The sequence below is a fragment of the Rattus norvegicus genome, chromosome 7 (assembly GCF_021556685.1).
Source record: "Rattus norvegicus strain SHRSP/BbbUtx chromosome 7, alternate assembly SHRSP_T2T, whole genome shotgun sequence".
NCBI lineage: Eukaryota > Metazoa > Chordata > Mammalia > Rodentia > Muridae > Rattus > Rattus norvegicus.
This window is the reverse complement of record NC_141540.1, coordinates 18,405,497-18,477,585: the sequence shown is the minus strand read 5'-3', so window position 1 is coordinate 18,477,585 and position 72,089 is coordinate 18,405,497. Positions and strand designations below refer to the sequence as shown.

Here is a 72,089-nt window from a genome sequence, read left to right as displayed (position 1 = left end):
TCCTTCTATGTTTATGGACATCTCTTTCTTTAGGTTAGGGAAGTTTTCTTCTGTATTTTGTTGAATATATTTACTGGCCCTTTAAGTGTGGAGTCTTCATTTTCTTCTATAACTATTATGCTTAGGTTTGATCTGCTCATTGTGTCGTGGATTTCCTGGATGATTATGGGTAGGAGGATTTCACTTTGTACATTATCTTTGACAGTTGTGTCAATGTTTTCTATAGTATCTTCTGCACCTGAGATTCTCTCTTCTATCTTTGTATTCTGTTGGTGATGCTTGTATATATGACTGCTTGTCTCTTCCTTAAGTTTTCTATCTCCAGGGTTGTCTCACTTTGTGCATTCTTTATTGTTTCTACTTCCATTTTAAAATCCTTAACGGTTTTGTTCACTTCCTTCACATGTTTAGTTGTGTTTTCCTATAATTCTTTAAGGGATTTTAGTGTTTCCTCTCTAAGGGCTTCTACATGATTACTTGTGTTTTCCTGCAGTTCTTTATGGGAGTTCTTAATGTCCTTCTTAAAGTCCTGCATCATTATCATAAAATGTGAATTTACATCTAAATCTTACTTTTCTGGTGTGTTTGGATATCCAGTATTTTCTTTGGTGGGAGAACTGACCTCTGATGGTGCCAAGTAGTCTTGGTTTCTGTTGCTTTGTTTCCTGCACTTAGCCATTGCTTTGTGTCTGGTGTTTGCTTGTCTTGCTCTTCTGAGAGTGACTTGACCCTCCTCTGGGCCTCTGTGTCAGCACTCCTGAAGAACTTTTTTCCTGTTTATCTTCAGCCGTTCATGAGAACAAGTGCTATGATTTCAGGTGTGTGCCTGATCCTGGTGACTGTCTTTCATTTCTGGCTCAGGCAGGAATCAGACGTGTCCTGTCCCGGATTGCTACTAGGTCCTTGCACCCAGGGGGCCCAGTTTGCACTAGGTGATTCCCTCTAGGATCTGGAATGTGAGCAGTGTGTAGTCTCCTCTGACTTCTCAGGAGTGTCCAAATTTCTGAGGGCCCAGCTCTCTCCCCATGGGATTTGGGAGCAGTGAGCTGTTTGGCTGGTTCAGGTCAGTACTGGGTACAGACCAGAACTGCAAGAACCAGTGGCTGCCTATTCCTGTATGACTATGTCCAGAGGCACTGTGCAGTTTAACCTTGGAACAGGGATGTGGGCAGAGGAGTGTAGAAGTTGCAGTCTGTCTTGTGGTCTCAGGATGTCTGGACTTCTGGGTGTTCAGCTCTCTTCCCCTAACTTCCTGGAATTTAATGAAAAAGTTGACACATCATAACCAAACTTATGGGACAAAATGAAAACAGTGCTAAGAGGAAAATTCATAACACTAAGTGCACTGGTAAACAAACTGGAGAAATCTTACACTGGCAATTTAACAGCACATATGAAAGCTCTAGAACAAAAAGAATTGAACTGGTTCAAGAGGAGTAAATAGCAGGAGAGAGTCAAACTCAGGACTGTAATCAACCAAAGAGACACAAAGAGAACAATAAAAAGACATCAGAAAATGAAAAGCTGGTCCTTTGGGAGACTCACCAAAATAGATAAACTCTCTAACCAAAATAACTAAAGGGGCCCGGCAGTATCCAAATTAACAAAAGAAAAATGAAATAGCAGACAAAACTAGACAGAGGGAAGAAATTAAAAACAGTCATCAGATCCTACTACAAAAGCCTATAGTCAAAAAACTGTAAAATTTAGATGAAATGGATGGTTTTCTAGACAGATAAAATTTACTAAAATTAAATCAAGAGCAGTTAAACTTTCAAGAGGCCCATATATTATAAGGAAAGAGAAGCAATCATTAAAAACCTCCCAACCATAAAAAAGGCCAGGTCCAGATGGATTTAGTTCAGAATTCCACTGGACTTTCAAAGAATACCTGATCCCAATATTCTTCAAACTATTCCATAAAATAGAAATAGAAGAAACACTATCTAAATCATTCTATGAAGCTACAGTTACTCTGATACCTAAACTACTCAAGAACCCTACCAAAAAAGAGAACTTCATACCAGTCTCATTATGAATATTTATGCAATATACTCAATAAATTTCTTGCAAACTGAATCCAAGAACACATGAAAAACAACATTTACCACTATCAAGGAGCCTTCATTTCAAGGATGGAAGATTGGTGCAAAATATGAAAATACATTAACTTAATCCACCACATAAACAAACTCAAAGAAAAAAATCATATGATCATCTCTTCAGATGCAGAAAAATCATTTGATAAAACACAACAGTTCTTCGTGTTAAATGTATTTAGAGATCAGGAATTCAAGGCCCATGCCTAAACATAGTAAAAGCAATTTACTGGAAACCAACAGCCAATATCAAATTAAATGGAGAGATACTTGAAAGAATCCCTCTAAAATTAGGGACAAGACATGGATGTCCTCTCTCCCCATATCTGCCAATTATAATACACAATGTGCTAGCTAGAACAGTAAGACAAGTAAAAGTGATCAACGGGATATAAATTGGCAAAGAAGAGATTAAGGTATCACTATTTGCCAATGATATGATAGTATACATATGGTACCCAAACAATTCTACCAGAGAACATTTCCAGGTGATAATCAACATCAGCAAAGTGTTCTGATAAAAATTAATTCAAATAAATCAGTAACTGTCATTTATACAAATGATAAATTCTGAGAAAGAAATTAAGGAAACGACTCCCTTCACAATAGCCACAGATAATATAAAATATCTTGCAGTAACTTCAAACAAACAAGTGAAAGTTCTGTATTGTAAGAACTTCATCTCTCAAGAAAAATATCATAGAAAATTTCAGAAATTGGAGAGATTCCCCATGTTCATGGAATGTCAGAACTCACATAATAAAAATGGACATCCTACTAAAGGCAAGCTACAGATGCAATGCAATCCTCATCAAATTCCCAACACAATTCTTAAAAGACATAGAAAGAGAAATTCTGAAATTCATTTGGAAAGGCAAAACCCATAATAGTGAAAATAGTGCATTATAATTAATGGCTAGGAATAGCACCATGTGTGATCTCAAGCTCTTCTGCAATAGAATAGTGATAAAAACTGCATGGTATTATTAGAGATACAGAGAGTTTGATCAATGGAATAAAATTGAAGACAAAGAAATAAATTCACATGCCTATGCGCACTAAATTTTGACAAAGAAGCAAACAATATACAATGGAAAGAAGAAAGTATCTTCAATGAATGGTGCTGGTGTAGCTGGCTGCCTGCATGTAGAAAAATTATATATTTGTCATTAGCTACAGAGCTCAAGTCCAGATGTATCAAAAACCTCAACATAAAACCAGGTACACTGAATCTAATAGAAGACAAATTGGGAAAAAGCCTTGACCTCATTGGTACAGAGGGGAAATTACAAAGAGATTTCCAACGTCTCATGCACTAAAATAAAAAGTTAATAAATTGAGCCTCATGAAAATGAAAGTGTCTGTAAGGCACAGTATACCATCTGTAAGACAAATTTGCAAACTACAGATTGAGAGAAAAATTTTACTGACACCATATCAGATAAAGGGCAAATATGCAACATATAGAAAGAAAAGAAGAGCATAACCACCATAAAAGAAAACAACCCAGTCAGAAAATGGGGTATAGAACTAAACCAGGAATACACAGCAGAGGAATGTTAAATGGTGGGGAAGCACTTAAAGGAATGTTTAAAGTCCATAGTAATTTAAGAAATGAAAATCAAATCAACTCTTAGAGTCCACCTTACACCAATCACAATGGCTCAGATCAAAACCTCAGATGACAACGTATGTTGGAAAAGATATGGAAAAAAATAAACACTCCTCCATTGATGATGGGATTGCAAACAGTTACAACCACCTTGGAAATAAATTTGGATGTTCATCATAAATTTGGGAATAGACCTACCTAAAGATCAAGAAATACCACTCTTTGGAATATACCCAAGTGAGGCCCCATGATGTGACAGTGGCGTATGTTCCACTATGTTCATGCCAGCCTTATTTGTGATAAGGAGAACCTGGGAACAAGGCAGATGTCCCACAATGGAGGATTGGATATAGAAAATGTAGTTCATTTACACAATTAAATACTACTCAGCTATTAAGAATATAGACACCCTAAGTTTTGCACGCAAATGGATGGAACTAGCAAATATCATGCTAAGTCAGGTAACTCAGACAGAAAAATGATATGCATAGTATGTTCTCACTAATAAGTTGATATTAACCAAAAAGGGTACAGAATACAAAAGATACAGTCCACAGAACTCAAAAAGTTCAAGAAGCTGAAGGACCCAAATGAGGACACATCAGTCACACTTGGGAGGGAAAAGAAAGCAGATCCAAGGGGGGAGGGAAGGAGAGACAGGGCAAGGAAACAATGAGATTGTGAGGAGAGGAGAACATGATCTGGTACTGGGTGGAGGAAAAAGAATGAAGCCCCGAGGGCTAGCAGAATCAATGAAACAGGCAACCTTGGGAGGTAGGAAGTTGTGAGGACTCTCCAGAATCTCCTAGAGACCTGAGAAATGAAATACTCTCAGGACTCAGGGAGTTGGCAATCCTAGATGAAATTCCCTATAGTAGGTAAAGGGATCTTGCTAACCCCCACCTCCAGCAGAAAAACAGAGGATCAAGTGAGGGATGGGGTTGCTATGCCATATTCAAATCTCTGACCCATAATTCTTTCTGTCTGAAAGAAATGCAGGGATGGAAATGGACAACTGCCTGAAGACGAGAATGTCCAGTGACAGATCCATAATGAGATCCAATTCAAAGGGAAGTTCCAAGACCTGACATGATTACTAAGGCTATAGGGGGCCTCACAATAAGGTACCTATTACGACTGCCCTCCAAAAGGCACCTCAAGGAGATGAAAGAGTCAGATGGAGGTATGTGCACCCAACCAATGAAGAGAAGCTGCTTACCACTCTGGTTATATTAGGGAAGAGGTGGAGGAAGCTGAGGAGGAGGGCAACCCTGTAGGAAGAACAGCAATCTCAATGAACCTGGACATTTGCAGCTGAGATGAGGCCTCCAACAATATATCAGAGGAATCCAGGGTCTGGGTTCAGTTAGAGACGATGTACTTAACCCTCAAGAGACTGAAGACCCCAGGAGGTTTAGGGGTCTAGTGGCATGTGTAGGATGGGGAAAACCTCATGCAGAAGGCATTGTGGGGCAGGGAAGTGGTATAGGATGTGGAAGAATCAGAGGGTTGCCCAAGAAAGTAATAAAATCTAGAGTGCAAAAATAAATACATTGAGTGATAGATAGATTATAGATTGATGATAGATAGGTAGATAGATAAATAGATAGATAGATAGATGATAGATAGATAGATAGATAGATAGATAGATAGATGATAGATAAAATTACTAATGCTATGCAACAAAGATCAAATACAGAAATACACCTGAGGAAATGGACACACCTTCCTGACTCTCTGTATGAAGTGATATCATGAGGGAGCTATTATAATGAAAGTGAAAATATCCAAATTTTGACAAGTAATGGACAAAGAAGCATAAGTACAAAGATACTCTGCAGAGGCCTGCCACACAATTACCATCAAGGTTAACCTTTCTCTGAATACCTACCAAATAAGAACATCTAGGGACCAAAGCCAACCACAAGGCGAAATGCCCTTGAAGAACACGATCACCAAAAATCAGGACAATATGACCTCTTCCTGAAAAGCTACCCTACTACGGGCAGCCCTGTAAATCATAACACAAGCAAAGCACAAGAAAACATCAATGTATCCAATTTGACAAAGTTAATAAAGCCCTTCAAAGAGAAAATGCATTAATCCTTAAAGAAACACAGGAAAAACAATCAAACAGGTAGTGGTCTTTAAAGAGAAAACAAACTCCTTACAGATAAACAGAAAAATATGATTGAACCAATTAAGGGACTTGAAAGTAATACCAGAAGCAAAAAAGAAAACATGAGCTGAGGGAATCCTGCATTTTGAAAACTTAGGGAAGAGAACAAGCCTCACCAACACACTATAGGAGTTAGAAGGAACAACCTCAAGTGTGAAAGGTATAATAGGAAAAAAATGACAAAGAGCATTCAAAGAGCATGTGAAGTCTCAAAAATCCATAAGACAAACATTTAGGAAATACATGATACCATGAAAAGTGCTGGCCTAAAGACAATGGGAGCAGAAAGTAATGCATTTTACCTCCAATGACCAGAAATATTCTCAAAAATTCATTGAAGAAAACTATCCCAAACTAATGAATATATGCATATAAACATGTAAGAAGCTTAATACAAATTAGAACCAAAAAAAATCCTAATGACAAATAATGATCAAAACAAAATTTACCAAAACAGGAAGAATATTAGAAGCTGCAGGGGAAAATGGTGGTGTAACATAACTTTACATAACTTCCCAATCCAGACACAAAAATCTGAAGGTCCTGGAAAGATATTGTGTGGCCTCTAAACACACACACACACACACACACACACACACACACACACACACACACACACACACAAATATACACAGAGAGAGAGGGAGAGAGAGAGAGAGGGGGGAAGAGACAGAGAGAGACAGAGACAGAGACAGTGAGACAGAGAGACAGACAGAGAATGAGAGAGATTCCAATCTAAACTAATGGGCCAACAAAACACTCAATCACCATTCATGCAGAAAACAAGATATGCTAAGACATATTTAAATTCAAATAATATCTATTTACGTAAAGTGCCCTTTAAAGAAATACTAAATGAGTATAAATATATCCAAGCAAATACAAGAAATAAGCAAATCAATACCAAGAAAAGCAAAGGAAATACACATAAACACACACACACACACACACACACACACATTGACATATATACAAACATATGTAGTAATGCCACCAACACCAAAGTAACACATTAAAAAAAATCACAGAGGGGCTGGGGATTTAGCTCAGTGGTAGAGCGCTTACCTAGGAAGCACAAGGCCCTGGGTTCGGTCCCCAGCTCCAAAAAAAAAAAAAAAAAAAAAAAATCACAGGTTGATATCGTTGTACTTCCTATGGGGTTGCAACTCCCTTCAGTTCTTTCAGTCCTTTCTCTAACTCTTCCATGAGGGTTCCTGGCCTCAGTCTCATGGTTAGCTGCAAGCATCTTAATTTGTATCAGTAAGGGTCTGGAGAGCCTCTAAGGAGATATACGTATCAGGCTCCTGTCAGCATGCACTCCTTGGTATCAGCCGTAGTGACTAGGTTTTATGGTTGCATATGGGATAGGTCTCCAGGTTGGGAAGAGTCTCTGTTCCACTCTTTACCCATGTATTTCCTATCATGAGTATTGTGTTCCCTCTTCTAAGAAGTACTAAAGTAACCATATTTTGGTCTTCCTTCTTCTTAAGTTTTATATACTCTGTGAATTGTATCTTGGGTATTCCAAGCTTTGGGCTAATATCCACTTATCAGTGAATATATAACATATGTGTTCTTTTGTGATTAGGTTACCTTACTCAGGGTATTTTCTAGTTCCATTCATTTGCCTAGGAATTTCATGAATTTTACTTTTTTATTGGATAGTTTCTATTTACATTGCAAATATTATCCCCTTTTCAAGTTCTGCCTTCCACTATCTCCCCTCCCACTTCTTCTATGAGGATGCTCACTCTCCCACTTCCACTTCAACACCCTGGCACTTCCCTACACTGGGGAAATGAGCCTTCACCAAGAGCTTTTCTTCCTATTGATTCCAGACTATGTCACTCTCTGCTTCATAAGTGGCTGGAGCCATGGGTCCCCACATATGTACTCTTTGGTTGAGGTTAGTCCCTGGAAGATCTAGTGGGATATGGGTGGTTGATATTGTTGTTCTTCCTATGGTATTACAAAGCCCTTCATTCCTTCAGGCTTTTCTCTAGCTCATCCATTGGGGTCCTAGTGCTTAGTCTGATGTTTAACTGCAAGCATCTTAATCTGTATCAGTAGGACTCTGGCAGAGCCTCTCAGAAGACATCCATAATAGGCTCTTGTCAGCAATCACTTCTTGCTATCAGCAATAGTGATTATACATTTATTTCTCCATCTTTATTAAATTGGGTATTTCTTATTTACATTACAATTGTTATTCCCTTTCCCAGTTTCCAGGACAACATCCCCCTAACCCCTCTCCCTCCCCTTCTATATGAATGTTCCCCTACCCATCCTCCCCACATTACTGCCCTCCCCACAGCAATCCTGTTCACGGTAGAATCAGTCTTGGCAGGACCACAGGAGCCCTTACTAGCCTATTCATTGCTACCTATGCAGTTGGAGCCCAGATTCAGCCCCTGTATTGTCTTTGGGTAGTGGATTAGTCCCTGGTAGCCCTGGTTGGTTGGCATTGTTGTTCATAAGGGGTTTCAAGTCTCTTCAAGCTCTTTCAGCCCTTTCTCTCATTCCTTCACCAGGGGTCCCATCCTAGTTCAGTGGTTTGATGCTGGCATTCATTATGTATTTGCCGTATTCTGGCTGTGTCTCTCAGGAGAGATCTACATTTGATTCCTGTCAGCTTTCACTTCTTGCTACATCCACCTTCTATACTTTGGTGGCTGTATATGTATGTTTCACATGTGGGGCAGGCTCTGAATTGGCGTTCCTTCAGGCTCTGTTCTAAACTTTGCCTCCCTAACCCCTCCCAAGGTTATTCTTCCTCCCCTTTTAAAGAAGGAGTGAAGCATATACATTTTGGTAATCCTTGTTGAGTTTCATGTGTTCTGCACATTTAAGGTAATTCGAGCATTTGGGCAAGTATCACTTATCAGTGAGTACACACCATGTATGTTTTTCTGGAATTGGGTTACCTTGATCAGGAAGATATTTTTCAGTTCCATCCATTTGCCTATGAATTTCATAAGGTCATTGTGTTTGATAGCTGAGTAGTATTCCATTGTGTAGATGTACCACATTTTCTGTATCCATTCCTCTTTTGAAGGGTATCTGGGTTCTTGCAATCTTCTGGCTATTATAAATGAGGCTGTTATGAACATAGGAGATGAGCATGTGTCTATATTTTGTGTTGGAGCATCTTTTTGGTATATGCCCAAGAGAGGTAAAGCTGGGTCCTCAGGTAGTTCAAGGTCCAAAATTCTGAGGAACCTCCAGACTGATTTCCAGAAAGGTTGTACCAGTCTGCAATCCCACCAACAATGGAGGAGTGTTGTTCTTTCTTCACATCTTCACCAGCATCTGCTGGCACCAGAGTTTTTGATCTTAGCCATTCTCACTGGTGTGAGGTGGAATCTCAGGATTGTTTTGATTTGCATTTCCCCTGTGACTAAAGATATTGAACATTTCTTAAATGCTTCTCAGCAATCCGGCATTCCTCAGTTGTGAATTTTTTTGTTTAGCTCTGAACCACATTTTTTGACTAAAATAAACTTTTTAAATGATTTATTAATTTATTATTATATATAAATACACTGTAGCTGTCTTCAGATACACCAGAAGAGGGCATCAGATCTCTTTACAGATGGTTGTGAGCTACCATGTGATTGCTGGGAATTGAACTCAGGACCTCTGGAAGAGTAGTCGGGTGCTCTTAACCACTGAGCCATCTCTCCAGCCCTAAAATAAACTTTTATTAAATCTTAAAAGAGGTTTATGTACAATTCCTAACTTCTTTACAAAGCACTTGCCAATTTAAGTCTAATTTTTAAAATTTCTGTACAGATTTCGAAATTTTGCTATGAAATAAGTCTATAAAATATTTATTTTAGAAAGCATCAGGATGCTAATTTTAGGCAAAATAATGTTTACAGTTAAGTCTTCGTGATAAGCAAGGTTTTCAAAATCTCTTATTCTTTATCCAAATAACAAGAAAACAAAAACATTAAGCATGGAACCAGATAATCTAAGTGACTGAAGAAACAGTGAGGATTCTGTAAACTTCTGGTAATTCACTGAAACTTTTGCTACTTTTAGAAGCAATGGCATTTTCCACAACAGCACTGAGGGAATTTTGTGACACCTGTCCCAGTGGCACAGATAGATGCAAATAAGCCATCATAAAGAAGCACCTCACATTTAAGGGACGCCAAGAAGAGTGAGCCATTTCTAACAGTCTCAGAGATGAGTAACAGTGCTGTAGTAGTATCATTGGACATTTTTAAGTTCAGAACAGGACAGGAACATGTAAGTAGCCAGTAGTTTTCTTGCTGAATGCACCCCAAGGTTTAAATTCAAAGCAAAACTGTTCTGAAGGGTACCCACTCAACCCACGCAGTTGGAGTTGGAGGGCAGAAACACAGCTCCCAAAGGACCAACCGACCTCAAAGACAGGAAGGAACCAGCAACTTCCTCTTATTTGGAATCACAAGGAAATTTAAAATTCAGTGTTTTTCAGTTTTTTCCCCTGAGTTATGAATGTTTTTTGCATAGTCTGTAGCAAATACATTCTATTGTTTCAAGTTGTACACATATTGCCAGGGTTCTGGTGCTGAAAATAGAAGCTAGCTCTTAACAAAGTAAAGCGGTGTTGGTTACATGCTCTGTGAGAATCTTTGGTGTGATGCAGATCTGCAGAAGCCTCCTTATTGTGCTTCCAATATACACTTGGATCTTCAAGTTATTTTTAAAGAAGAAACCACAAGACCATAATGAAGAACAAGTAGACCATCCTGCATTGCTGTGTCACCTATTGCATGTCGGATTTCCCTCACAGTTTGGTACCGCTCAAATAAGTGATCGCCATAGATGATATCTACCTGACAACCTGGATCAAGACACATTTTTCTTCTAAGAATTTTTTCTACATGCCCAATAGTTGCTTTTCCTGAACATGCACAAACTTCTTTTCCAGTGGCTTAAAATGTCCTGTGTTCATTAGCACCAGTGAACTCGAGTAATAAAGACATATCAAGTTCACATGGAATATGAAACACTGGCTCTAGGACTTTCTGGGTTCTTCCTTTGCTTGCTGGCACTGGCTGTTGAAGAGTAGGCTTAGGGACTTCTAGACCTCTTTCTTTATAGAAGCCATGCATTTCCTTTTCTTTCTCTTTCTGCTAGATTGATTACTAATTTATATACTATGTCTTTTAACTGCAGGTCTGCGTCTGGTGGACTACTATGTTGCATTTGCAGCATCTGTTGCTAAGATAAAAATGTCTCACAATGCAACTTTTACAAAAGGTGTGGAGACATTCTGTAATAGTGGTGGCATCTATCAAGTAACCTTTCCAAATGGAGCACAAGATGTAGGGGGTCAGCTCAACCAGGTTGATCAGGCTCTCCTCCTTATCCTAGGAGTTTGCCCGTCCAGACTCCAGACGCAGAGAGAAGTGGCTCGTCTCTTCCTCCTGGTCTTCCTCCTCTTCCATCTCCTCATCCTCTTCCAACTCCTCATCATAGTTCTCTAAGCAGCCTCGCAAGTGGCCCAGACTGCGCTCGGGCTCCAACTCCAGGGGCGGATTGAGAACAGCCAGGTGTGCCCACCTGGGACAGGGACACCAGGACCTTCTCACCAGCCAAGGGCACCGGGATGAGGACAGGCAGAGCGATGGTAGGCTTAGGTGGTGACAGCATGGCCTAGGCTCACTTGGCCTTGGGGGTGCCCTTGTTACCAGTGGCATCCATCTCAGCCTCCTCCATGGCGGGGATCAGACAACAAGCTAGCTGAGCACAAGGTGAGCAGAGTCCAGTGACTACCCTGAACCCCATTTTTAGTAGGGTTATATGTCTCCCTGTAGTCTAACTTCATGAGTTCTCTGTATATTATGGATATGAGCCCTCTATCAGTTGTAGGATTGCTAAAGATCTTTTCCCATTCTGTTGGTTGCCATTTTGTCCTAACAACAGTGTCCTTTGCCTTACAGAAACTTCATACTTTTATGATATCCCACTTGTCAATTCTTGCTCATAGAGCATAAGCCATTAGTGATTTGTTCAGGAAACTTTCTCCAGTGCCCATGTGTTCGAGGTTCTTCACCACTTTTTCATCTATTAGTTTGAGTGTATCTGGTTTGATGTGGAGGTCCTTGATCCACATGGACTTAAGTTTGTACAGCGTAATAAGAATCGATCAATCTGCATTCTTCTACATGCAGACCTCAAGTTGACCCAGCACCATTTGTTAAAAAAAATATCTTTTTTCCATTGGATGTTTGGGTCCTTTGTCAAAAATCAAGTGAACATAGGTGTGTGAGTTCACTTCTGGGTCTTCAATTCGATTCCAGTGGTCTATCTGCCCGTCTCAGTACCAGTACCATACACTTTTTTTTATCACTATTGCTCTGTAATACTCCTTGAGTTCAGGGACACAGATTCCCCAGGAAGTCCTTTTATTGTTGTATTAGCTATCCTGAGTTTTTTGTTATTCCAGATGAATTTGCAAGTTCTTCTGCCTAACTCTCTGAAGAACTGGATTGGTATTTTGATGGGGATTGCATTGAATCTGTAGATCGCTTTTGGTAAAATGGCCATTTTTACTATATTAGTCCTGCTAGTCCAGAAGTGTGGGAGATCATTCCATCTTCTGAGATCTTCGATTTCTTTCTTCAGAAGCTTGAAGTTCTTATCATAGAGAACTTTCACTTGCTTGGTTAAAGTAACACTGAGGCATTTTATATTATTTGGGACTATTATGAAGGGTATCCTTTTGCTAATTTCTTTCTTGGCTTGTTTCTCTTTTGTGCGAGGAAGGCTACTGATTTCTTTGAGTTAATTTTATACCCAGTCAATTTGCAGAAGGTGTTTACCAGGTTATGTAGTTCTCTGATGGAACTTTTGGGATCACTTAAATATACTATCCTATCATCTGCAAATAGTGTTATTTTCAATTTCTTCTTTTCCAATCTGCATCCCTTTCATCTCCTCTTGCTGTCTGATTGCTGTCTAGGACTGCGAGAACTGTAGGAAGCTGCGAGGTCCCACGCCCCAGGGATGGTGCCAGTTTCTGCCTTCTGCTCCTTGAGAAAAACAAGTCCGGCTTCCGCCATCTGCTCATTGAGAAAAAGAAGTCTGGTTTCCATCTTCCGCTCATTGAGAAAAACAAGTACTTGAGAAAAACAAGTCCTTATTTGGCTGTTCTTGCTTGGCCTGGTCACTTCCGCACAGTACAACCTATCCGCTGTCCCCACGTTGCTTGCTAGAATTGGCTAGTGCTAGCTATTTAAGTGTGGTGCAGGGATTTCCTGGGGTCAGAAGATTGTATCAAGGTTCCTGAGTAAAACTGCTTGAAGAAGATCTTCGTTGGTCGTGTCTTCCTTGCCAGTCAAGGTTGGGCGCATCAGAGAACTATGTTGAATAAGTAGGGAGAGAGTGGGTAGCCTTGTCTAGTCCCTGATTTTAGTGGGATTGCTTCAAGTTTCTCTCCATTTAGTATAATATTAGATACTGGTTTGCTGTATATAGCTTTTATTATGTATAGGTATGGGCTTTTAATTCCTGTTCTTTCCTGAAATTTTATCATGAAGGGGTGTTGAATTTTGTCAAATGCTTTCTCAGCATCTAATGAAATGATCATGCAGATTTTTTCTTTCAGTTCATTTAGATAGTGTATTACGTTGATGGTTTTCCATATATTAAACCATCCCTGGATCACTGGAATGAACCCTACTTGACCATGATGGATTATTGTTTTGATGTGCTCTTGGATATGGTGTGCAAAATTTTTATTGATAACTTTGCGTCGATACTCATAAGAGAAAATGGTCTGAACTTCTCATTCTTTCTTGGGTCTTTTTATGATTTATATATAAGAGTAATTGTGGATTCATAGAAGGAATTCAGTAGCACTTTTCTGTTTCAATTTTGTGAAATAATTTGGATAGTATTGGTATGAGGTCTTCTATGAAGGTCTGATAGAATTCTGCACTGAACTCATCTGGACCTGGGGTCTTTTTTTGTTGGGAGATGTTTAATGACTTCTTCTATTTCTTTAGGAATTATGGGATTGTTTAAATTGTTTATCTGTTCCTGATTTAACTTTAGTACCTGGTATCTGTCTAGGAAATTGTCCATTTCCTCCAGATCTTCAAGCTTTTTTGAATATGGCTTTTGTAGTAGGATCTGCTGAGTTTTTGAATTTCCTCTGATTCTCTTGTTATGTCTCCCTTTTCGTTTCTGATTTTGTTAATTTGGAGATAGTCTCTGTGTCTTCTGGTTAGTCTGGTTATGGGTTTATCTATCTTGTTGATTTTCTCAAAGAACCAGCTTTTGGTTCTCTTGATTCTTTGTATAGTCCTTTTTGTTTCTATTTGGTTGATTTCATCTCTGAGTTTGATTATTTCCTGCCTTTACTCCTCCTGAGTGTATTTATTTATTTTTTTTGTTCCAGAGCTTTTAGGTGTGCTGTCAAACTGATGATATATGCTCTCTCTTGTTTCTTTCTGCAGGCATTCAGAGCTATGAGTTTTCCTCTTAACACAGCTTTCATTGTGTCCCATAAATTTGGCTATGTTGTACCTTCATTTTCATTAAATTTTGTGAAGTCTTTAATTTCTTTCTTTATTTCTTCCTTGACCAGATTATCATTGAGTAGAGCATTGTTCAACTTCCATATATATGTGTGCATTCTTTTCTTCTTGTTATTGAAGACCAGCTTTGGCCTGTGGTGGTCTGATAGGAAGCATGAGATAATTTCTATCATTTTATATCTGTTGAGGCTAGTTTGTGACAGATTATATGTTCAATTTTGGAGAACATGCCTTGAGGTGGTGAGAAGAAGATATATCCTTTTGTTTCAGGATAGAATGTTCTATAAATATCTGTTAAATTCATATGCTTCATATCTTCTTTTAGACTCTCTATGTCTCTTTTTAATTTCTGTTTCTATGATTTTTCCATTGATGAGAGTGGGGTGTTGAAATCTCTGACTATTATTGTGTGAGGTGCAATGTGTGTTTTCAGCTTCAGTAAGGTTTTTTTTTTTTTTTTTTTTTTATGTAGGTGCCCTTGTATTTGGAGCATAGATATTTAGGACTAAGGTTCATCTTGGAGGATTTTTCTTTTGATGAATATGAAGTGTCCTTCCTTTTCTTTTTTGATAACTTTTGGTTGAAAATCGATTTTATTCGATATTAGAATGGCTACTCCAACTTGCTTCTTCAGACCACTTGCTTGGAATGTTGTTTTCCAGCCTTTCACTCTGAGGTACTATCTGTCTTTGTCTCTGAAGTGTGTTTCCTGTAGGCAGCAAAATGGTGGGTCCTTATTGCGTATCCAGTTTGTTACTATGTGGGAAATTGAGTCCATTGATGTTGAGAGATATTAAGAAATAGTGATGGTTGCTTCCAGTTATATTCGTATTTGGAGGTGAGATTATGTTTGTAGGCTTGTCTTCTCTTTGTTTTGTTGTAAAACAATTAGTTTCTTGCTTTTTCTAGGGTTTAGCTTGCCTCCTTGTATTGGACTTTACCATTTATCATCCTTTGTAGGGCTGGATTTGTAGAAAGAAATTGTATAAATTTGGTTTTGTCATGGAATATCTTGGTTTCTCCATCTATGTTAATTGAGTTTTGCTGGATACAGTAAGATGGGCTGGCATTTGTGTTCTCTTAAGCTCTGTATAACATTTGCCCAGGATCTTCTGCCTTTCATAGTCTCTGGTGAGAAATCTGGTAAAATTCTGATACATCTGCCTTTATATGTTACTTGACCTTTATTCCTTACTGCATTTAATATTCTTTCTTTATATTGTGCATTTGGTGTTTTGACTATTATGTGATGGGAGGAGTTTCTTTTCTGGTCCAATCTACTTGGAGATCTGTAGGCTTTTTGTATGTTTATGGGCACCTCTTTCTTTAGGTTAGGGAAGTTTTCTTCTATGATTTTGTTGAAGATATTTACTGGTTTTTTGAGTTGGGAGTCTTCACTCTCTTCCATACACATTATACTTAGTTTTGATGTTCTCATTGTGTCCTGGATTTCTTGTATGTTTTGGGCCAGTAGCTTTATCTGTTTTACATTATCTTTGACAGTTGTGTCAATGATTTCTAGGGAATCTAATGCTCCTGAGATTCTATATTCTATCTCTCATATTCTGTTTGTGATGCTTATATCTATGGCTCCTTTTCTCTTAATTTGGTTTTCTATATCCAGGGTTCTCTCCCTTTGTGCTTTCTTTATTGCTTCTATTTCCATTTTTAACTCCTTTACCTGTTTGATTATGTTTTCCTGTAATTCTTTCAGGGATTTTTGTGTTTCCTCTCTATAGGCTTCTGCTTGTTCATTTGTTCTTTCCTGAATTTCTCTAAGGGAGTTCTTTATGTCTTTCCTGAAGTGCTTCATCCTCTTGATCAATTGTGATTTTAAATCTAGATCTTACTTTTCTGGTGTGTTTGGATATTTAGTGTTTGCTTTGGTGGGAGAATTGGGCTCCGATGATGCCATGCCATCTTGCTTTTTGTTACTTGGGTTCCTGTGCTTGCCTCTTGCCATCAGGTTGTCTCTGGTGTTACCTTGTTCTGCTATTTTTGACAGTGGCTAGACTGTCCTATAGTCCTGTGTGTCAGGAGTGGTGTAGAACTGTTTTTCTGTTTTCTTTCAGCCAGTTATGGGAACAGAGTGTTCTGCTTTCAGGGGTTTAGTCATTCCTGTCTACTGGTATTCAATTGTTCCTGTGGGTGTGTGTCCTGAGTCCACAAGACAGGTCACTGGGAGCAGAAAAGTTGGTCTTACCTTTCAACTCGGGCCTGAAGAACATACTCGGGGCTTCAATCCAGCTCTGCATGAGGGCAGCAACCAGAAGGGCCTGCCCCGCTTTCTCCGTGGTCCCTGTGAAGAGGGATCCCAGATAGAGCTAGTCATTTTCCTCCAGAGTCAGAAATGTGCGCAGAGAGTAGTCTTCTCTGACTTTCCAGGTGTGTCTAGCTCTCAGTCTCATTGTGATTTGGGTGCAGGGTGCTCTTTGACCGGGTCCCTTCCGATCTGGGCTATGTCTGGACTAATGAAGCAATTTTTTTAATAGCTGTGTAGTACTCCATTATGCAAATTTACCACAATTTATCCATCCATTCCTCTGTTGAAAGACATCTAGTTTTTTCCATCTCCTGAGTATTACAAATAAGGCTGAAATGAACATATTGGAACACGTGTCATTGTAATATGTTAGAATATCTTTTGGGTATATGCCCAGGAGTAGTATAACTGGGTCCTAAGGTCCTATGTCCAATTTTCTGAGGAACCTCCAAACTGTTTGCCAGCATGGTTTTGTCAATTTGCAATTCCACCAACAATGTAGTTATGTTGTTCTTTCTCCACATCATTGTCAGCATCTGTTTTCACCTGAGTTTTTCATCTTATACATTTTGACTGGTGTGAGGTGTAATCTTGGGATTGTTTCAATTTACATTTCTTTAAAGACTAATCAACATTTCTTTAGTTGATTCTTGGACATTTGCTATTCCTCAGTTGAGAATTCTTTGTTTAGCTTTGTACTCCACTTTTAATATGTTTATCTAGTTCTCTGGATTCTCATTTTTGAGTTATTTTTATACATTAAATATTAGCCCTTTATCAATATAAGATTGGTAAAGGCCTTTTTCTACTCCCCAGAGATTCTATGAACAAAACAAGCAACCAAAAATATACATGGGGGAACCAAGGATGATATTGTCTGGAATCAATAGGAGGAGAGGCCCTTGGTCCTGTGAAGGTTCATTTTTCCTGTGTAGGTGAATACCAGGGTGTTGATTTGAGAGTAGGTGAGGAGAAAAGTGACCATCCTTACAGAAGTGTAGGTAGAAAAAAATGGGAGGGGGAAAATCTGGAAAAGATATCATTTGAAATGTAAACACATAAAGTATACAATTTAAAAAATAAAATAAAATAAAGGTGTGTAAAGACTTGTATCCATATTTGCTACTGATCCATTCTTTTGAGCAGAGATCCTGGGTAGCCTGGTTTCCTGTCATTAGGTGCATGTCAAAGAAACATCAAATGTATATACAATATGGCATTTATTCAACTGTAAGAAAGAATTGAATAATAACATTTGTATTGACAACACTGAATATCTATCATGTTTGATGAAATAAGTTCCTCAGAAAAGAAAAAAAAATAAATCAAAGGACATTAATATCTCTCAACATCAAGGGATTCAATTCCCCAAGAAAAGACATGGGCTAACAGAATGGATGTGAAAACATGATCCAGTATTCTATTGCATTCAAGGAGCATACCTCAGCAAATAATATACATATTACCTAAAAGACTCAAGCTGGAGGAGCAATTCTAATATCTAGCAAAATAGGCTTTCAATCAAAATTATCCATAAGTGACAGGCAATGACACTTCATACTCATTAGAGGAAAGATCTTTCAAGAATATGTCTATTATGAACATCTGTGCTCCAACTATGTGAGTATCCACATTTGTCTAAAAAAATTGCCAGAGCTTGTTCCCACATAGAATCACTCAGATTAATATTGTGATAATTCAATACAGCACACTGTCAAATAGAAAGGTCAGCTAGATTAAAAACTAAACAGAGAAATAATAAAACTAAGAGACATAACAGATCAAATAGATCTAACAGATAATTAAAGAATGTTTTACCCAACCTGAATGCTGTCATATATCAAACAGACATATACCATCATTATAGTAGCTCATGGATACTTTTCCAAAACTCATGATGCAGTCTTTCACAAAGCAGTCTTCAACTGATGAAAAAATTGAAATAATGCTTTGTATCTTATCAGACCACCAGGTATTAAAGCTGGACTCCATCAACAATGAAAGCTCCATGATGGCTACACACTCATGGAAATTGAACAACTACCAATTAAATGATTTCTGGGCACAGAACAAACACAGGCAATAATTAAAAATTTGAACAATTCAAAGAAAACAAAAGTAATACATACTCCAATTTATGTGACACAATGAAAGGAATGCTAAGGAAAAATTACTAGCACTTAGCTCCTCCATAAAGATAATGGAAAGTTGTCAAAAAAGCAATTTAAAGGTACACCAGTATGTTCTAGAAAAATAATCAAGCACAGCAAAGAAGAGTAGAAATCTGCAAATAATCAGCCTCAGTGCTGAAATCAATTAGTTAGGAAAAAAAGAACACAATATAATGAATCAACAAAACCAAGAGCTGGTTCTTTGAGAAAATCAAAAAAAAATTGACTATCCTTTAAACAAACTAAACAAGAGGCAGAAAGATAGTATCCAAATAAACAAAACCAGAAATGAAAAGGGAGGAATGACAATAGACAATGAGGAAATTTATATAACAGAACATTATTCAGCTACTAAAATCAAAGATATTATGAAATTGAAAAGCAAGTGGATAGATTTTAAGAATATGTGAGTGAGTTATCCTATCCCAAAAGGTCATTTATAGATGTTCTCACTTATAGTTGGATATTAGCAATAAAATACTGATATACATTCTGCATTCCAGGTAGCAAAATAATCTAAACAAGAAGGAAGTTACCAGTGAGGATGCTAAAATCTCACATTGAAGGGGAAATAATATAGACATGAGTGAGAGTGGCCGTGGCTATTGAAATGGGGAAATTCAGTGTCTTGTGGGGGGGGAACTGAATATAGAACCAGATGGCCATGAGAGTGAAAGGAAATTTGTAAATGTTATGGTTAGGGGATTAGGGGCACTTCCAGGATATGAATGAGACCTGATATAAAGGAGGAACCCAAGAATCAAAAGGATCAATGAACTTAGCTGTGACTCACAGGATTGGACATATGAAAACTGGGGTGTCTACCTCCTGTGGCTAGGCAGGAACTTCAGTGGAGCAATAGGGCACCAACTCTCACTCAAAACCTAAAACCCAAAATATATCCTGTCTGTGAGAAATGCAAGGACATCAATGATCAGAGACTAAGGGAATTGTTAATCAGTATCTGACTAACCTTGAAATCTATCTCTTTGTCCAGAACCAGTCTTTGACAGTATTCTTGACATTCTGTTATGCTTACAGACAGGATTTTTCCTCTGAGAGGCTCAACCCAGTAACTGACTCATACTGATTCAGACACATAGAGCTAAACTGAGGCTGCAGCTTGGGGTCTCTAATAAAAAAGTAGATTGGTGAATACAGAATGAATGGGATAGGAACTACACAAGAAGACCAACAGAGACTATTAAACTGGACCCTTAGAGCACTGAGAGATATATCCACAAACCTATGCACATTCAAGTGTTTTACCTAGGCTTCACCACACATATAAAGCAGACTTGCTGCTTTATCTACACGTGGGTACATCAGATTTGGGGATCGTTCTACATGTGGGCATGAGTAACTATTGTGGTGTCTATTTCAAAATATTTAGTATGACATATGTTCTTCAAGCTGGGATGCCTTTTCAGACCTCATTGGCAGAGGATATAGCTCCACTGAGAACTGAAAAAACTAGATGTGGGAGTAATCAGTGAGGTACATACTCATTAGAGAAGATGGAGAAGTAAAATTGGGAGAAGGGTTGTTGGAGTAGGTTACTAGGAGAAAGGCAGAGAGCAGTATGTGAGGAAAATAAAACAATTAGTTTACAAAAGAAATATTGTAGACTCAATATTCATAATATGGTCATTTAACTCTATGCAGGAATCTAATATTCATCTCTACTGTGGGGAAATAATTTCTTCAGGGAACAATGCTGAAAATTGTTGAAAAATGTCAATCTTTCTTATGTATTATTTTAAGTGAAAATATAGTAGATAGAATTAAGTTGCTAAATTGAAGCATGGGAGTGCCCATGTGGTTTTCTTGTGTTTTTCCTATATCTAATCTATGCCAGAACACTAGAGAGGCTTCGCGTGTCTCATTGGAAACCTCATTCTCTGGGGAAGGAATTCAGGTAGAGCAACAGGTAGGCTTGCTATCCAGGACGACTCTTCTCAACACAGAAGTCAGCTCCAACTGCATACAGATTGAGGAATCTGACAAATGTTTAAACAAAATACAAAATTCTTAGTTTGTATCCCAAGTAAAGGATGTGTTCTACAATACAGATCATTCATTAATTAAATTTTATTCTTCACAGTGTTAGTATTTGCTGTGCTACTCCATGTTGCATGAAGAATGATATAAAAAGTGCATTCTTCTGGAGCTGCAGGTCCCTGTGCTCCAGACACTGCCCAGACCTGAAGGGACCAAATCAACAGTTCTCTGCACCCAAATCCCGTGGGAGGGAGAGCTAAACCTTCAGAAGGGCAGACAGATCTGTGAAGCCTGAAGAGACTACACTCTGCCCACATTTCTGACTCCAGAGGAAAACACCTAACGCCATCGGGGACCCCGATGCACAGGGGCTCCCGGAAAAGACGGCGCAGGCACTCCTGGTTGCTGCCCTCACGGAGAGCTCAAAAGCAACTCCCTATGAGCAAACTTGAGCCGCGGGACCACAGGTAAGACCAACTTTTCTGTTCCAAGCCACTTGCCTGGTGGAATCAGAGCACAGGCCCACAGGAACACCTGAAGACCAGTTGACAGGAAAGACTACACACCTGAAAGCAGAACACTCTGTACCCATAACTGGCTGAAAGAAAACAAGTAAACAGGTCTTCAGCACTCCTGACACACAGGCCTATAGGACGATCTAGCCACTGCCAGAAATAGCAGGCAGCGTAGCACCAGAGACAATCTTAGGAGTTATGGGTTTGCTTAAATGGTTTATCTGTTCCTGATTTAACTTCTATACCTGGTATCTGTCTAGGAAATTGTCCATTCCCTGCAGATTTCCAAGTTTTGTTGAATATAGGCTTTGGTAGTAGGATCTGATTATTTTTTGAATTTTCTCTGTTTCTGTACTTATGTCTCCCTTTTCATTTCTGATTTTGTTAATTTGTACACACTCTCTGTGTCCTCTCGATAGTCTGGCTACGGGTTTATCTATCTTTTTGATTTTCTCAAAGAACCAACTTTGGTTCTCTTGATTCTTTCTCCATAGAAAGATGTTTCCTTTGATGAATATGAAGTGTCCTTCCTTATCTTTTTTTGATGACTTCTAGTTGAAAACCGATTTTACTCGATATTAGAATGGCTACTCCAGCTTTTTGTTTCTACTTGCTTGATTTCAGCTCTGTGTTTGATTATTTCCTGCCTTCTACTCCTCCTGGGTGTAGGTATAATCAGGTAGATTAAGCTATTTTTGAACAAAGATAATTGTACATAATGAATGAAAAGCAGCACTTTTATTGGCCTTTCTCTTTTGCTTGTTTTAGGACTAATGACTGATTCAAAAATACAAGCACATGCTATTAATGTGGCCAGCAACAGCAAAGAAACAAAACAAATAAACAAAAACCTTCTAAGTGTATTCCTTCTATGGCTGAAATATAGTAGGAAAATTTCCCTGGGGTTCTTATATCTACATCTTCTTATTTTTATTACATTTAATTTTGTGTTTTCTTCTTTTCAAATGTTGTGAGTCACCAGAGTACATAATATTATAAATAATCACAATAGAATGTAGCTTCTCAGGACATCATGGTGTGTTCCTTAAAATTGATGACATTGAAACATTCCTGAGACAGAGGATGTGTGAGCGGGCTTGGCTCCCAGCAAAAGAAACAGATAAAAGATAACATATTTTCTTCTTAAACCAGAATCAAAAGTATTTCCTCCAAGACTACAAGATCCCCAGGTTAAACTTCTCAGTGTTTTTGGACAAAGGGGTTTAGAAAGATAGTTTTTCCATGAGAGCTCTTGAAATATTGCGCATATATTACATCAGAAGAACTCACTGTTGGAAAAGGGTGAATAGGTAAGGAAAAACCCATGCCAGACATTGATAAGTTCAATTAATGGGACACCTTGCTAATTAAACCTTAATACTATTTATTGTATATTTTACTTTTTACTTTCATTCAGTTCTCAGTATTTAGAAACTATCTTGTCTATCATAAAAGTATGTCTCCTTTTGAAATTTTGCCCATCATCTACCTCATATATTTCATGTATCATTCTGGGTTAACCAACTGTCACGGTGAGTTTCAGAGGAGTAACTTAATTTCATTGTAGAAACCATCAGTTACTAATTTCATTTTAATTTTGATCTTATTTGCTATTGTAGTATTCTTTTCTGCTTTATCTATGCAGGAATACTGAATCAATATATCCCCAGCATCCTCCTTACCATTTAGCATCACTCTTTTTCCCTTATTGACATGAGTGTATCATAGAAATAACTCCATTCTTCAAAGATCATAATATCTGCAGGGGATCTCTAAATACCTAGCATGAAGTTCCTGAACAATATCTAGGTTACTTGTATGAAGTTCCCTATAAAAGGAGACATTCAGGAGTTCATTCTAAAAAATACTTTCTTCTTTGAAAAAGTATTGGACAAATAAAATGAAATGGTGTTTTCAAACTGTTAAAAATAAAAAGGGGAGAATTTATGAAATACACTAGGCAAATTCAGAATATAATTAAGAAATTCCTAACGGCATCTCAAGAAGGTAAATATGTGCAATAAAGAAAACACTAATACATTACTGGAGAAACATCAAATATTAACAGTCACTAAAAATTATGTTTGAAACTTCCCCAGGAGCATTTGACTAGATCTACATCAAGAACTACACATATCAGTCTTAGGCATATATCCAAAGGAAAGTATATCCTACCACATAAACAAAAGCTCATCCATATTCATTACAAGTCTATTTCTAATAGCAAAATTGTAAACAGGATAGAGGTGTCTCAACAGATATATAGATAAACAAAATGAGCTATGTTTTCAATGGATTATTAGGTTTGATTATCATGAAAATATGAAGTTCCCATGTAAAAGGTTAAAGCCAGAAAAATGTATTGATGAGTAATTCACACACAGAAATATAAATATAGAAGTTAGTTACTTAAGTATGGATGTTACCCTTAAATATTTTGATGTAAATTCTACAATCCCTATAACTACAGGGATTCTATATAAAACAAGGTACTTAGAAGAGGATTGGATATATCTAGAAAGAAGTAGAACACAAACTTATAAATTAATGGGTGAAGGAACACAATTAGAGAATGAGGAAAAATAGTTAAGGAGATAATGTAAGAAGGAGATGAAAACTAAGGAAAATTTAGAAGGTTTTCAGGAAACCTAATTAAGTAAGAGTGAACTAAATAAATACATATAACAAATATATAATAACACACATACTAACAACTACCACAACAAAATAATAGGGTAAAACAATCCTTGAACATAAATATCTGTCACTATCAATGGACTCAAGTTTACAAGAAAAAGACACAGGTGAAAAATCCTGCCTGGAGAAAGCTTGTCTCCCACGTGTGCTGACAAAATATACAATTGCAGGTGAGACTACCATTCCTTCTCCAATACCTGTCCCAAATGGAATAAGGCTGGGGTCCACAGGACACAGGAACCACTAAGCAGCATGGAACAGAATACTTTTCGTTTATACCTGTACCCTGGAGCTAACCGTGTGCCACAGCTCTCCACACCCAAATCCTGCCCAGAGAGAGCTGGGCTCCCAGAAGTACTGATCCACCTAAGATTACAGAATCAAAGGATTACAGGAGGGACAAGCAAATGTCAGACCAGCTATCACAAGAGATAACCAGCAGGTAAGAGGCAAGCACAAAAATATAAGCAACGGAAAGCAAGGATACTTGACATCATCACAATATAGTTCTCCAATCACAGCAAGCTCTGTATTCCCCTACACAACATCAAAAGGAGATTCTGATTTCAAATCACATCTCATGTTGATGATAGAGGACTTTAAAGAAGGAAATAAATAACTCTCTAAAAGAAAGACAGAAAAAGACAGCTAAACAGATAAAAGCCTTTAAAGAGGAAACACAAAAATCCCTTTAAAATACAGAAAAACATAACTAAACAGGTGAAAGATTATAAAAAAAAGTGCATCCGTGTCCTAAAATTGGAATAGAAACAATAAAGAAATAACAAAGTGATACAACCCTAGAGATACAAAACCTAGTAAAGAGAACAGAAGACAGAGATGCAAGCATCACCAGAAGAATACAAGAAATAGAAGAGAGAATCATAGTTAGAGAAGATTCCATAGACAACTTTGACGCAATACTCAAGGAAATCGTAAAACGGAAAAATCTCCTAACCCAAAACATCCAGAAAATCCAAGACACAATTAGGAGACCAAACCTAAGGATAATGTGTATAGAAGAGAGTGAAAATACAGCATCTCAAAGGGTCCCAAAAATCTTCAGCAAAATTATAGAAAAAACTTCCGTAACCAAACAAAAGTACTATCCATAAACATACAAGGAACCTACATAACATCAAACACAAGAGAGCAAAAAAGAAATTCCTCCCACTATGTAATAATTAGAACACCAAATGCACAAATAAAAGAATATTAAAAGCAGTAAGGAAACAGGTCAAGTAATTTATAAAATCAAACCCATAAGAATTATACTAGACTTCTCAACAAAGTCTCTAAAAGCTAGAAGATCTTTGGTAAATCTCATACAGTTTCTGAAAAAAAGAAAAAAAATCCCCAGGATCAGATGGTTTTAGTGCAAAATTCCACCCATCAGACCTTCAAATAAGACCTAATACCAATACCTCTCAATTTCATAAAATAGAAACAGAAGAAACTCTACCAAATACATTCAATGAAGCCATAGTTATACTGATAACAAAATAACACAACACAAAAAAGTGAACTTCAGACCTGTTTTCCTTATGACTATTGATGAAACAGTACTAAGTATAATTCTAGCAAAATGATTCAGAGAACACATCAATATAATCATTCACCATGATTAAGTAAGCTTCATACCAGGGAGGCAAGCCTGCCCCAATATATGTAAACCCTTCAATGTAATGCAATATATAAATAAACTAAAAGAAAAAACACTTAATCATCTCATTCAATGCTGTAAAGTCTTTGACAAATATAACACCCCTTCATGCTAAAAGTTTTGGAGAATGTAGTAACTCAAGTCCCATAAATAAATGTAACATTAGCAATATACAACAATCCAATAGCCAATATCAAACAAAATGGAGAGAAGCTTTAAGTAATCCCACTATAATTAGGGATAAGACAAGATTGCCCACTCTCCACATTTTATTCAATATAGCACTCAAATTCTAGCCAGAGCAATTCATCAGCAAAAGCAAAGCAGTATAATACAAATAGGAAATGAGGAAATCAAGATATTACTATTTGTGGATGATATGATAATACACATAAGTGACTCAACCCTCCCCAGAAAAAAATCCATGAGAAAGCTTCTACAGATGAAAACAAACTTCAGCCAAGTGGCTAGATACAAAATTAACTCAAACAAATCAATAGCCTTCCTCTATGCAAAGAATAAACAGACTGAGAAAAACATAAGGAAAATGACACCGTTTCTTTACAATAGTTAAAAATACCATGAAATATCTTGATGTGACACTAACCAAGTAAGTGAAAGATCTGTAAGATAAGAACTTCAAGTCTCTGAAGAAGCAAATTGAAAGTCTAAGAAAATGGAGAGATTAGCCAGGCTCATGGATTAGCTCTATTAATATGGTAAAAATGTCCTTTTTGCCAAAAGCAATGTACAGATTCAACGCAATTCGTATCCAAAATCCAACTCAATTCTTCAGAGAGTTAGAAAGAGCAATTTGCAAATTTATTTGGAAGAACAAAAACCCAGGATAGTGAAAACTATGCTCAACAATAAAAGAATTTTTGGGGGAATCATCATCCCTGATCTCAAGCAGTATTACAGAGCAATAGTGATAAAAACTATATGGTATTGGTACAGAGACAGGCAGGAAGATCAGTGGAATAGAATTGAAGACCCAGAAATGAATCCATACACCTATACTCATATGACGTATGACAAAGGAGCTAAAACCATCCAATGGAAAAAGAGATAGCATATTATACAAATTGTGCTGGTTCAATTGAACATCAGCATGTAGAAGAATGCAAATCCATCCATTCCTATCACTCTGTACAAAGCTTAAGTCCAAGATGGACCTACACATCTAACCAGAAATACTTAAACTAATAGAAGAAAAAGTGGGGAAGAGTCTTGAACACATGGGCACTAGGGATAATTTTCTAAACAACACACCAATGGCTTGTGCTCTAAGACCAATGATTAACAAATGGGACCTCATAAAATTGCAAATATCTGTAAATCAAAGGATATGGTTGTGAGGACAAAAGGGCAACCAAGAGGTTGGGAAGAGATTCTTACCAATTCTACATATGATAAAGGGCTAATATCCAAAATATGGAAAGAACACAAGATGTCAGACTTCAGAGAACCAAATACCCATATTAAAAGAATAGGGTACAGAGCTAAACAAAGAATTATCACTGAGGAATACTGAATGGCTGAGAAACACCTAAATAAATGTTCTACATCCTTAGTCATCAGGGAAATGCCGACATATACGTGGAAGTTGAAAAATGCTCCATTCAATGACAACTTGGTCAAGGAAGAAATACAGCAAGAAAATAAAGACGTCTTAGAATTTATTGAAAATGAAAATACAACATACCCAAAATTATGTGACAGAATGAAAGCAGTGCTAAGAGGAAAACCTATACCTCTCAGTGCCTGCAAAAAGAAACAGGAGCAAGTATTTGTCAGCAGCTTGACAGCACACCTAAAAGCTCTAGGGCAGTGTTCCTCTTTCTCCACATATTTGCCAGCCATCTTCTGTCAACTTAGTGCTTGATCTTAGCCATTCTGAATACTGTGAGGTGGAATCTCAGGGTTGTTTTGAATTGCAATTCTATGATGACTAAGGATGTTGAAAATTTCTTGAGCTGCTTCTCAGCCATTCAGTATTCCACAGCTGGGAATTCTTTCTTTAGCTTTGTGCCTATTTTTAAATAACATTATTTGATTCTCAGGAATCTAACTTCTCGAGTTCTTTGTGTACTTTGGATATTAGCCCTCTATCAGATGTAGGATTAGTAAAGATCTTTTCACAATCAGTTCATTTCCCATTTATTCTTTTGATAGTGTCCTTTGCCTTACAGGAGCTTTGTAACTTTTTAAGGTCCCATTTGTCAATTCTCCATCTTACAGCATAAGCCATTGGTGTTCTATTCAGGAAGTTTCCCCAGTTGTTATGTGTTCGAGGCTCATCCTCACTTTCTCTTCTTTTGGTTTCACTGTATCTGGTTTTATGTAGAGGTCTTTGACCCACTTGGACTTGAGCTTGGTTCAAGGATATAAGCATGGGTCAATTCACATTTTTCTACATGCTGTCCTCCAGTTGAAGAAACAGCATTTATTGAAATAGCTGTAATTTTTCCATTGGAAGTTTAAGCAACTTTGTAAAAAACCAAGTGACCATAGATATGTTGGTTCATTTCTGGGTCTTGAATTCTATTCCACTGATCTACATGCCTATCCCTGTAAAATTCCATGCAGTTTGTAACATGATCGCTTTGAAATGCAGCTTGTGGTTAGAGATGGTGATTTCCCAAGAAGTTCTCTTACTGATGAGAATTGTTTTCACTCTCCTGGAATTTTTGTTATTCCAAATAATTTGCAAAGTGTTTTTTTCAAACTCTGTGAGAGGTTAGTTGGAAATTTGATGGGGATTGCATTGAATCTGTAGAATACTTTTGGCGCCATGCCATTTCTACTACATTAATCCTGCCAAACCATTAGCATGGCAGATCTATCTAACTTCTGTTATCTGCTTAGATTTCTTTTGTCAGAGACTGGAAGTTCCTGTCATACAAATTTTTCACTAGCTTGGTTAGAGTAACACCAAGGTATTTTACATTGTCTATGACTATTGTGAAGAGTATCATTTCCCTAATTTTCTCAGCCTGTTTATTCTTAATATAAAGGAAGGTTACTGATTTGTTTGAGTTAATTTTATATATGGCCACTTTGCTGAAGTTGATTATAATGTTTAGGAAAATGCAAGTCAAAACAACCCTGAGATTCTACTTTATACCAGTCAGAATGGCTAAGATCAAAATTTCAAGTAACAGCAGATGCTGAGAAGGATGTGGAGAAAGAGGAACAATCCTTCACTGTTGGTGGGATTGCAAGCTGATATAACCACCTTGGAAATCAATATGGTGGTTCCTCAGAAAATTGGACACAGTAATAGCCTAGGACACAGCTATAGCACTCCTGGGCATACAACCAAAAGGTGCTCCAACATATAACAAGGACACATGTTAGCAGCCTTATTTATAATAGCCAGAAGCTGGAAAGAGCCAAGATGCCATTCAGAAAAATGTGGTATATTTACACAATAGTGTTCTCCACAGCTATCAAAAACAATGACTTCATGAAATTCATAGGCAAAGGGATTGAACTAGAAATTATTAACTAGAGTGAGGTAAACAAACACAAAAAAACCAAACCAAACCAAACAAAAGTTCTATGCAACCACTGAAAAGTGGATATAAGTCCAAAACTCCAGTTACCCAAGACAAAATCCAGAGACCACATGCAGTTCAAGAAAGATGATCGAAGTGTGGATGCTTCAGTCGTTAAAAGGGGGAAGAAAAATACTCATAGGAGTAAATGTGGAGACACGTTTGTAGCAGAGACTGAAAGAACAACCATTCAGAGCCTGCCCCATGGGAAGGGGGATATATATATATATATATATATATATATATATATATATATATATATATATTAGATAAGATTGTTGATGCCAATAAGCGCATGCTGATAGCAGCTTGACATAGCCATCTCCTAAGAGGTTCAGCCAGTTCATGACAAATACATAAGCAAATGCTAGTAGGAAATTATTATACTGAAAACAGGGTCCCTATTGAAGGAGTGAGAGAAAGGATTGAAGGGGCTGAAGGGACTGGTAACCCCATAAGAACAACAGTATGAACCAACCAGTGCTTCCAGGGACTACACAACTACCCAAAACCTGCACATGGACAGACTCATGGCTCCAGCTGCATATATAGCAGAGGACGGCCTTGTTGGGCAACAATGGGAGGAGCAGCTCTTGGTCTTTCCAAGGCTGGAACCTCCAGTGTAGGGAAAAGTAAGGGTGAGGAGGCAGGAAGTAGTGTTTGGGGAAGGGGAACACCCGTATAGAATAAGGGGGAAGCAAATGGGATAGGGAGCTTATGGATGAGGTACAGGGAAAGGGAATAACATTTTAAATGTAAATAAAAATATCCCCCCCAAAAAACCAAACAAACAAACAAACAAAAAAAAAACAAACGGAGAACAAAATACAGTTACGAAGAGTGGAATAGGGGCAGAATTAAAGGTCATAAAGAGACTGCCCCACATGGGGATGGGATCCATCTGTTATGCAGCTAAAAAAACCCCTCATTATTGGTAATGCCAATATGTGCTTGCTGACAGCAGCCTCATACGGATGTCTCCTAAGAGGCTCTGCAAGACCACTACTGATATAGATGAGGATACTTGCAGCTATCCATTGGAGTGAGCATGTGGACCCCAATGGAGAGAAAAGAATGAAGGAGGTGAAGGGGTTTTCAACACCACAGGAAGAACAACAATATCACTTAACCAGAGCCTACCAGAGTGCCTAGGGATGAAACCACCAACCAGTGTATACACTAGGACGGACCATAGAGCTCCAGATGCATATGTAGTACAAGTTGTCATTGTCTATAACAATAGGAGCAGAAAAGCCTTTCCACCTGTGAATCTTCTTTCTCCAATGAAGAGAAATGCTAGGGTGTTGGGGTGGGAGTGGGTGCATCTTCATAAAATGAGGGAGAGGGGAGGAGGATTATGGGAGAGTAGGGAAATAGGTTAACATATGAAATATAAATAACAAAATAGTCAAGGAAAATGAAATTAAAAAAACAATTTAGAAAAGAATCATGACTCCAAAATGTTATAGTTCTAAGCAGAAAAATATTTATTAAGTGAGTAAAACAGTGAAAGTTCATACAATCATATCTCAAATTATAGTGTTTTCAAAAGATTTATTACACATGTTTATTTATTTGGAGTTCTTGACAAATAATAGTTGAATCCAGAAAGTTGGTTTTTTCACTGTGTGATACCAGAAGGTCAGACTCCAAATATAAGATTTGCTAAGACGAAGATAATCCATAAAGCCATATTTGGAATATCATATTATAGCCTTATATTTGACAATTAGTGTGGTAGACAATGAGTAGTATTCCATTTAGTTGAAAAATCATGTGACCTATATTTTAAATAAAGTTTTACTCCTATGAAATCTTTTATTGTTAATTGTATGAATTGTGTTTTTCTCTGATCTGAACAAAATAACATAGCATTTTGGAACAAAGATTAGGCTTAGAATGCTTGCACTGGAAGCTAAGGTAGAGAAAATCTCTACAACTACCACAGCCTTCCCTGTGGTACTGTGATAGACAGGGAGAAAGGTGACCCAGACACAGCAGAACACCAGCATGCTGAAAGCCAGGAACTTAGCCTCATTAAATATGTCAGTCAGATTCCTGGACAAAAAAGCCATTAAGTAGCTAGTCATAGCCATGACACCCAAGTAGGCCAGTATTCCATGGAAGGCAAGAGTTGAACCCGTGTTGCATAGAATGATGATATATCCATGTTCTGAGTGAGCATCCATTTCAACAAATGGAGGAGATGTACACAGCCATATACTAGTGAATAGTATTTGTATCAGGGTACAAACTGGAATGATCATATTTGGGGCCCTGGATATCAGCAACAACCTTGTCTTTCTTCCTGGAGCAGTAATCTGAAAGGCCATGACAACAGTGATGCTTTTGGCCAACACACATGATAAAGCCACTGTGAAGAGAAGTCTAAGAAGATTCTCCTGCAGGATACAAGTGGTTGTTTCTGGAAGTCCAATGAAGAGCAAAGGACAGAGGAAACAGTGTGTGAGAGTTATGAGCAGGATGTAACTGAGAGATCTATTATTGGCCTTCACAACTGGAGTATCTCTGTAGTTTACAAAGATTCCAAAAATAAGAGCTGTGAGTGCAGAGAATCCAGAGACACGATCATGAGTCCCATCCCCAAGGGATCTTTGTAGGACAGAAAGGTTATAGTTTTCCTGAGGCACTGTGTCCTTTCTGCATTTGTATAGTGAGTTTCTGGACACTTCATGCACTGTTGCATATCTGGTGATAATAGAATTTAGACGTGAATGCATGGTAAAGATTTCCCTTTACCCTGATATGTTTTACATAGTCATTGGATTGCTATTGCAATTATGTTCTCTTGTTATTTTAGCTATAAACAACAGAGTATTATAATGTAAACAATCCTAAAAGGTAAGGTTTCTGCACCTTTCTAAAACCGCCTTAGGAAAAACAAATTATGGAGGAAAGACTATTTTTCATCTTACACCTTATAAATATATCACTGAGGAAAACAGGCAGGAAATCAAGGGGGGAAAGAAATAGAGATGAGTCAATGGGGTGAGGTTTTGTATAGCCTTCAAGGAGTGCAATTTTCAAACGATTTTATTATGTACCTCAGGACAACCTCTAAGCCTGTCCCACACATAGTGGACTAGACCAGCCCACAGGAATCACTAACCACAAATATGATCAAGAGGCTTATAAATAGACCAGTCCTTGAAGCCATGTTTTAATCTATGGTTTCTTTTTGTCACATAAGTTGTATCAAATTAAAAATTAAAACATTCAGGACACCACTTTGCAAAAGACCACATATTTTTCTTGGGTCCTCAACTATTCCATGTTTTTTTCTCTTTTTAACAAAAGGATTTGTGTATATTTTTGCAATATGGTTGACACTTTCTTTTCAGTCATGAGAGTACAAAATTACCCAGCAATAACTTATTTAGTCCTTACAACATTTTTTTGTAAAATATTTCTTAATTTCAAAATATATATTGTTGACTGAATTTTCCTCTAAATTGATGGTGGTTTCAGATATATGACACATTCATTTTTATTTATGATTTTCTTTTGTTACAAGTTTTCTCATTCTCATGTTGCGCTTTTTTTTTAAATTAACTGGAGTATTTCTTACTTACATTTCGAGTGTTATTCCCTTTCCCCGCTTCTGGGCCAACATCCCCCTAACCCTTCCCCCTCCTCTTCTTTATGGCTGTTCTCCTCCCCATCCTCCCCCCATTGCCACCCTCCCCCAACAATCCTGTTCACTGGGGGTTCTGTCTTAGCCGGACCAAGGGCTTCCCCTTCCACTGATGATCTTACTAGGATATTCATTGCTACCTATGAGGTCAGGGTCCAGGGTCAGTCCATGTATAGTCTTTAGGTAGTGGCTTAGTCCCTGGAAGTTCTGGTTGCTTGGCATTGTTGTTCATATGGGGTCTCAAGCCCCTTCAAGCTCTTTCTCATGTTGCTCTTAATTGGATACCACTAAATATTTTTTCTAAGTTCTTACATCTTTCCCCAACTCTTTAATTGTTTTGGAAGGAAGATGTCACACATACTAATATGGGTATGTGGATGTCAGAGTAAAGCCAGCAGGACTTATTTCTCTCATCTACTTCAGTGCTTTGAGAACAAATTCAGGCCAGTTTTCTGGGATGTAAGTTCTTTTACATATTAAGTTCACCTCATAGCTATTAAATTACTAAAGCATTAGAAACCTTGAAGATTAAAATATTTTCATGAAAACTCCTTCTTAATAGTTAATTTACATTTTCTTTGTTCTTCTAGTACAAATTTGAAAGACTATATCCTTGTGAATCAATGTCGACAGTAAGAAAAGTATATGTTCTTGGTAGTGTTTAATTTCACATATCCTGCTGGGTATAACTTTCAAAGTTTTTGTAAAGTTTCATTTTTAAAATTATTTTCATTTAATTTTTTCAAAAAAACATGTAGAGATTCTGTGCATTTATTTCTTTTTATAGACAAATTTGCTTTTATTTGCCTAGTTTATTTTGTATTACACTCTCTTCTCACAATAGTTAACATTTTCTCAGTATGTCTTTTAATGGTAAAGTCATATTCTTATATTATTGTATTCTGCTCTATTTTTTATTTACTTTTGTTGTGGTGTCATTTTAGCTTCTTATGTGTGTATTTTACAGAGAATACCAATTCATTCATTAGTGGTGATTGAACTGTAAGACAATCATTTACTTTGTGTAAGTTTAAAGGTTTGACACATTCTACCATATGTCTTCAGTAGTTTATATTTTTAGTGTCACACATAATTGTATCTGTGTTTTAAAAGAAAATTAAACATGAGATTGGTATAGGCATATATAATTATTTATTCCATTCCATCGCTCCAAAACGAACACATCTCTGTAGAGTCTAAACATTACTATATACTGATGAAAGTATTTTGAGGTAATATGTGATATGCTCCTTCTACATCCACTTCAAACTCATGAATGTAACTATTATGTCTTCAGTCTGCATAGATCAATTATAACAAAGTTAACAGTTTGGTAGGCTTTATGTTCAGTCTCAATATGTCCTACAGATGGAACATATGTCTACTTTGTTTATTGTGAAATAATGAAAAATAATAAATAAAACTAAAATTATCATATCCCTTTCAGAATTGAGATACTTTTAATGCTAGGAATATATGCAAAATGAAAATTATGCAAAATTCCAAATGAACAAGCAAATGTCAATTTTATATCACTAATAATATTAGGAAATCCTCTCTACTTACCTTTCTTATTCAACATAGAGGGATAGAAGACTTATTCTACCCCTGAAGATAACAGGATTTTCCTTTTGTTTATTGAACTTATTATGGCAGGTTCTGAATTTTGCCCAACTTTGCTTGGAACTAAGTATACTGCAATTTAATTAACTGTGATGTGATCCCAGGTGTGTGCAGCTGAGTTTGGCTTATTTACCCCAACACTTTTGGATGTACCCATATAATGGTGCAACAAAAGGTGGTCATGTGATGGGTTCTCATTTCAAAAGCTGTCAGACAACTTTCCCCACATTTATATTTTCTTTCTAGTGGGGTAAATGAGGAAGTCCGTGCATTTGGCATTTGAGAATTGATGAGTTAATGGTTAATATTACACATTATGAACTTTTAGAACATCATCAATGTTGCCACAGTTATACTATTTCAGATGTTATCTAATTATATTTTCATGTACATTAATAGATATGTAAATAGTAAATTATGAAGGATTATTTATTTACTCATGAAAGAATATGTCTGCAATTATAAAATGCTATACAAAATATGGATTCTACTTTCAGATGCATCCCATGAGTCTCTGAATATCTCGGTCTTGCAAAATGTTCAAAATAATTTAAGTCTACTTTATAACTCATTGTTGCAGAAGAATTAAGTATTCTGAAGATTTGGCAGTAAAATATTGTAATACACTTAATTTAGAATATTAATAATGCTGTAAAACAATGATAAAACAGAAAAATATTGCACTAAGGAAAGGAAATGCACTTTCTTGACACTACATATAAAAGAAGATTATTAGAGAACTATCAAAGTAAACTAAAATCTGAATTTTACCAAGTCATAAGAGTGATTGATCCAGAACCATAAAGCCCAAAAATTCCTGTCAGAGATCTGCCACATAAGGATTATTAAGGTTAATCCCTTTCCCAATACCTATTACAACAGGAATATATAGTGAGCAAACCAACCAAATGGGTAAATGTCCTTGAAAGAACACACACACACACACACACACACACACACACACACACACACACACACACAAATATCCAAGACATTAAAAAACATAAAACACAACTCTCCCACTATGACAAGCCCTGTATATCATAACACAATTAAGCACAAGAAAATGACCCCAAAGCCAATCTTATAATGTTGATTAGAAGCCTTTAAAGAGGAAAGAAAAAAAAAACGTTTAAAACACAAGAAAATGCATCAAAGAGGTAAAGGTCTTTAAGGAAGAAACAAATAAATCCTTTACAGATACACAGGAAAATATAATAAAAAGATGAATGAAATAAAAATAATTTGCAAGATCTGAAAGGGGAAATGGAAGCAATAAAGAAGGTAGAAATACTCTAGATGGAAAACCTAGAGAAGGGACCTGAAACAACAAATTCAATAGACATCAGCAACAGAATATAGGCAATAGAACAGAGAATTTCAGACATAGAAGATAAATTTAAAAAACATTCTCATCAATTCTCAATGTACATTATTCAATGAACATATTGAATCAAAATAAGGAAATCCCAATGAAAGTGTTAAAGAAAAGACTGAACTAGCTGAAGAGGTTTGCAATTCCATAGGAAGAACAATATCAACAAACCAGACTCCATCAGAGCTCCTAGAAACTAAACCATGGATCAATTAGCACACATGCAAGGACCTATGACTTCAGCCACATATGTAGCAGAAGCATGATCCACTATCATGGAGGAAAAGTCATTGGTCCTGTGAAAGTAAATTTCCCCAATATAGGGTAATGCCAGGGCACTGAGTTTGGAAAGGGTGGGTGGGAGTGATAGCATCCTCATAGAAGCAGGCGAGGGGGCTATCAGATGGGGGGAAAAGGGATAACATTTGAAATGTAAATACATAAAATATTCAATTGAAAAAATACAAGAAATCTGAAATACCATAAAAAGACCTAACCTAAGAAGTATAGAAATTGCTGGAGTTAGAATCCCAGCCCAAAAGCCTAGAAAAAAATTCTCAATAAAATCATAGACAAAGTCTTTTCCAACCAAAAGAAAAAGAGCCTACAAAAATATCTTGTAAGCTCTATAAACCCACAGATGGTAACCTAGACCACTATACATTACAAAACTCACAATCACCATAGATAGAATACTCAAGATATTTGAAGACAAATCCAAATTCAAGCTGTACCTCTCCATAAATCCAGCCTGACAGAAAATACTGCAAGAACAATTCCAACCCAAGGGATAACTACACCCAGAAAACAAAGCAAAGAAGTTCAAATCACACACACACACACACACACACACACACACACACACACACACACATACACACACACACACACAAATACACATACCCACATAAACACACACACATACAAACACAAACATGCACACCACATACACAACCATGAGCAGCATCAAAATAAGAGGAATTTATAATCACTACTCAGTAATACCTCTCAATTTCACCGGACTCAATTCCCCTCTAAAGAGGCACATCCTAAAAGTAAGGCTGCAACACACCTCAGTAAATAACAGAAATTACCTGGAGAAAAGGGCTAGAAAAAAGTTTTACAAGCAAGAAGACACAAGAAACAAACAAGTGTAGCCAGTATAATACATAATAAAATAGATTTTCCACCAAACGTATTCAAAATAGGCAGGGTACACTTCATATTAATAAGAAGAAAAACCTTCGAAGAGGTTATCTCAACTCTAAATATCTCTGCCAAAAAACCTAAATAGCATCCACATTTATAATAGTAACATAGTTAAAGCTTCACGCACACATTTAAGCCTACACATTAATAGTGAAAAATTTCAATAACCTTCTCTCTATGACAGACAGGTCTTCAAGAAAAAAGTTATACAGAATATAACAAAAGTAGCATATTATGAATCAACTGGAAGTAAAAGATCCAAAGGATATTTTACTCAAATACAAAAGCATATATCATCTTCTAGGTACATCATGGATCCATTTCCAAAATCAAACATATGTTCTGTCACAAAAGAAGCTTCAACAGCAACAAAAATTGAAATAACACCTTGGAACTTATCACACCACCACGGATTAAAAGTTGGACTTCAATAACAATGGAAAGACCAGCATATGCACTCATGGAAATTGAACAAGTCTCTACTAAATGATTTCTGGATCATGGAAGAAAGAAGGACAGAAATTAAGACTTTCTAGAAGTCAATTAAAATGATGGTACAATATACCGAAATTTAGGGGAAACAAGAAAAGCAATGCTAAAAATAGAGTTCCTAGCACTAAGTTTCTTCATAAAGAAAATGTAAAGTTCTCATAAAAGCACGTTAAAATTAGCCTAGATATTTCTAGGAAAAAAATTATCACACAGACCAAAGAAGAATGGAAGTCAGGAAATAATCAAAATAAGGGCAAACTTAGTGAGAAACAAACAAAACAAAGAATTAACATAACAGAGAGCTAGTTCTTAGAGAAAATAAGCAAGATAGTTAAAACATTAATCAAAATAACCAAAGGCAGAGAGACATTATCCAAATAAACAATATCAGAAACGAAAATGGGGACAGAACAATAGACAATGAGGAAATTAAAAAAAAATCCATAAATTGGAAAAATCTAAACAAAAGATGCATGATTTTCTAGACAGATACCACTTACGAAAGTTAAATCTAGGTCAAGTAAATTATTTAAAGGTACCATAAACCAAAAATAGAACCAGTTATCAAAAGTCTCTCAACCTAAAAGTTCCAGGGTCAAATGGCTTAATTCCGGCCTTCCACCAGATATTAAAAAAAGAGCTAATACCAATACTACTCAAAATTTCCATAAAACAGAAACACAGGGGACACTGAAAAAAATCATTATATGAAGCTGCATACAACCTGATACATAAACCACACAAAAGCTCAACAAAGGAACAAAAAGTTTGGAGTGATTTCTCTTTTAAACAATAATGCAAAATCACTCAATAAAATATGAGGTAACCAATTACATTAACACATAAAATATATATACCACCCAACATGATCCAGTAGGTTTCATTCTAGAAATGAAGGGATGGTACAATGCATGAAAATGTATCATATAAACAAAGCTAGATAAACAAACTGAAAAAAACCACATGCTCATCACATTATATACTGAAAAAGGCTTTGACAAATACCAATAATCTTTCCCTAAATTAATCTGTCAGAAAAAAATTAGGAAAGAGAGCCAAAGGCTATTCCTCTACTTCAGTTTATCAATTGTATTGTTCCAGTATATTATCTATTAAAACAATACATAAGAATGATTTATACTTTTGGCCATTGCAGATATTATTGCCTCAAGAAATCAGTGTCTCACAGCATAGACGAATAACATAGGGAATTACATTAGAAATGAAAATTTAAAAAATCCAATAAAAAGAAAAAGGAAAAGAAATAGAAAAAAATTTGATTCTGAGAGATTCTACCCAGTACCTGGCTCAGATAGTTGCTAATACCCACATTGAAACAGGAGAATCAATTTAGGGACACTTATGGAAAAATAGCAGGAAAGATTGTGGGACAAAATGTATAGAAATTTTACAAAAAAAAAAAACAATAGAAATATGTGACTTGGGCCCTTGGGCCTCACAGAGACAGAAGCACCAAGCAAAGATGTTACAGGGGCTGGCCCTTAGTTTCTCAACACACATTTAGTAAATGTGTGACCTGTCCTACATGTGGGTCTATCAGATGCTCAGCTTGGTATATATGTGTATGTATATGTATGTATGTATATGCATATATATGTGTGTATTTATGTGTTTGTGTGTATGTCTATGTGTGTATATGTTTGTGTGTGTATATTTGTGTGTGTGTGTGTGTGTGTGTGTGTGTGTGTGTGTGTGTGTATACAAGGTCTCCAAAACTTGTTGTGTGACATATGTTCTAGTTGGTTTGGTCTCCCTTGTCTGGCTTCAGTAGGAAATGATGTCACACACCCACAGAAACTTACTGTGTCAGTGTGATACCGAGAGGAATAACAGGTGCTGCTCAGAGGAGAAGGACACAGGGAATGGTAATAAGGATTGTGAGAGGGAGTGAACAGAGGAGGAACAAGCAAGATGTAAAATGAAGACATAGAATAAATAAATATAGTAGCTAAAAATACAGTTTCAAGTACATGAAGAATTAATGCTCAGAATATTGTCAGTTAAATTCTTTATTTCTGTGCAACATTCTTCTATGCTGTGAGACACTGATTTCATGAGGCAATAATACCTGCAATTGCCAAAAATAGAAATCATTCTTATGTATTGTTTTAATAGATAATATACTGGAACAGTACAATTGATAAACTGGAGTAGAGGAATAGCCTTTTGGCTCTCTTTTCTAATTTTCTCTGATAGATTGACTTTGTCAGAACACTGTGGAAAGAAAGGAAAATCTTTTGAGTGCCTTGTCATTTACCTGTCTCATTGGAAATCTCATTCTCTTGGCAAGGAATGCAATCAAAGCAACAGTTAATCTTGCCCGGCTGGCTGATTTTCCTAAATCCAGGAGAGCAACTATCACTGCAGACAGACTTAGGGGACTGAAAAATATTTTATATGAGGTAAAAAATACATAAATATGAATCAGTGCAAAAGTAAAGGATTTTTTATAATACAGATCATTTATTAATTAAATTGCATATTTAAAAGTATAGGTTTTTGCTGTGTTCCTCCATTATTTTCATGTAGCATGACATACAAGTACATTCTGTTTTATGTTAGGTCCTAAGACTATAAACTCAATAAGATCTGTAAAGATTTTTGAAGATGTAGGCAAGAAAGGTTATGTTAGTTGCTGTGAAAATATCTAAGGAGGGCATGTTGGGACTCCAGAATGACTCTGTCCCTGAATTCCTAGCTACCCAAATGAGGAGATTCATCTTCTATGTGTCTCTCTGTCAGCATTGTATGAATTAATGTCATCATAAAAACAAGTGATGGGGCATTTCTGAGAAGTGTTTACTACATTCAATTAGCTAAGTTTTGAAAATCTTCTCAAAATGAGTGCTATCATTTTTGCAATACGAATTGAAATGTAAATCATGTTCTGTCAGCAGCAGCCCTTACTGTCTTATCCCTGATTTTTGAGGAAATCTTCCTGATTTTCTAAAATCAATGATCCCTGCCATAATGGACATCATCCTAAATCCTTGATGGGAAACACAAAATCCTTTCCTCACAGTAATTTTGTTGCCTACATTTTTATAACAGACAGGTAAGGAAAAAGGGCTTGCTCTGACTTTGCTGATTTGTTTCTCAAATGCCTAAGTAAAGCCCAACTGTACATATCAGTTGTGTTAGAGTTTTTATTTTTGTAATAAAAGAACACAATAAGAGCAATGTATGAATAGAAATTATCATTTCATCCCCCACTTCTATGTCACCATTTTTCAACACTAAAATTAAGGACAGTTCTTAAAGTCAGGAAACTGAGAAAAGAGTTGAAATGAAGACCATAGAGGCCTTTTCCATAGTGACTTGCTAGTTAATCATGTCATTTTCAGGTTTCTTTCTTGGAAAACTAAAGATGCTTTGTCACTTCTGTCATTTTAATGTATGTAAATTAAATGAAAATTCTACTATGTAAATGCTGTATCAATATAACTCCAGAGTGGTTTGGCTTCAGGCCAGGTTTGTAAATATTTTCTCTACTGACATTCCTCTTCCTGGATAAGTCTAATTTATGTCATGTTAATAGTTTTTTGGTTACAATGACTTCTTACACAGTGAATTCATATCCTGGCTTTAAATGACAAAATAATTAGATTATTTGATAATATCAAAAATCAGATCCACAAGAATGAGTGAGCAGTCAATAAAATTCTTTATATTTATATTTATGAGTGTATTGATGGGGTCTACATAAACAACCATGGACCGTTATGTACAGAATCATACATAATTTACATGCATTAGAGTCTTTTAAATAAGAAATATACACACCTCTGTAAATAATATGGGCCATTGAATCATTTGTTCATATACTGACATTCGTTGGCCTTGGGAAGATCTTGGAGAAAATTTACCCACATTCACAAACAGTGAAAGGCCTGTTGGGAAATTCCAAAGGTTGATAATATCATACTCTGGATCTGTCTTCTTTTTCCAGTCAAGGACGACATGGTCACCAACAGAATTTATCACTTGAATATTCTTCAGAAAATGGTGAAGCTAAAAGATATGTGAAATACTATAAAAAAGTTATAATCTTAGACATGTAATAGAACTACAAATATGAAGTTTTTTCTTCCTATAATGTATTATATTAATACTATTTAAAATTATTTTTCTATAAGGTTGAACAAAGGACATCTCAGTTGAAAATAAGTATAATTTGGTTTCTTATATGTCAGTTTTAGAGAACGATCTAATCTAAGAATTACAAAATGATCAAGGAATATAGTGTGAATAAATCTCAACTTCTTTCAATATAGCCAAATCCAATTTTCTGAATTTCTTTCACAGATTTCATATAGAGTGTGAGTTTATCTGGTTTGATTCGTATTCAGAAATAGTTTAAAGAACATATCTAGTGTTGCATGGGAATATTTCACAGGTTTTGTGAGAATGTGCAGGAAAAGCTGGAATTTCCTGAGATATTGCCAAGATCCATATCCCAGTTGGTTTTACCAAGAGTTATTCTCTTAAATGAAAACCTCCACATAGACATGAGAGTATTTTCACATTTAAGTTCTGAAGCATATATTACCTTTAGTAGACTATTAAAAGAAAAATTAGAATCTATGCTAACTATTTTGGGCTTTTAAAAGGATCAGTTAAGTCACTGATGTTACGATACAGTGAAAGGTGTATTACCTGCCAGGGGAAATACACATTGTTATCTTTGTTTGACTGTGATTGAATTTGGTACTGATTGAGAATCATCTCATGGAGGCTGTGGGCAATGGCATACACAGCATTGTACACATTGTATCTCTCTTCAGACATTACCATATCAAATAATTTCTCTGGCAACGATTCCAAGGAGGCATTGGGCATACAGTTTTCAAGTATTTTACAATCAGTATGTGAAAATGAGCAGTTGAAATATGAACTCCACAGGAAATGAAGAAAAGTATCTTCTGGGTACTTGATAAGTGTTGCCTCTTTAATAAAATTTGTGAAACCAAGAATCTCCCCATGATTGGGTGAAAAAGTGAGAATCCCATGGGATAAACTTAGCATGTTATATTCTGGATATTTTGAGCCTAGCAATTTTGAGATTGTGACCCAAACTTTTCCCAGTATGGACTTTCTGTAGATATTTTCTGTTTCAAAAATATAAAATCAATGTCTTCATAAATTATGACCACTTTTGCTGATGAATCCACATTATAAAAGAAAATTAAATTTGACAATCGATATATTTTTCCCCTATTAACAATATTGCCCATACAAAAGCTATGCAGATTTTATTATTGTCCAGCTCCTTTGTCAAGTCTGATATAAACTGAGTACCACTATGGTCATCTGTGGTGACCAGTCCCACATAAGTCCAGTTGAAATAAAGCATCAAAGTGACAATACCACACAGTAGAGATGCTCCTTTAGGGGCCACCTTGTACAGAGAAGGAAACTGACTTTTGTCATTCAGAATATTATCAAAAAGCCCCAGAGAAAGCTGAAAGAAAAATAGTATGTAATACTTTATGAAAGGAATTGCTCTTTTAAGAAAAGAAAAAAAGCTTATGTCATAAACAAAAGATTGAAGTGATAGATATGAAAGTGCTGAACACTTCCTAATGATAAACCACTATTTCTCAGTATTTTATAGAAAATTAAGGAAGAGACTCAAGATTTTACACTCCCATCTCTACAGTACCATATTTCAAAATAAAAGGATGAAAGTGTATTTTCTGACTCTGTGGTTGTTCTTTTCCACTAAGCAATCAAAATAGCTCCCTTTTATTTTGTACATACCTACAACTTGAAAAAAGAGACCTGGCAGCCCATCTCTCACCTAACTTTCACTCACCTGTGGAAATTTATAAAGATTCAGCAGTCTCGCAATATTTTCAGATGTTTTCCATGATATTCCTGTAAGTGCTGCAGCTAATTTTCTCTGTTGTCTACAGCTGTAATTAGGAATGGACGTGCTCAAGCCCATGAGCCAATACAATATATTCCTCAGAATATTCCTTGTATAATGTGGCAGAGTATAAATCTCAAGTCCCAGAGAGGTGTTTGGTAAAATGTTTGAGTTCGAGTTGATCTCATTGATGACAAGTAACATGGCCAAAACAAGTTGGTACTGCTGTACATTGCTCCTGCATAGAAGTATTATAGAATTTCTATGGGGATCTCAGAATAGTTTCAACTAAAAAAATTTAGTGCAATGCCTTATACAGTTTGAACATTTATGTTTTGATAGAAAACACACTTTTATGTCTGCAAATTAATTGTTTCTATTCAAATGGTGTGCTATGGCATTTGAAGTTGATGAGATATATAAGTGGCATACTTATTAATTGCAGGGTCAGTAGACATAGCTTCCTCTGATACCAAGATGTGGGGATATAACTTAATTTTTCCCTTTAATGATGTGGGAATCTTTCACTAAGCATTCTATTTTTTTTTGAGCTTTCACCCTCAAAAAATATAGAGAAAACAATTATTTATTCATTAAGCCCCCAGATTCCTGAGATAGGTTATTATGAAATAGCCCACTTAATATTTTCAATCTACCTGATGTATGTATGTATGTATGTATGTAACTGCACACTGTGAGTGTCAGGGTATCTGTTTTTGGTGTATTTATATATAAATGTCTTGGTGTTGGGAACACATCCCAATGCTTGTACATGAAATACAGATGATAACTTCTGTGACCAAATTGTTTTTGAGCTTCTTCATATTACATGTCTCTGTTATTATCCTTGTATGTTCCATAGGCGTTACTCTGAATTTTCTGTCTCATCATCCCTTGTCCTTTTAAGAATACTACCAATGTATAGGGTGCTGCTATTCTCAGTTTGATGTTGGCTCTGTGAATATGAACTCATGTTCCTCACCTATAATGTAACAACTTTATATGATATGTCATCCCTCACTTTTACAACAATAACATTTAGTGAAGAATATACATTATACTTGGGAAGGTAATTTTACATACATATGTGGAGGTAAAATATAATACATCCAATATACATTGTTCAAAAGTTATGTGTCACTATTCCTAATTTTTCAAATTGGTTCTTGGTTCGATATCCAAATTATAATTCCTATGAACATACTTGAATAGATTCATAAAATTCCATATTGTTTTCATCTTTTCTAATACATCTGTTGCCAAATAGATTAATTCACTGAAGTTTATCTGAGAATTAAAAAATGCCCCAGCATTTCACACTTCAGTATGGTCAAACTGGATCCTCCTCTTTAATACCCTATAATTTTCAAAGTAGGTTTGGATCTTTAAACCAGGCATAAATGATTTCTAAAACCATTTCCTTATCCAAAGAAAAGTGTAGTTCTTTTAGCTCACAAAAGAATATTTCTGTTTCAATAAATAACTAAAGAATCAAAGAAGTTGCCAACAATGGGCATTCCAAGAAGAACTGAGAAATCTACAGCATATCTCCTGCAATTAACCTTGGGGAATGTTGTTGAAGTTTGGCCCAAAACAATAAGAGTTAGATGACTAAGAGAATATGCTTTATAAGTAAGAGAGAAGATACACACGATACCCCAACAATATAGTTTGAAATAGAACAAATGAACTAGAACAACACCTGTAGACCTGTGTTCACAGGGTGAGAACTCTGAGAGACTCATTAATACATTTTGGACAATAGGCAATGAATTACTGCTGAAAGCACGAGAAATAGTCATTTGGGGAAAATGAGCATCAAATTACTTTTCCAATTCCAATTATTCAGTCCCAAAACCATATGTAGATATGCCATATTAAATGGGGTCAAAGAGCTGTAGGTATATAAATATATTGTGCATAAGTATATCAGTAATAACAATAGAAAATGAGGTCATTAGTTTCAGAGGAATAAATTGGAAGGTATGAGATAGTGTGGAGACTGACAGAGGAGATTTTGAAATAGGAAAGTTATTAACAAATGATATAATTATATGATGAGAATAAAAATGTATTACAAAAATATAAATTATTACAAAATTGTAGATTAGGTAGGATACTAATTCTGAGTCATATTATGTTTTAAATAATAAAATAACACTTTAGCTGATTATGTAAGGTGAAAGACAATGTAAGTACAAAAAATTCATGGCATGTTGTTGGATGGCCTATAGATAGCACTTTCTTCCCCAATGCATAACTATTTTTCAAAGACAACTAGCTTGAATAAGAGAAAAACTATCTTATATTCATATTTCAAACCCATACATATTACAGTTATGGTAGTTTTTTGTAGGTAGGTAAAACATCTATTTTGGGTCCATCCTAACAATGAACTTTCCTATCCTGGCACTTCCTGCCTTCTTCTCACCATTTCCAACATTATATCCATGTTGAGTACTGATAATGTCAACAGAATCTGACTCTTGGGTAGTCACATTAAATCTACATGGAGTATAAAATCTTGGTCCGACACAATGATTATTACACTTTTTTGGCTTCCAGTTCTGTTTTGTACAGAGTTATTTCAGGTGCAAGAGTTTATAAAAATGAAAAAATATTGCAGATTGTGCATACCACAACCTTGCTTATATGAAATATAGAAAGGAAAGTTTTGGTAGTAAAAATTAAGTATACATGGCACCAGAAAAATCAATTCCCATATCTCAGGCTTTTTTCTCACTTTTGGACAATGATTCACCTATATTTTAATTGGAAAAACCTCAAAATCGTCATTTTTTGAAGAAGATTTAAAGTGATGAGGACATGGATATATCTACGTGTCATGGTCCATGGTTACAATCATTTGACCCAGAGCAGAGTGTATGCACATATAGAGAATGAAAGTTATGGCTTGAACATGCTTGGCAAACTACTATACCATCTACAATACATCCTTATTCTTTCATTTGTAGTACAACACTAATCAATACTATTAGGTAAATGGAGAAAATCCACATAGAATGATCTCATATAATAATTACTATAAATGCTACCTAAAAAAACATAGATTCTCATAATTAGAAACATAAAAATCATATATGAAAGTTTAAATCTTTACTTTTATTAAATAAAAGACAAAAACAGTTCAAATGTAGGTCTAAAAAATGTTACACATCCGTACTGTCAGAATACAATTTAAGAATTCAACACAAGGGTTGGGATTTAGCTCAGTGGTAGAGCACTTGCCTAGCAAGCACAAGGCCCTGGGTTCGGTCCCCAGCTACGAAAATAAAAGAAAAAAAAAGAAAAAGAAAAATCCAAAAAGGAAAAGAAATTCAAACAGTTTGGTCTGGAGAGAAGCCTCAGTGATTAAGAGCACTAACTGCTCTTTACAAGGTTCTGACTTCAAATCCCAGCAACCAGATGGTGGCTCACAACCATCTGCAGTGGTATCCAATGCCCTCATCTGGTGTGTCTGAAGAAAGTGACAGTGTTCTCCCATACATAGAATAAATAAATCTTTTAAAAAAATTCAATACAGTAAAAATGAAAATACATTGCTAGTTTCCAAAGTGAGTAAAATAACTTTTAACGTTTTCATACGATGAAATGCAAACACTCTGAGAGGAATAGTATTAGTTCATATATATGTATGCCCATAAACAGAAATTGGGAAAGTGGAGAAAAGTACATAAAAAAGTCAATTACACTTCCTATAGAAATTTAAATCAAACAATTGAGTTCTTTGGAGAAATTTGCTTAGAATTGATAGTATCTCTCTATGAAGTATTATGTCGCTGGAAGGAGTGTCTCTCTGTATGGGATTGGGAATTATTAAACTGGCAGGCAGATATTGATAGTGATATTTATTATGCCCATCACAGTTCTTATATTTTGTGAACATTTTTTCTATCTCATTTATGTATTGGATAAAATACATATCTAAAAGATAATAACTGAGCACAAAGTATACTGCAGAAACTCTGAGATGCTGGGAAGTAAAAAGTGCAAAAACAGAATGTTTGCCAGCAGGAAACACAGATGAAAGGATGGATATAAAGAGGAGAAGACAGCTAGAACTGACCACATTCAGGACATAGTCACATGATTTGCCACTTTAAGCTAGCTTGTAATCACCATAGATAATTAGAGACTGAAGGAAAGACCATACAGAGACTGCCCCACCTAAGGACCAGTCCCATAAAAAGACAACAATCCCAGACAGTATTGGTGATGCCAAGAACTGTTTTCAAAAGGAGCACATTATAGATGTCTCCTGTGAGGCTCTGCCAGAGCACGACAAATTCAGAGGCAGATGCTCTTAGCTAACTATTGGACTGAATATGAGGATGCCAATAGAGGAGTCAGAAAAAGGACTGAAGGAGTTGAAGGTTTTAGAACCCAATAGGAAGAACAACAGTACCAACCAACTAGACACCCTAAAGCTCCTAGGGATTAAACCATCAACCAAAGAGTACACATGAAGCAACCCTTGGCTTCAGGCACACAAGCAGCAGAGTATGGCATTGTCAGGCAATAATGGGAGGAGAGGCCCTTAGACGTATGAAGACTATTGAAAGTTAATGCTACAGCTGTGAGGTGGGAGTGACTGAGTTGAAGGGAGAGCAGGGAAGGGCAGATGGGATAGGGTGCTTCTGGAGGGGAAACCCAGAAATTGGTTAACATTTGAAATGAAAATACATAAAATATCCAGTACAAAATGTATAAATAAAACTTTTAAACTTTAAAATATTAGAAAGCAAAAGTGTCATTATTCTGTTAGTGCAACTATATCTCTATAATCTTAACATTTACAATATAAAAGCAGGTAAACCTGTGAACTCCAAACCAGACCCACATCATGAGTGACAGTGAAGCCCTTGATATACAATGACCCCAATCTAAATGAAAATGAAAAATTTGAAAAAGAAAAATCACTTTGAAGACACATTATTTTTAAAAGTAACTAAATTTGAAGCACTTCAATAAGAGACTCTAGAAGTCAGGGTAAAGAAATGGTAGTTAAAATAACAGTACTACACTATTAAAACAGACAGCCAGGTTTAGAGGTCAGAATAAACTATGAACACTTAGCCCAATATATTTAAATCATAGGATTCTTTATGGGGACATGAAAGCCATACACTGGAGAGAGCATCTTTTCATTGAAAACCTGGAATATACAAAAGTTCACACATGTTAAGACTGAACGTTTTGAATTTTTTCTCATTCTTTGGGAAATCTTTGTATTTATTGATCTCATGCAAATTTTATAGATATGTGAGGACTGTTCAACCTCTAGAATCAAGAACATGCATCCTACTAAGAACACTTGCTCAACGATATTTTTAGCAGCTTAACAGATAAAATCCAGATTCAAAAACAATATAGATCCCCCTGAACCTTATATAATGTTACTCAGCAATTTAGAAAATAATAACATGGACTTTGGATCTAGAAAAAAAATCATCCTGTGTGAGGTTACCCAAACACAGAATAAACACATGGCTTGCACTCACTTATATTAGCTGTTAACTAATGATAATTTCACTACAGTCTACAAAATTTGAGCATCTAAGTAACACGGGCATCTTTAGGGAGGAAGCATTGATTTTTAAAATGTAGCAAATAACAATGCTATGCATTTATAAATAACTTATTGGCAGAACTCAGTGCCTGCTCCTCCAAAGTACAAAGCCTGTCTGTCTCCCAGGAAGTCTGCCCAAATCAGGGACAATGATGAGACATCCTACCCCAATATTTGCACCAGCTGGGACCCACACACATATCAGCAGATATGGAATATCTCCTGCTTTGTAAGAGTCCAAAAGTGCTTCCAGTATGTACTTTCACCTGCAGCCATGGGAGATCACTGTATGTTCCCACAAATTTGTCTGCCTTCCAGGGGTTTAGCTTATGAATGAACACAGAAAGGCTGCTCTAAACAAAGACACATGATAATCACTCTAACCAGGAATATATGAAGCCAGCCCTATGCTAAGACAACACTGCCTGACTATAGGAGTTATGTTCTAAATTGTAACAAACAGCTCTATCTGTCTCCAAAAGCCATGGTCTGTTCTGGGACACTGAGGTCAGTTAATAGCAGTGATAACAAGATGGTGAAAGGCAAGAACAAAAATCTAAGCAACATAAGCCAATATTACTGTAATCAGTAGATCCCATTTCTCCTACCACAGCAAGCCCTACCATATCTGAAACATCAAGATGGTGAACAAAACTCCTATCGTATAAAGATGATACGGGACTTTAAGGAGGATAAAAGGAATTCGTTTAGAGAAATAGAGGAAAGCAGACAGACACCATTATTTGAAGAGAAACAAATAATTCCATTTAGGAAATGCAGGAGAATGCAATCAAACAAAAGAAGGAATTGAACAAGATCATTCAAGATCTAAACATTGGAATATGAACAATGAAGAAATCACAAATATAGGTAACACTGGAGTTGGAAACCCTAGAAATAAGAACAGGAACTACATATATGAGCATCACCAACAAAAAACAAGAGATGGGAGAGGTCATCTCAGTTTTGAACACAACACAACAGATATTAACATATTGATTAAAGGAAATGGAAAATGGAAAAGATTCCTAACACCAACATCCAGAAAATTAGGGAACACAAGGAATCGACAAAATTTTCAGAATAGAATAGGAATAGAAGAGGGTGAAAATAAACAATTCATACACCCAAAGTACATTTTAAATGAATTCCTGGAAAAAAAACTTACCTAATTTAAAGAGATGACCATGAATTTATAAGAAACTTACAGGACACTAAATGTATTGAACCAAATGCAAAACACCTCCCACCACATAATAATCAAAACACTAAATGTAGAGAACAAATAAAGTATATTAAAAGCTGTATGGACAAATGCTAAGTAACATATAAGGCAGACTTATCAGAATTATGTCACACTTGTCAACACAGACTCTGAAAGTCAACAGATCTTGGACAGATGTTTTGCACACATAAACAAACAGGGTCCTATATGCAGGAAAACTCAGTCATCATAATTGGAAACACCAAGACATTCCATAGCAAAACCAAATTGAAACAATTATTATTCTACTAATCTAGACATACAGATGATACAACAATGGAAGATTCAATACAAGGCAAATAACTACAACTAAAAAAAAACAAGTAATTAATTATCTCAAAAAAAAAACAAAAGAAGAACATCACACACACACACACACACACACACACACTTATTTAATACAAATCCCAACAACAAAAGTAACAGGAACTGACAATCATTGGTCTTTAATATCTCTCAACATCAAAGTACTCAATTCTTCAATAAAAAGGACACAGGTTAAGATATTGGATATGTACTTAGGTTGCATCATTTGGCTGCCCCCTCCACAAAAGCACCTCAATTCAGTTAAAAAAACATACTACCTTAGAGTAAAGTTCTGGAAAAATTTTTCCAAGCAAATGTTTCCAGGGGTACCCTTCTGTAATACAGAGCAATAGTGATAAATGTTGTATGTCATTGGTACAGAGAAAGTGTTGTTGATCACTGGAATAAAATCAAAGACTCAGAAATAAACTCACACACCTATGGACATTTGATCTTTGACAAAGAAATCACAACAATACTGTGGAAAATAGAAAGCATCTGTAGCAAATGCTGATTGTCTATCTGGGTGTCTGAATGCAAAAGAATGCATATTGTTTTTATTTATCACCCTGCACAAAGCTAAAATCTAAGTGGATAAAGGAGCACAATATACAACCATATACCCTGAATATAATAGAAAAGAGAGTGAGAAGTTACATCAAATGTGTGGGCACAGGAAAGTTTTCCTAAACAGAACACCTATGACTTGGTCTCAAAGAAGAACAATGGATTAATGGGACCTCTTGAAACTGAAAAGATTCTGTAAGGCAAAGGACATTATCAACAGGAACAATGAACAACCCACAAAAAGGAAAGAGATCTACACTAACTCTACATCTGATAGAGGACAAAATGCATAAACAACTCAAAAAGTTAAAAGTCAAAAAACAAAATAACCCAAATTTTAAAATGGGGTACTAATCTAAACAGAGTATTGTCAACAGAAGAATCTCAAATGTCCTAGATTCACTTAAAGAACTGTTCACTGTCTTTAGTCATCATGGAAATGCAAACAAAACAGCCCTGGAATTCTACCTGCTACCAATCAGAATGGCTAATATAAAAAAACTCCAGTGATAGCACATGTTAGCAAATGGAGAAAGAGGAATGCTCTCCCACTCCTGGAAGGATTGCAAACTGGTACAACCACTCTTAAAATCAATACAATATTCCTAAGAACATTGGAAATAGATATATCTGAAGATGGGAGCCTAACAAATACAGATGCAAATGTACGCAGCCAAACATTGAACTGAGCATGGGGACCACAATGGAGAAATTAGGACAAAGACCGTAAAAGCTAACAGGTTTGCAACAATATTAACAATATTAAGTAGACTTCCCCCCAAAGAACTTAGAGACTAAACCACCGATCAAAGAGTACACACAAAGTCCCATGCCTTTATTTGGATATGCAGCAGAGGATTGCTTTATCAGGCATTACTGGGAGGGGAGACACTAGATCCAGTGGAGGCTTAATTACCCAGGATCACATGTGAGAAGGCCAGAACATCTGCTCTGACATCCAGAATAACTGGGTCCCCAGGATCCAGGGACACAGGATCCCCCAGCAAGCCAAGGTCAAAGGTAGGTTGGGTTCGTACCAGTGTCATGAAGAGAACTTAGAGGCTGGCTCCACACCCAGTCCCATAGCTCCCAGAAAAACTCAACTCTAAGGTGCTCTAATATGCCCAAGATCACAGGTAAGGGGGCCTAAACAACTTTCTCAATGCCCGAAGTAAGTGGGACCCCCAGGATGCAGAGACACAAAACATGGCCCCCAACCTCCCCCAAGCCAATGCCACTGGTTCCTTCTAGTTTGAAACTGTACCAGGAGCAGACATGGCGTGCTAGCTCTGCTTCCATTCTTACAACTCCCCGTGGGAACCCAATGCTCAGATGCTCTGAAACACCTAGGATCACAGAAGAAATGGCAATATCTGCCTGGAAAACTGGAGTAACATGGTACCCTGGATACAGGGAGGCAGGAAACCCCACCCGGCCTGTAGCATGGGTTCCTTCAGGTCTGAAACAGTGCCCTGAGTAGACCTTGGGTACTAGTTCTGTATCCAGTCCCACAACAGCCAGAGGGAGCCCGACTCCCAAGTACTTTGGAATACCCAGGATCACAGGAGAGGCAACAACTCTACCACAACACCTAAATTAATTGGGTTGCCCAGAATCCCCAGATGCACAACCATCCACAAAGCCAGTGGAGTGGGTTCCTTATGGTCTGAACCTTGACCCAGAGCAGCCCTGGGGTTCTGGCTCTGCATCAACTCTTAAGACACCCAGAGGAATGCTGACTCCCAGGTACCCTGAAAGACCCAGAATCATAGTACCAAGGATAACAGAGGAAGCGTGACTCCCAGGAGATAAGACACAGTCAGGAGCACTGGAGCTCTAACACACTCAATATCACAGTTGAAGCCACAACATATTTTGCAACCAGTGTATTTGGGAGCCCCACAAGAACCAGGGAAACACAAAATCCTGCGCAAAGAGAGGCACTGGATCCTTACAGCCTGAAATGGTTCTGTCTAGCATATATGAGTGCCTAGTGGAAACACAGTGCTCTGGCTCTCCAACCATTCCTGCAGCAGCCTGAGAAAGCTTGACTGCCAGGAGCTCTAAAACACTGAAAATGTCAGGATCATAGGATCCCAGAATCACAAGGTCACATAGTCAACAATGTATCAAAGGAGAGACAGATATTCCTGTCACAGGCAGGAAGGAGAGGTACCAATAGAGATAATCATATGACTTGAGGCAACCAAAAGAACATAAACAACAGAAACCAAGGCTAATTGCCACCATCAAAACCCAGTTCTAAAATAAAAGGAAGTATTGAACACGATCACGGCAGAAAAGCAAGATTCAGTTTTAATTTCACATCTCATGATGATGATAGAGGACTTTAGGAAGGACATAAATAACTTCCATGAATAAATACAGGAAAACACAGATAAACAATAGAAGTCCTTAATGAGGAAAGACAAAATCCCCTTAAAGAAATACAGGAACAGACAAACAAACAGATAAAACAATAGAAAAAAAAAAACACCCACGATATAAAAACGGAAAGAGAAGCAATGAAATAATCACAAAGGGAGACAACCCTGGAGATAGAAAAACTAGGAAAAATATCAGATGTCACAGATGCAATATCAGCAACAGAGTACAAGGAATAGCAGAGAGACTACAATGGGTAAAACATACCATAGAAAACATTCACATAACAATCAAAAAAAACGCAAACTACAAAATCTTCCTAACACAGAACATCCAAGAAATTCAGGACACAATGAGAAGGTAAAATCTAATAATAAAAGGTATAGAAAATAGCAAAGATTCTCAAATTAAAGGTCCAGTAAACATCTTCCACAAAATTATAAAGGAAAACATCCCTAACTTAAGAAATAAATGCCCATGAACGTACAAGAAAGCTATAGAATTCCACATAGTCTGGAATAGAAAAGAAACTCCTTCTGTAGTATAAAAATTAAAACATTGGGCTGGAGAGATGGCTCAGTGGTTAAGAGCACTGACTGCTCTTCCAGAGGTCCTGAGTTCGATTCCCAGCAACCACACGGTGGCTCACAACCATCTGTAAAGGGATCCGATGCCCTCTTCTGGTCTGAAGACAGCTACAGTGTACTTGTATACATAAAATAAATAAATCTTTAAAAAAATTAAAACATTGAATGCAAAATCATGTGGGGGGAGAGAGCTGAACACCCAGAAGTTTGGACAATCCTGAGACCGCAGGACAGACTGCCACTTCTGGCCACCTCTCCCACATCCGTGGCCTACAAAAAAACCGCATAGTGCCTCTGGATACAAGAATATAGGAGCAGTCGGCCCTAGGAACATGTTGGGTCAGGTGTGCACCCAGAACTGAACTGAACCAGTCACAAAACTGCACTGAAATCTTGTGGGGGAGAGAGTTGGACACTCCCAAGTGCAGACACTCCTAAGAACATAGAGAAGTATATTCTCTGCCTACATTCTCAAGCAAAGAGGAAATCACCTAGTGTCATATCGCGCCAGTTGGCACAGGGACCTAGGAGGAGTCAGGGGCAGAAGACTTCATATTTCTACATGCTCCAAGAGTTGAAAGCCCATGGCCAGGAATGCCTACACACTTAAGAGCAGAGATCTCTGTTCCCAGATCTAGCTGAAAGAAAATAGGTCTACAGGAATGCTGACACACAGGCCTTAGGGAGGGAAAATGCCACTATCAGAAACAGCAAGAAAAGCTAACATCAGAGACAACCTGGTGCTGAGAGGCAAGCACAGAAAACTAATGAAGAGAAATTGAGACTCCTTAACGACATCAGAGCCCAGCTTTATATCCAAAGCAAATACTGAATATCATAACACCCTGGAAAAGCAAGATTTGGATATAGAATTATATCTTATAATGCTGATGGAGGACTTTAAACAGGACATAAATAAATCCTTAAAGAAATACAGGAGAACACAAGTAAACAAGTAGAAGCCCTTAAAGAAGAAACACAAAAGTCCCTTAAATAATTACAGGAAAAAAAGGGGTGAAGGAATTGAAGAAAACTGTCTAGGATTTAAAAAATGGAAATAGAAACAATAAAGGAAGCACAAAGGGATACAACCCTTCTGATAGAAAACCTAGAGAAGAGAACAGGAGTCATAGAGGCAAGCATCGCCAAAAGAATACAAGAAGTGGATGAGAGAATCTAGGGGCAGAAGACACCATAGAAAACATTGATGCAACTGTCAAAAATAATGTAAAACACAAAAAGCTCTTAGCACAAAACATCCAGGAAGTCCAGGACACAATGAGAAGATCAGACCTAGGGATAATAGGTATAGAAGAGAGTGAAGACTCCCAACTTAAAAAGCCAGTAGTTTTTCTTCAACAAAATTATAGAATAAAACTACCTTAACCTAAAGAATGAGATGCCCATAAACATACAAGAGGAGTACAGAACATTAAATAGATTGGATCAGAAAAGAAATATCTCCTGTCACATAATATTCAAAACAAAATGCACAAAACAAAGAAAGAATATTAAAGGCTGTAAGGGAAAAAGATCAAGTAATATATAAATACAGACCTATCAGAATTATACCAGACTTCTCACCAGGGAATATGAAAGCCATAAGACACTGGGCAGATGCCATACAGACTCAAAGAGAAGACAAACGTCAGCCCAGGATATTATATCAAGCTAGTATATCAATTAACATATATGGAGAAACCAAGATATTCCATTACAATAACAAAATTTATGCAATATCTTTCAAAAAATCCAGACCTACAAATGATATTAAATGGAAAAATCCAAGATAAGAAAGGAAACCACACCATAGAAAAAGCATGAATGTAATCTCCTTGCAAAGAACCAAAAAGAAGAGAGACACACAAACATAATTCCACCTTTTACAAAAAAAAATAATAACAGGAAGCAAAAACCACAATTCCTTAGTATCTGTCACCATCAATGCATTCAATTTCCCAATTAAAAAACATAAAATAACAAATTGAATATGTAAAGAGGACACAGCATTTTGCTGCATACAGAGATTTAGCTCAGAGACAAGGACAGAGTAAAAGGCTAGTAAACAAATTTACAAACAAATGCGCTGAGTAGCCAAATGCAATTAAATTTCAACCAAAAATCATCAAAAAATAGAAGGAAGGGCACTTCAAATTCATGAAAAGAAAAATCCACCAAGAGGAACTCTCAATAATAAAGATAATCTATTCTCCAAATACAAGGGCACCTACATTCATAAAAACAACCTTATTAAAGATCAAATTACCCATTGGTCCTTACACAATTATAGTAGGAGTTTTCAACACTCCACTCTCATCAAAGGAAATATTATAGAAACAGAAATTATAGAGACATAGAGAAATTAACAGAAGTATGAATCAAATTGTCTACACAGTTATTTATAGAACATTTCATTCTAACACAAAAAGATATAACTTCTTCTCAGCACCACGTGGTACCTACTCCAAAACTGACCATATAGTTGGTCACAAAACAGGACTCAACAGATACAGAAAGATAGAAATAACCCCATGCATCCCATCAGATCACCACATTCTAAGGCTGGTATTCAATAACAAAAATAATGACAGAACACCCACATATACATGGAAGTTGAACAACACTCTACTCAATGACAACTTGGTCAAGGAAGAAATAAAGAAAGAAATTAAAGATTTCTTAGAATTTCATTAAAATGATGATACTACATACCCAAACTTATGGGATACAAGGAAAGCAGGGTTAAGAAGAATTCCTATAGCTCTAAGGGCCTGAAAAAAGGAACAGGAGAGAGCATATGTCGGCAGCTTGATAGCACACCTAAAAGCTCTAGAACAAAAAGAAGCAAATGTAGCCAAGAGTAGTAGAAGGCAGGACATAGTCAAACTCAGGGCTAAAATCAACCAAGTAGAAACAAAAAAAATACAAAGAATAAAAAAAAAAAACAGGATCTGGTTCTTTGAGAAAATCAAGATAGATAAACCCTTAACCAGACTAACCAAAGGTCACAGAGAGTGTGTCCAAATTAACAATATGAGGAATGTAAAGGGACACAAAACAACAGAATCTGAGGAAATTAAAAAAAATCTTCAGATCCTAGTACAAAAGTCTATATTCAATGAAACTGGAAAATCTGGAGGAAATGGACGAATATCCGGAAAAATACCAGGTATCAAAGGTAAATCAGGAACAGATAAACCATCTAAACATCCCAGAACTCCTAAAGATATAGAAGCAAATATTAAAAGTCTCCCAACCAAAAAGAGCCTAGGACCAGATAGGTTTAGTTCAGAATTATTCAAGATCGTCATAGAAGGCCTCTTACCAATACTGTCCAAACTAGTCCATGAAATAGAAACACACTACCAAATTCCTTCTATGAAGCCAAATCATTCTCATACTTAAACCATACAAAGACACACAAAAAAGAGAACTACTGACCAATTTCTCTTATGAATATCAATGCAAAAATACTCAATAAAATTCTCAAAAAATGATTCCAAGAACAATCAAAATGATGATCCATCTTGACCAAGTAGTCTTCATCCCAGGGACGCAAGCATGGTATATTATAGGAAAAGCAATCAATGTATTCCACTATATAAATAAACTCAAAGAAAAAAACTACATGATCATTTCATTAGATGCTGATAAAGCATTTAACACAATTCAACATCCGTTCATGATAAAAGTCCTGGAAAGATCAGCAATTCAAGGACCATATGTAACCATAGTAAAAGCAATATACAACAAAACAGTAACCAACATTAAATTAAATGGAATGAAATTTAAAGTAATGCCACTAAAATCCGGGAATATACAAGGCCACCCACTCTTATATTTTCTTATGATCGTACATGAAGTACTAGCCAGAGAAATCAGACAGTGAAAGGAGGTCAAAGGAATACAAATTGGAATGGAAGAAGTCAAAATATCACTATATGCAGATGATGTGATAGTATACTTTAGTGTCCACAAAAACGCCACCACAGAACTCCTAAATCTGATAAACAACTTGGGCAAGCTGCCTGGATATACAATTAAATCAAACTAATCAGTAGGCTTCCTCTACTCAAAGAATAAACAGACTTAGAAAGAAATTAGAGGAATGAAACCATTCATAATAGTCCAACATAATATAAAATACATTGGTGTGATTTTTATACGATGAAGTGAAAGATCTGTATGACAATTACTTCCAGTCTCTGAAAAAGGAAATTGAAGAAAATCTAAGAAGATGGTAAGACCTCACATGCTCTTGGATTGGCAGGGTTAATATAGTGAAAATGGTCATTTTGCCAAAAAAAAAAACAAAAAACAAAAAACAAAAAACTACAGATTCAATGCAATCCCCATCAAAATTCCAAATCAATTCTTCATAGAGCTAAAAAGAAGAATTTGCAATTTCATTTGCAATAACAAAAACAGGATATAGAAAAATATACTCGACAATAAAAGAAATTATGGGGGAACTCAAGCAGTATTAAACAGCAATAGTGATAAAAAGAACTCTATGGTATTGGTACAGAGACAGGCAGGTAGATCAGTGGAATAGAATTGAAGACCAGACTCCCCTCTTACTTCTCGCTTACTCTTTGTTCTTCACAGCTCTTATCCTCTCCCCTTCTCCCACCTCAATCTGTCCATCACTGTCCACCTTTCTCCTCTTCTACTCTTCTCTTATCAAACTGCTCCACATGGAAAGAAAAAAAAAAGAATTTAAGATCCAGAAATGAACCCGCACACATATCGTCACTTGACCTTTGACAAAGGAGCTAAAACCATATATTGGAAAAAGAGCATTTTCAACAAATGCTGTTGGTTAAACTAGAGGTGAACATGTATAATAGAATGCAAATTGATCCATTTGTATTGCCCTGTAAAACCTTAAATCAAGTGGATCAAGGACCTCCACATAAAACCAGATACACTCAAATTAATAGAAGAAAATGTGGGGAAGAATCTCAATCACATAGGCACTGGTAAAAATTTCCTGACCAAAGCACCAATGACATGTGCTCTAAGATCAAGAATTGATTAATGGGACCTCATAAAACTGCAATACTTCTGTGAGGCAGAGGACACTGTCATTAAGACAAAACAGCTTCCAACAGATTGGGAAAAGATCCTTACCAATGATATATTCAATATAGGCCTAATATCCAAAATATAAAAAGAACTACAGAAGTTAGACTCCAGAGATCCGAATAACCCTATTAAAAGTAGAGTACAGAAATAAAGAAATCTCAGCTAAGGACTATCAAATGTCTGAGAAGTACCTAAAGAATTGTTCAACATCCTTAGTCATCAGGAAAATGCAAATAACAACAACAATGAGATTCCACATGACACCAGTCAGAATGGATAAGATAAAAAAACTCAGGTGACAGCAGATGCTGGCAAGTTCGTAGAGAATAGGAACACCTCTCCATTGTTGGTGGTATTGCAAGTTGGTCCAGTCTGCAAATCAGACTGGAGGTTCCTCAGAAAATTTGACATTCTTCTACCTGAAGACACAACTATATTTTTCCTGGGAATATAACCAAAAGGTGATCCAACATACAAAAAAGACCGATGTTCCACTCTGTTCATAGCAGCCTTATTTATAAGAGCCAGAAGCTGAAAGGAACCCAGATGTCCTTCAACAGAGGAATGGATACAGAAAATGTGGCACATTTACACAATAGACTACTACTCAGCTATCAAAAACATGACTTCATGAAACTAATAGACAACTGGATGGAAATATAAAATATCATCCTGGGTGAGGTAACCCAATCACAGTAAAGCACACATGGTATACACTCACTTATAAATGGATCTTAGCCCAAAAGCTTGAATTGCCCCTGATACAATCCACAGACTAAATGAAGCACAAGAAGTATGAGCAAATGTGGTCATACATTTTGGTCTGGATGACCAAAGTGCAGATTCTTCAGTACTACTTAAAAGGGGGAAAATATTCCTAGGGGGGATACAGAAACAAACTTTAGAGCAGAGACTGAAGGAATGGAAATTGAGAGCCTGCCCCACATGTGAAACATATGTATCCAACAAAACTAGATAAGATGGATTAAGCTAAGAAGTGCATGCTGAAATGAAACAGATAGATGTATCCTGAGAAACATAGCCAGAGTATGTCAAATACAGAGGCAATGCTAGCTGCAAACCTCTGAACTGAGAACGGGACACACTTTTGGGGATATAGAAAATGATTGAAGTTGTTGGGGATTTAGCTCAGTAGTAGAGCACTTGCATGGAATCACAAGGCCCTGGATTTGGTCCCCAGGTCCGAAAAAAAGGACAAAAAAAAAAGAAAAGAATTCAAAGAGCTGAAATGGGCTTACAACCACACAAAACAAAAATATCAACCAACCAGAGGCTTGCAACCACTGAAAGCAGCAAATCCAACCAAGCAGAGCTCTCAGGGACTAAACCACTACCCAAAAACTATACATGCACTAACTCATGGCTCCAACTTCATTTGTAGTAGAGAATGGACTTGTTGGACACCAGTGGAAGGAGAAGCCTTTGGTCCTGCCAAGGTTGGATTCCCAGTGTATGGGAATGTCAGTGTGGGGGAGTAAGGGGGAGGATGGACAGGGAATCATTATTGAAGAAGGGGCGATGGATGGAATAAGAGTCTTATTTCTGGGAAACCGGGAAAGGGATTAACATTTGAAATGTAAATAAAAATATACAATTAAAAAAAGCATGTGCACAAAACAAGGAAGTAAGAAGAAAGGACAAGTAACATATAAAGAAATACCTATCAGATTTTTATTACACTTCTGGACAAAGTCTATGAAATACAATAGATCCTGGACATTTATCGTACAGACCCTAAGGGAACACAGGCACTCCAGGCTATAAAATGGAGCAAAACTCTCAATTAATATTGACAGGGAAATCGAGATATTCCATGAGAAAACCAAATATATACAGTAACTTTCCAATACACTAAGCCTACAAGGTTGAGTAGATGGAAAATTCTAACATATCAATGGAAACTTGGCATTAGATAAAGGAAGAAAGTAATCTTTTAACTAACCAAAAAATGATAGCCACACGAACATATTTCAATGTTTAACAACAAAAATAAGGGAAAACACCAATCCCTTTTTTAAAAAATCTCTTAACATCAATGGACTAAATAATGTGATAAAATAACAGAGAATAACTCTCTGGACATGTAAACAGGACAAGAAATGTACCTAAGTGATAAATATAGAAATTTTCTCAGAGGAAAATGCTGGAAAATATTTTTCCAAACAAATGGTTCCAAGAAATGAACTGGTGTAGCCATTGTAATATTGAATAAAATAGACTTTCAATTAAAGTTATCAAAAAAGATAAGGAAGGACACTTTATATGCATCAAAAGAAAAATCTATTAAGATGAACTAACAATTCTGAATATCTATGCTACAAAGGAACACACATTCAAAAAAGAAACTTTACTCATGCTCAAAGCACACATTGCACCTCACACAACTTTGGGAGAGTTCAACAACCAACTCTCAGCAATGGACAGATCATGGAAACAAACTAAACAGAAACAGAGTGAAACTGAGAGAAGTTATCAACCAGATGGTACTACCAGATATCTATAGAACATTTCAACATAAAAAAATATGACTTCTTCTCAGCACTTCATTGTACCATGCCCAGACCTGATCATATAATCGGTCATAAAACAGGCCTCAACAGATATAAGAAGATTGAATTAATCCCATGAATCCTATCAAATCATGACGGATTAAGTCAGGTCTTCAATAACAACAAAAATTAGAGAGAGCCCACATACACATGGAAAGTGAACAATTGTCTACTAAATGATAACTTAGGCAAGGAAGAAGTAAAGAAGGAGATAAAAACTTTTTAGAATTTAATGAAAATGAAAGCACAACATGCCAAACTTTGGGACACAATAGAGGAAAACTCATAGCTCTGAGTGTCTCCAAAAATAAATTGGGGAGAGCAAACACTAACAGCATGACAGAATACCTGAAAGCTCTAGAAATGAAACAAGCAAATATACAAAGAGGAATAGAGTGCAGGAAATAATCAAACTCAGTCCTGAAATCAACCAAGTGAAAACTAAAAGAACTATACAAATAATCAACAAAACCAGGACCTAGTCCTTTGAGAAAATCAACAAAATATATAACCCATTAAACAGAATCCAAATTAACAAAATCAGAAATCAAAGGGAACACATAATAACAGAAAGTGTGGAAGTTCAACAAATATTCAGTTCCTACTACAAAGATTATACTCAACAAAACTGGAAAATGTGAAGGAAATGGACTTTTCTAAACAGATACCAGTTACTGAAATTAAATCAGGTTCAGATTAACCATATAAATAGTCCCATAGACCCTAAAGAATAGAAGCACTGAATAAACTCTTCCAACCAAAAAAAGCCTAGGACCAGATGCGTTTAGTGCAGAATGTGATGAGACCTTCAACAAAGAACTAATACCTATACTTTTCAAACTATTTCACAAAATAGATACAGAAGGAACACTACCCAGTTTGTTCTATGCAGCTACAACATACTTATACCTAAACCACACAATGTCCCCCCAAAATAGAAAGCTTCTGACAAATTTTCCTTATGAATATTCACTGAATGATACTCAGCAAAGTTCTCCTGAATTGAAGGCAAGAACACAATAAAAAAATCATCCATCATGATTAATAAGCCTCTTCCCAAGGATTCAGGGATGGCTCAATGTATCAAAATCCATTAACATAAAACACTATGTAAACAAACTCAAAGAAAAAAAACCCATATGATAATCTCAGTACACCCTTAGAAATCATTTGACAAAATTATGTATCCCTTCTTGGTAAAAATCTTGGATACATCAAGAATTCAAACCCAGGACTTACCATAGTAAAAGCAGTATATAGAAAACCAGTTGCCAACATCAAACTGAATGGAAAAAAATCTTCAAGCAACCCCACTAAAATCAGGGACAAGACAGGGCTGCCCACTCTCTCTTTCTACCTATTCCTTCTAGTACTCAAATTCCTAGCCAGAACAATTAGACAAGAATAAGTCGACAAAGAGATACAAACTGTAAAGGAACAATCCAAAATATCAGTATTTGCAGGTGATATGGTAGCGTACTTAAGTGACCCCTAAAAATCCACCAAAGAACTCCTACAGCTGATAAACAGCTTCAGCAAAGTGCCTGGATAAGAAATGAACTCAATCAAATCAGTAGCCTTCATCTATTCAAAGGTTAAACAGGCCGAGAAAGAAAATATGGAAGAGATACCCTTTAAAATAGACAAAAATAATAAAAAAAAACCTTGATGTGATTCTAGTCAACCAAGTGAAACATCTGTATGACAAGAACTTCAAGTCTCTGAAGAAATAAATTGAAGAAGATCTCAAAAGTTGGAAAGCCTCCCATGCTAATGAGTTGGCAGTATTAATTTATTAAAATGGCCATCTTTCCAAAAAAAAAAAATCTACAGAATTAATGCAATTCCCCTCAAAATTTCAACACAATTATTCATAGAGTTAGGAAGAGCAATTTTCAAATTCATTTGGAATAACAGTAAAACCAGGTTAGCAAAACCTAGTTTCAACAATAAAAGAACTTGGGAGGTAATCACCATCCCTAACCTCAAGCTGTATGACACAGCAATCATGATAAAAACTGTATGATAATGGTAGAAAAACAGGCAGGTTGATCAATGGACTAGAAGTAGATACCGAAATGAATCCACTCACCTAAGGTTAGTTGATCCTTGAGAAAGGAGCTAAAAACATTCACTGGAAAGACGTTTTCAACAAATGATGCTGATTCAACTGTTTTTCAGCATGTAGAAGAACACAATTTAAACCGTTCTTATCATTTTGTACAAAGTTCAAGTACAAGTGGGTCAAGGACCTCCAAATAATACCACATAGACTGAAACTAATAGAAGAGAAAGTGTGGAAGAGCCATGAACACATGAGTACGGAAAAATTTCCTGAAACTTTGACTTATGCTGTAAGTTCAACAGTAGATAAATGGGACCTCATAAAATTGCAAAGCTTCTGTAAGGCAAAAATACTGTCAAGTGGAAAAACTGCAAGCAACAGTTTGGGAAAAGACCTTTGCCAAAGATTCTTCTAATAGAGGGCTAATATCCAATAGATAAAAAGAACTCAAGAGATTACACTCTAGAGAATAAAATAAGTCTATGAAAATGTACTATAGATCTGAACAAAGAATTCTCAACTGAGAAATATTGAATGACTGAGAAATACCTAAAAATGTTCAACAATGTAAGTTATCAAGGAAATGTATATCAAAACAACCCTGAGATTACTCCTCACCCAACTCAGAATAGCTAAGCTCAAAAACTCAGGTGACACATGCTGGAAAGGATGTGAAGAAAGAGGAACACCACTCAATTGTTAGTGGGATTGCAAGGTGGTCCACTCTAGAAATAAGTCTGGCAGTTCCTGAGAAAATTTCACATAGTATTTCCTGAGAACCCAGCTATACTACTCCTGGGCATATATCCATATGATGCTCCAACATATGAGAAGGCACATGCTCTACTATTTGCATAGCAACATCATTTATAATAGCCAAATTCTGGAAAAAATACACATGTCTTTCAATGGAGGAATAGATACAGAAACTGGGGTATTTTCACATAATGTGTACTACTCAGCTATTAAAAACAATGACTTTATAAAATTATTAGGTAAATGAATAGAACTAGAAAATAGCATTCTGAGTGACGTAACCAAGTCACAAAAGAACACACATGGTATGCCCTCACTGATAAATGGATATTAGCCCAAGAGCTCAGAATCCCCAAGATGGAATTTACAGACCACCTGAAACTCAAGAAGGAAGACCAAAATATGGATGAGTCAGTCCTTCTTAGAAGAGGGAATAAAATACTCATAGGAGAAGATAGAGAGACATAATGTGGAGCACAGAGTGAAAGAAAGGCCATCCAGAGACTATCCCACTCGGGGATTGATTCCATATACAGTCACAAAATCCAGACACTATATGGCATGCGAAGAAGTGCGTGCTGACATGATCCTGATATAGCTGTTTCCTGAGAGGCTCTGCCAGATACTGGCAAATACAGAGGCAGATTCCTGCAGCCAAATATTGGACTGAAAACGGGGTCGCCAGTGGAGGAGTTAGAGAAAAGACTGAAGGAGCTGAAGGGGTTTGCAATCCCATAGGAAGAATAAAAATATAAATCAACCAGATACCCTGGAGCTCCCAGGGACCAAACGACCAACAAAAGTGTACACATCGAGGGCCCAATGACTCCAGTCACATATGTAGCAAAGGATGGCCTTGTCAGGCACCAATGGGAATTGAGGTCCTTGGTCTGTGAAGGGTCCATTCCCCAGTGTAGGGGAATGCCAGGGTGAGTTGGAGGGAGTGAGTTCATGCATGGGTGGCAGAACACTCTCATACAAGCAGGGGGAGGCCAATGTGGTAGGGTCTTGCTGCAGAGGAAACTTGGAAAGGGGATAGCATTTCAAATTTTAAAAAAATCCGACTAGTGACTTCTATTTTAATGTAAATAATTTTGAACCATAGATTTTACTCTTTAATAATTAAGATTTTTGTACAGTTCAAAATTTACCCAAATGACGTGTTAAGTTGTAACATAACCAGTGATTTTTTTGCGGAGAAATATCATAGTTGTATAAAAGCCACTACAGAAAATTATTCCAAACTCATTTCATATGTAATACATTTTGGCTAGAAGTTTCTTAAATATTTTACTGCTGTTTCTGCTTCCAATATATTTTTACTAAAAATTCATAACTTACAATAAGTTATTATAGAATGATTTAATATAAAAATAATAAAATAAACGTCAATCACAAACAGATAATTTCAAACATCAGTGTTGTAGTAGATAATGTCAGCCACACATAAACACATGACTTCTGTGTTCCTGGCAAGTATGATGTTTGTACTTGTTCACATAGGACCAGAGTGTGTGAAGAATGGACTAAAGATGGTCAGGAGGATCCTATTTCAAACTTACTATACACTCTCTACCTATATTATATAAATTTAATAAGAAGCATGATGGAAAATAGTATATATTAATTACTGCATGTCTATACATATACTCTATCTTGTACAAATGTAGATACTTTTAAAATATGTTATATAAGGCAAACATATTTAATATATATTAAAAATAGCAAAATCATCTCAGAATAATAATTAGTTAATGCATGACCTATTAAATCATCTGAAAAATCACTCTTTTCTTTTTTATATTTGAAGAGTTAGTTCCTTAAATTTGTTTTACTGTAAGAGGAATAATTTGTTAATGCTCTCCAGACTGCTACTGATATACTGTCCGTAGAGACATGGCAGATTACACAGTGTACACTAAGGAGGGCATACTGCAGGACAGAGGAAAATCAGAAACATCTGTGGCCTTATTCTTTGAAAAACTAATAAAACAAAGCAAAACAACAAAAACAAAATACAACTCTGGGACTTGGAGAGGTAGACATGAAATATTTCACCTAGTTGTGAAATTTGTTTTCCTCTGATCATGTTTTCTATTTCAAATATGAAAAGATGTCCTCATGATCTACTCGCATTTTATTTCTGAGTTATTTCCCCTATTCACTGACCTTATGAGATAATTATCACCATACTAAGATGTTAGCAAAATGTTTCATTGTCAATTTCCCAAAAATCCTTGCTATTTTAGAAATTTCCTGTCAATTGACCATGAGCTGGACATTCATTGTGTATTTTTACTTCCCCATGTTGACTTCAGTCTTGGATACATGTTTGTTTCTCCATTTCTAATATTTAATTTTAGTATTCCCTGCTGTTATAGAAATACCTGTATATTATGAGATACATTTTATTTCATTTGAAATAATTGACTATTGAAATTTCTTGCTATGTTCACCAAGGTAACTGGAAAAAACTGTCCATACAGAAGTGTTATCCCTGTAGATTTAAGATGATCTAAGGAAAAACACACAGTTAATGTAGCTCATAGAACATATCTGTATGAATAATCAATAAAATCAAGTAAATGTGTAATGGAAACATGGATTGAGTAGCTGTAACTAGGTTTAAAAAATATGATAACAAAAGAGGTAGAAAATATTTGCATTCAATCTTTGCAAAATGTTAAGGATACAAAACAGAAGTGAAGCTGCATAAGTTTTAGTTCATACTATACTGCAGCCAAATCAAAGGTGGATGAAACAAACAACAATTATCAAACTCAAACCTAAGGGGGAAATTCAAAGTCACAGATTTCAAAGGTATTACCTGGTCTAACAGAGTCATGACTGAAATTTTTCAATTTCATGGACTTGTGTGCCAAGCTACTATGAACAACCATTCTAATACAGAGAAATCATTGTATATGCTCAGAATGCAAGGAATTAGAGAAAGCAGAGGGGAAGGTAGGTGAATTCTACCTATATAATACAAAACATAAAATTCTGTAACCAAATCTTTTTCTTCCCTTCCCACTTGAAAGATTAAAAATAGTCAACAGGAAAACAAAATTAAAGAGAGCATCTTGAAGAGATACAGAGGCTCATGATGAGAAATGTATACAATAGTGTTAAATTCCACACTTAACCTGAAGCACTTGAATATTTAAAAAAAGGGTATCAATTGAATACACTTACTTTATTCCATTTTCTATGTCAAAATGTAATGTTTTCCAATTCATCCTTTCCTTCAGTGGGTATAATTGAAAAATAGGTAGAAATGCACCAATTATTACAGTTCCATCTTGATAAATATAGTGTTTTGTATCATTTAGGCAGGAAGAGAAGGCAGTGATGGAGATGAGAGTTGGCATCTGTAAAAACCAGAAAATAAAAAGCCAAGAGAACAGCATATTAATTGATATTTCAGGTGAGATCTAAGTCTTGAAGTGTTAAGTCCCATTGTGTAGCATATATATGCGTGAGAGTATGTGTGTGCATCAATCTCTTTCTTATCTTTCCCCATGTATATGTGTATCTCTCTCTCTCTCTCTCTGTGTGTGTGTGTGTGTGTGTGTGTGCAAATCCTTGCGATGTTTGTCACTTGATGACTGATTATGTAACTCTAATCAGCTTGAGAAACTTACAGAATCATTTTCTCCATCCTTGGAGATTTCCAGTGCACATTATCCTTCAGGCCCAAACTCAGTAAAAAGAAAACAAAACAAAAAAACAAAAAAGAAAAAAACAAAACAGGTCATTATGTAAAAGAACATAATTCTCCTCTCCAGGCAGAATTAAAATTATTTCCTCTAAGAGAGCAAGATCCTAGGGTTGGACTCCCTTGTGTTTCTTGACACAAAAGTTTAGCAGGAAAGTGATCATATGGGAGCCCTTGAAAGTAATATACACATACTACTCTGGAGGGACTCATTACTGGAAATAGATAAACCCATGTCAGGCATCAATAACCTAGTTGAGTAAAACAGCAGGCTTCATAAAACTTAATACAATAACTGTTATGTTTACCTGCTAATTGCTTTCCTACGGATCATTCAGAGATCACTCTATGATACCTAAACATCTACACACAAAATTTTGCCCATTTCAGACACTTTTTTGAATCTCATTCCTGGGTAACCAACTGTCAAGGTGAACTTATCACTTGAGATCCATATCTTAAATTCATTGTAGAAAACATGTTACTACTTTCATGTAAATTATGATTATCTTTACTATTCCTTTCTCTTTATCCATGATTGAAAATTGAATTAATATATCTGCAGTATCCTCCTTGCAGATAAGCACCACAAATTTACTTTCTTTCTGACATGAGTGTATATATAGAAATTATCTAAACAACTTAATATCTGTTTAGAATCTCTATGTTTATTGTATGAGGTTACTGAAGAAAAATATTTCAAACAGGAATTATTTCCTAGCCCATAAGACAACTGTTATGGTGGGTAAATACTTTGTGCTATAGTATAGACAATATTTTATTTTCATGTTAATTTTCTTACTATGAATACTCTACAACATATTTTACATACCCTGCAAATCACTGTTTATGCAATGAATGTGTTATGATATTGATCAAGAAATTTTATGTACACTACTGTGTCTCATGCCACTGAAATGCAAGGTGACAAATCAGGGAACATAATGATCCTAGTTTTGAGCATTGAGACCCCAATGAATGATTTAGAGAAAAGATTGAAGGAACTGAAAGGGTTTGCAACTCCATAGGAATAACAACAATATCAACCAACCAGACCCTTCCAGAGCTCCCAGGGTCTAAACCACCAACCAATGAGTACCAATGCCTGCCACATATGTCACAGAGGATGTGATTGTCCAACATCAATAGGAAAAAAAACCTAGTACTATGAACTCTCATTTCCCCAAAGAAGGGGAATGACAGCGTATTGAGGTGGAAGTTAGTGGGTGGGAATGGAAGCAGGAGAAGGGGCATTAGGGATGGGAGAGGGGGAAGGGGATAACATTGGAAATGCAAATATATAAAATATCCAAGAAAAATAAAATTAAAAAATAAATAATAAAAGAAGAGTTAAAAAGGATTATGGTTTTGATTACATGCACACATTACTGAGAGTAGTGCCTTCTCTTCACATTTTCATTAATTCTGACCCTAACATATGAGCATCCCTGTTCTATTTTAGAGTCCACTACATTCTCATTATGAATTCACAAATACTAGGTGAGTAGCAGATAACTGCAATGTATCTTCCCTAAAAATAAAAATATATGCGTCAAAACGTGATTGTTGGGGGGAGGGCAGCAATGGGGGAAGGATTGGGAGGGGAACACCCATACAGAAGGGGAGGGGGAGGGATTAGAGGGATGTTTGCCCGGAAACCGGGAAAGGGAATAACACTCGAAATGTAAATAAGAAACACTCAAGTTAATAAAAAAGGAAGAAAAAAAAAACAAAAAAAAAACCCCAAACAAACAAACAAACAAAAAAAAAAAAACTAAAGTACTCATTAAATCCATGAGACTGAAAAGAAATTGGTGGTTGCCAGGGGCCTGGAGAAAGGTGGGGTGGAGTTGCTTAGTGGAAGCAGTAGTTTATTTGAGGGCTGTGAGCATATTTGGGAACTAGATCTAAGTAGTGGCAATACAATATTGAAAGTGTACTAAATGCCATCAAATAATTCAGATTAGTATGTTTAAGTTTATGATGTAAAATTCATCTCAATGAATTAAAAAATAAAAACATTATGTGCAATAAAAAAAACTTAGTACATTAGTCACAAGTTTTCATTTCTTACATGTTATGTGTTTTTCTGGTGTGTGTTTGTGTGTGTGTGTGTGTGTGTGTGTGTGTCTGTCTGTCTGTCTGTCTGTCTGTATATGTTTGTATGTGAGTGTATGTGTGAATGTGTCTGTGTATGTGAATGAATATATAATACCAAGAACAAACACATATCTGAATGGCAGAAGATCATTATTCTTTGGGCTAGCTCTTGAGATGGCTCAAAGGTAACTGTTGGAAAAAGCTGATAAGGTTGTCTGCACCAGCAGAATGAACACTTTTGTGGTCATTTATTTTTTCGGGGCCAGACTGAAAGATTTATTGCTTGTGTTTAAATAACCACTAAAATTTGAACCAAATTACTGCCTGGAGATAATCTTCATTATGACAAATCTGGTTGATATCACAAAGTTGGAGGAGTAAATCTCAGTACACCTGGCACTTAAATGAATCAATACAGGCAACTAAGGACTGCTGAAAAAAGGTTGGTTCCCTCTTCATTACACTTCTTCCAAACAGCATTTTCAGTGGTTTGTCTGATCTTTTCAGTTTGGCAAAAGTAAGATGATATCTTAGTGACATCTTGATGACAAAACATGACACAGAATAATTTAGGAAGGAAAGAGATCCTATCCTCTTTTTATTTTGAAATATAATTCATTGATGAAGGCCAAGGCAAAGGCTCAACCAAATGTTATGTCAATTGAGAATTTTCTTCCAAGAGTTAGGGCCAGTTATGTCAATAAATCTTGTAGGGCATTTTCTTAACTAATGTTAGATAGGGAGGGCCAACCCAAGTACACTTAGCATAACCATTAAGCTAGAAGTCCTTAGTTATATAAGAATGCAGGCTTAGAACTCTCAGTGAAGGAAGTTTATAAGAAACATTTCTTCATGGCCTCTACATTAGTGCTTGACTCCATCTTCCTACTGAGGCTGAATCCTTCTCTTCATTCTTTCAGTAAGGACTATCATATGAAAATATGAGCAACATACCAACTTACCACTCAATCTTGTTTATGCAATTGGATCTAATATTCTAATTTTAATCCAAACTAGGACAATATTTGGTTCAAGATTTGTTCCATATTCCTGTGACTGAAGTAACCACATTTTCTGCGGAACTATTCAATAAATACTTTGTAATAGTAAGCTGGAAATTCTATTGTGTGTTGAGAAGCCAATTGGCTCTTATATTCCAAAGCAAAGCTTGGAACATGAGGAAAAACGATATGCAGTTGATGAAAGCTCTGTGGGTTATGTTTAGATGGAAGTTTAAAGACTAAAGAAAAACGTTCTAGTCAACCTCAGTGTACTCTGTCCAGTCACTATCATCAAAGCTCCTTTTGGGTCTTCCAGGCTGTTTGGTATCTACCTCTTCTGTCCTACTATCATGCTTTCTGGTCTCAGGAAGTCCTAGGGTCCCTCTAAAGACTTTTCAGTGACTACTTCTCTGGAGTGTGGCCATGTTCTGATCTTTCAGAAAAGCTCCCCTGGGTCAATACCTTGTCCCAGTGCTCTCAGCATTACAAGCCTGAATTGAGACAAACAGGGGCCATAATAAACTGTGAAGAAAGCCTGGCTTTTTCCACAT

The 72,089-nt window shown here is 36.3% G+C and overlaps 2 pseudogenes; both read right to left on the bottom strand.

Moving 5' to 3' along the window:
* Nucleotides 1-10,572: 10,572 nt before the first annotated feature.
* Nucleotides 10,573-11,602, bottom strand: Pcgf6-ps3 (polycomb group ring finger 6, pseudogene 3; annotated as a pseudogene).
* Nucleotides 11,603-31,078: 19,476 nt separating this feature from the next.
* Vmn2r116l-ps3 (vomeronasal 2, receptor 116 like, pseudogene 3) lies at nt 31,079-68,129 on the bottom strand (annotated as a pseudogene).
* Nucleotides 68,130-72,089: the final 3,960 nt, after the last annotated feature.